Source organism: Poecilia reticulata, chromosome 7 (genome assembly GCF_904066995.2).
Source record: "Poecilia reticulata chromosome 7, P_reticulata-male-v2, whole genome shotgun sequence".
Lineage (NCBI taxonomy): Eukaryota > Metazoa > Chordata > Actinopteri > Cyprinodontiformes > Poeciliidae > Poecilia > Poecilia reticulata.
Genome location: NC_088836.1, coordinates 26,630,059 through 26,686,145, shown reverse-complemented (window position 1 = coordinate 26,686,145; position 56,087 = coordinate 26,630,059). Strand labels below are relative to the sequence as shown.

The following is a 56,087-nucleotide window of genomic DNA, read 5'->3' as shown; positions in this document are numbered from 1 at the left end:
TTAGCATAGCTAATGTAGCTTTTATCTGCTAGCAAAAACGGGACATTTAGCCTAGCTTTGTGTTTCTACATGTACTTACTCCGCCAGTCACCAGAACCTTGTTATTCACATGAAGAGTTCGTACGTCCTTTATAAATCAGTTGAAACGGAGCTTGTATGCGTCCATAGATTTCAGACGAAACTCCTCCATGGTGTAGCACTTTGTGTTCACTAAGTAGTGAACTATATCATAGTAAGAGAAAGGAGGCAGCTTGTCCACATCGTCTAACAAGTTTCCATATATTACATTTTGTTGATATATATTTCTCTCGCACATTGTCAAGACACGTTGTTTGTCTTGAAGCCGTGGTTTATATTCCTTGTTCTGCGCTTACCTACTAAGATGGCGCGGATCACTTCCGGTTCAGATTTATGAGAACCATAGTTTTAATTATAATCACGAGAATATAGTCATGATATTGGCAGGAAAAATATGCAATTTTATCAGAAAAAAAGTGATAAAATTACGAGAATGAAGCTAAGATGGAGTCAACAGGATCTGACGTGAGCAGCATATCAGTCCCTGTGGTTTTCTTCAAAATAGACTGAATAAGCCAAACTAAAGTTTAACTTCACAAGATGCTCAACATTCCTTATTTTAATTTTTGTATTCTCATCAAATTAATACTTTATCCTGATAATATTATGACTTTATTCTTGTTTGGGAGTGCTGACGTCACTGAACTATGGAAACCCAAGAAGCCATTTGGTGGGGAAAAAAAAAAATCCAGATTTTTCAGAAAAAAACAAAAATCTGATTGATTTGACAACTGAGGTAAGCTCAGTTGTCAAATCAATATTCTACAGAGTTAATCTCCCATTGTGTCACGTGTTTTCTTAATTTTGTGTTAAAATACAGTGAAACCATCAGAGAGAATTTCATACTTATGCAATAAATGTCATAATCTGGCAGTTAGGACTTAACAGCAAACAGAAACTCATGGTAAATAACAAAGCCACGCCTTTTATGATGAATCCCACAAATTTATTTATTGTTTCACATGAGAATCAACTAGCATTTTCTTTTCCTACGTTACTTTAAAACAACTTAACAGTTGACACGCTACTGAGAAACCCAGATTAACTGAGGTGATGTTCAAACTGAGGCTCCTAAGGGACAAAGCTAAAAATACACAAGAAAACATCAGCACCATGAGTGCAGCACCATCATACAAAGACCGAGGTAAGCGTGTCATTTCAGTGCATCCCATCCCCTCGTGCATCTAGAACACACTGAATTGTTTGTCAAACACATAAAATGACACAGACCCACTTCCTGATTATGCACCATTACAGTAGATAACATGTAACAAGTAGTGTGACCAAAAACAAACAAACAAAATAAAAACATTAAATCAGATTTAGGCCCACAGGATTTTTTTTAAGTTTAGGAGATTATACTTATGTTCAGAGTTTAAAATAAAACAACATAAATCCTGATGATAATGAATGACTTAGATGATTTTCTTGGAGCATAAAATGAAACTTTACATGTCAGGTTTTTGGCCGCAACACCATTTAGCTAACCGACAAAAGTATTGACGATAGTTTGATTATTTTTGAGATCTGGATAAGAAAAAATGTTTGAAATTTGAGACTTTATTCCTTTTTCTGTCATCTAGGATAATCAATATGAACATTTGAGCTTACATCTGCTCTTATGGCCGATAACTGATATTTACAGATATTACGAATTATGTTTCTCTACACTTTTGAGACCAGGTAAAAGCAACCACAAAAATCACACAGCAAAAACGCAAAATCTTACCAAGTAATTTTGGTCTAGTTTCTAGTACTAATATCTTACTACACTTCAAATAAGAGAAAACGAACTGACAATTAACTTTTCAGTAAGATGTGGTAGGATTTTGTGTTTTAGCCGTGTATGTTGCTTCTCATCCCATAATGCTTTGCTGCATCACTGTCATGGTCACATGACCAAACAAAAACATGGATGGAAAGCAACAAGATGTAATTAAACGTTGGTCATTACCATCAGCCCAGTTTTACATACACATATATTTTGACAAAATACTGACATGTCTTGGTGCTGATACATTGTCCAAATTAAAATGTTCCTATAAAAATAGTTTAAAAAAAATAGACTTACTTTTAGGTAATAATGGGTAAAAGTACATTTAATTAAAGTAGAGATGCAAAATATATCAGCACAGTGGTATTGGTCTGATAACAAAAAATGCGCTAATATTAATAACCAATATTAATTTCCATCTTATTGGTGTTTTTGTGTGTTGGACGAATATTGTTATCAGTCCAGATTTTCAAATCGGTGCAGACCAAATTTAAAGGTTACAAAAAAGCCAAAGTTTACATATAATCTTCAACTGGATCTGGTTTAATCTTCAGACATATTATTGATAGTCCTGGTTTTATTTTGAGAGTTTCAGGAAACAAAAACATCGATCTGTATGTATTTTGTCATATTCAAAATGTGTTTTGACACCTCAAGATTTAGCAGATTTTCAAATAGATCTGGTCTGAGTTTGTCCAGATGCTAAAAAAGCTTTTAGCAAACTGATGAAACAGAAAACAATTTTATTCCTTCACTGCTTATGAAACATACAGTTTTACACTAAAATATCCAAAATCTTTTAAAAACTTAAAAACTAGAGTGTAGAATCACGTCATATTCAGAAATTGAAACAATTACTGTAAAATCTTAAAATGTGTCATGATGAGAGTTACACAGCTGGAAAAATTCAAGTTTTAAATCAATGATTAATTTTTAGCAGATGTTTTTTTAATTGTTTTGCGACTAATTTTCCCCCCCCAAAGCATTTCAAGTATCAAATTTAAGGCTTTTATTATTTTCACTGCATATTTTATGTTATTATTTTCTGTCCCTTTTTTATCAAACTGAAGCTAAACCTAATATTTAGCTTTTATTCTGCATTTTGTATTTATTTCAACACAATTATGTTGGTCAGCTGGTTAAGTAAGAAAACCGTTGATACAGTACTTTGAGCTCAGTCCCTATTTTAGATATTTACTGCAGCAAAACTCAACAGTTTATTGTTAACAGTCACAGTTCATTTTTGCACACATAAAAAGTCCTTGAAAAACACAAAATATGAGTAAAAATGCCAACAAACATGAGATTGTTTGAAGAGAAATTGTGGCTCCACATTGAGATTAATAAAATGAGTTACACAGAAAAACCAAAAAGTCAACAAATTTCATTTTCATTACATATAAATTTATATATAAAAACTAAACAAACTGAAACTGCTGATTTAAAGTCGGGGTTGAGGTAGAGAGCGAGGCCTGTGCCAAAAAGTGAGTTCAGCGGTTCTTAAAGTCGTCCTTCACACTGGATTAAAACCGAACCGGGACAGGAAACCGGGTGGTACTGGTGAGATTTTCATAAAAAATAAAATAAAATAAAATGCCACGTTTATCGGCTGCTATCAATAAATCAGTTGAAGTCATTTAATCCTGTAAAGTTCAACAGAAAACAAACAATATGCTAGAAAAAAAACAAAAAAAAAACAGGTGTGATAACCTGGTTGCATTCCTGCGAGCACCATTAAACTAACCCTCTGTTGACTCTACCTCAGGGGTGGCATTTAGTGTAACATTTATCATGAAAAATTTCTTATCCTGATAAAAATTTGACTCGTTGTTTTCCCGATAAATTGCAGTTAATGTTCAACGACAGCATCAATATATATCAGTAAATGTAAAAATATGATTATATGCAGTTACTGTGTGTAGATTAATAATATAAATTACAGTTCATATCACTAAATATAAGCCAGTTTCAAATGGGAATGTTTTTTCCTGGAGCAGTGAAGGCTGTAACATGCAGTCACAGCCATACAGTTACCTAAAGAAGAAAATGAGTTCTTTTTTTTAATTATAATTTTCATCAGTGTAGCACCACAAAATATCAGGATAAAGTTCTACGTCGCCCAGCCGTAGTTAGAAAACCTGAACTGGATTTCAGGTTGATCACATTTGCTATAATGAATCCAGGAGGAGTTGGTGCTGAAACTGAATCAAAAGCTGCTTCAACGAGAAAATGTGCAGACTGTATGTCACATGTGCAAAAACTGTAACATTTCATCACCACAGCCTGGCATTTTAACAGTTATGAGAGCTACTGCAGCTTTCAGATGCATTTCTATTGCTACACACCTGAATCAAAAATAGATGATTTATATGGAGATACATTGGGGCCATATTATTTGTTTAAATTTTTTTAAAGCTGAAAAAAAGAAACTTGAAACTGGGAAAATAAGTTTAAAACTACTGTTCAACTTGACAACAGAGCAACTGCACAAAATATTTCCCACTGTTGCCATGGGAACTGGAAATGTCTTTAAAACATCATGGATCATCTATGGTTACCAGTTTATCACAAACAGAGTGAGAAGTTTGAAGCTACACAAAAAAAAACTTTAAATCAAAAAAGTATATTATATATCTTTTTTCAGTTTAAAATATATTTTGCAGTTTCACATTTTTTTGTGTTCCAAATAATTTTTAGGTTTCAAAATTTTTTATTTCAAATACTTTTTGTTTTTCAGTATCAATTATTTTTCAGTTTCAAACCTTTTAGTGTCAAAATAATTTTTAAGTTTCAAAATATTGTTCAGCTTCACATATTTTTTGTTTTAATGTTATTTTCAGTTTTATTTTTGTGTCAATTATTTTTTTTTAGTGTCAAAATGTTTTTGTTTTAAAATTATTTTTCTAGCTTCAAATTCTTTTTTTGTTTCAAAAGTAATGTTTCAATTTAATTCTTTTTGCTTCCAAATAATTTTTTCCCAAAATTGTCTTTAAATCTCAAATTATGTGAACAATCTTTATGGCACCATTTGAGCTCCATAGATTACCTCCTCAACATGTCATTGAGATCTGCAGAGGCCTAATTAACACTCATTGGGTTCAGTCGTGTTAAAACATTAAAGCAGGCCGTTGGTTCTTGGGGACTGGCATTGATCAGTGTGTTAATTGCCTTCAGAATAACAGAGATTTTCCAAATTTGTCGTGTTTTTGCCTTGTTGCTGTAGTAAAAGTAGGTCAACTGGACACTGGGGTAAAACTATATGTGATAATTAATCACAGGAGTGAGCTAAACTTTGGTTTCAACTGCAATAAAAAAATGCAAAAGCCATAGATAAGACCTGGAAAAAAATATTTTTAAACACTTAGGTATAAAAAAGAAACACTAATAAGGATAAAATATCTGATTGCAGATCAAAATGGATAAAACGTCAAGCAGGAGTTAAAAATGAGCTTTTTGGTCACATGATTAATCTAAGCTCAATGATTTCTTTAACATAACTGCAGATTAAAATGTACTTTATGTTGCTGATTTATATTCTGTATAAAAAGTTAAAAACAGTGTGCGGTAAAATGCAGCATAGTGGTTTTTAACTTCTGTTTATAAACCAAATGATGTAGCAGATTGCTGGTTTTGTAGTCAGTTTGTGCTGTTGCCATGGCGATGCAAAGTCGTAAACATGTCAGTAGTGATAAAAACCTGAGTTAAACCTGAAGATGTGGAGCTAATTGTCTCATCTCACTTTGTGACACAGGCCTGTGTTCGGAGTAAAATCATCGGATCACAGCACATAAAAACAAAAAACAAACAAAAACACAAATAACTAAAAAAATAAAATATGTAGAAAGATGACCCCGGCTGCTGGCAGTCAAAGGGTTAAAGAAAGTTAAGAGACAAAGCACCAAACTGGATCTAAAAGAGAAAGAAGCCCAGAGAACCTAAACTATTAAAGCACCAATAGATAAGGCATTGGGTTTACCACTGCTGCTCCGCCTCTGGATCGCCTCACTGCTCCTATTCACATTCAAAATAATCCTTCAGCGGCGCGAATAAGTGGCGAATCACAGGAACGCTCCAGGAGCGACCCAGAACCTTCTGCCTCTGCATCCGGCTCATGTTGTTCACATCAGTGTAGTGTTTGGGGAAGCCAAAGATCCTGAAAGAACAGAAAACTTTCTTAAAAACACGATGCGAACGCCTCCTCAACTCATCTTTGCTCCCAAATAAAAGCTCAACAGTAACAACAAAAGGTTTAATCTCATCATTTATTTGTCTTGCAGAACTTGAGCCATCTTATAAAAATTACAAATAGGTAGAAAAAAATAACAGAGAAAATTGCATCTTTTTACACAGAAAAACTAGTTTGAATCAAACCTTTTTGTGTCATAACACACTGTAATCGTTCATCAAAGTTTAAAAGTTTCTAAGTTGATGCAGCTTATATTTGTTTTTTTTTTCCTCTTCATGACACTTTTTAATTTTGTATTGATACAAAGTATGGTCAGGGATATACGGTAAATGAAACACAAAGCAGGTGGAGCCTTAAAACCCTAAAACACGCCATGCTTGAGTGTTGGCACTCAAGCATGGCAGTGGTTGCATTATGGTGTGGGACCAGCAGGTGGTAAACCAACGACACTCACTGTTCCATTTCCGTGCACCACAGGTAGTCCTCCTTTCCGTTCATGGAGACAGGAAGTGGCCCCATCTTCCCTTGCCTTATGGAGTTAGACTTTGTTGTGATTGTGCGAACTTTATCAAACTGCAAGATGCAAAATCACACCGTTAAAAAAAGCACAATTCAAACTGTAATGAAAAAAATATGGAAATAAAACACATGAAACAAACATGAGGTCACCTTTGCCATCCGACCAACTTCCAAACAATCCTGCAGAGTGACTTTATCATCAAGAGAGGTAGCCAGAGGTCTGGTGGAAAGCAGACAAACTTTATTTACATTCAACTTTACAGCAGAGTTATGTTCAGCAAGGCTGCAACTAACAATTATATTAGTTATTGACTGACTTATCAATTATTCTGACGATTAATCGGATAAAAATAATGTGCACATTCTGCCTTTCTTATTCAATGCTATAAATACATGATGCACATAAACAAATGATTCAATTTCTTCTTTATATAAGAAAATAAACATTTTAGTTCCTAAAATGCAATAACATAACATTCCTTCAGCAAACACTCGATCACCGGTAGCAAATAACGGATTTTTTATCTGTTATGGAAAGAAAAGTGCTCTAAAATCTGATGTCTTATTTAGTATTGCTATTATATATTTCACAAGAAAAAGAAATGATACATCAGCAAATTATTGTTTATATGTAGGTTTTTTTCTTTTTAAATCAGAAATCTAATTTTGGGAGTTCAGTTCTGCATTTCTTATAAGGGATAACAATAAAGGATTATTTTAGTTATCAATTATTCAGACAACTAATTGATTAATTTGATAAGAAATTGGCACACTTTTCATGTCAGCCTTATTTTATATTTATGTTTATTTACATATTTTGTATTAAAATATGCAAATAAACAAATAATTCAACAACGCTTAACCATTTGCAGCAAAAAAATCCCCAAAACCTCTAACATCAATATGTGCTTTCTGCTGGACTAGGACAGCTAATGTGGTGATTAATAAGAGATTCATTTACTGAATGTGAATCAGGAAAAGTTTAAACTACGACACTTGACAAGACAAAGAAGATTTTTTCTTTTATTTTAAATGTAAAATATATATATATATATATATATAGGCTTAATTACAGCTCTAAGGGTGTTATTCTTTCAACAACTGGCCTCTTTTTTTAGTCTATATCCTCCAGTTAACGGTTAATCAGCTACTAAATTATATTTCAATCTGCAGAAACTCACACAGAGAAAAAGACATCAGTTAGAAGGATTTATTAGACTGTGTTCTTTTATGTAGCTCGGGTCCGGCCCGGCTGGAGACGTTCTTGCTGAGCATCATCAAGCGATTTGATGATCGGCTCGGGCCGGAGCTCAGGGTAGTCTTCTCCCCCGGGTCCGGACACTGGTGGTGGAGAAGAGCCTAGGAGGGAAGACGGAGGTGCTCGTCCGGGTGAAGGTGGAGATGGGGAGGAGGTGGGTCGAAGCGCAGCTGAAAAGCTGCTTTTGAAGGAACTCTTGCGAGGTGATTGGCTGGAGTGGCTGCGCTCCGGCGCTTGACTGAAGCGTGAGCGTGGTAATGGAAGAGGCCGACGAGTTGACTGGAGTCTTCCCAGCTTGAATTTACGCTTTAAGCTTCCATTTTAATAGCTTACGTTTAATAGTTTCAGCTTTAACACATAGTAAGGAAGGAACGTGATTGGATTAGAACCTACCTGCTCATCCCAGGTATGTTTCCCCAGAAGTATCGTGCTCTGTGAGCAGGGCTGACTTTCACTGCATCAACAAGCACTGGGTTGCACTGGAAACAGAGCAGAATTCCCATATTAAGGATCGACTTTTACCACAGCTGTTTTACTTCCATCATGCTGTTTAAAGGTCTTCACCTCCAGGAACCTGCAGATGTCGGTTTTGTCGTGAGCGCTCATCAAAACCACGTTCTCAAAGAGCCAGAAGAATGGACGGCTGTCTTCCTCCTTTGGCTTCAACAGGGTCAGAATGCGGTAGAACTCGAAAAACAGTCTCCCGGTGCCCTCTGCAGGAAGAAAAGGGAGCGGAAAGGAGGCAATACATAAAAATAATCAAATCTCAATAAACATAAACCCCTTAAATTAAAAAAATATTTTTTAGACATACCAAAGAGTCCTTTTCTCAGTGGGTTGACCATGGACAGGTCGTTGCATGGACTGCCTCCGATCAGGAGGTCAAAAGGACCCCATTCAGCCAGCTGAAGCATACATAGAATAACTTAAAATCAGTGTTTAGTGTAGCCTAACTTCAGTTTTAAGTGAGGGTCTCACATGTTTCCTTGTAATGGTGCGGACGTCGTTCACATATTCAATCTTCCCCTCGTGTTTAATCATCCCCACAACAATCGAGTCATCACAGATCTCAGAAGCGATGTATCTTTCGATCTTGAACCCCAAGTCTTTGAGCACCTGATATCCTGTTGCAATGTCAAAGCATTCATTATTAGCTTTAATGAATAATTTTTCTGTGTTTCCTGAACAGGTTAGGATAAGTCTGTGGACTTTAAAAAACATGTTTATTACATTTCTTAGCAAAAACATTCTTAGATGAGCTATTTTAGGGCCTCTTGTCACTTTAAATCCAAATACGCTTCTTCTGGCCACGCCCCCAACTCAGCGTTTACATGCACTTGAAAATGGCTGCAAACAGTTGAGCAATTATGCAGCCATCTTTAAAACACAAACGTATTTTCTGAATGTTAAGTCAACAAGAAAACACTTGTCTTTTCCACCAGCTATTATTCAGCGCAGACAGTGGTAAAACCAACTGACCAGACCTGCTTGGAACTCTGCCTGGGTTGCTAGGTAACGCGGTTGGGCATGACTGAGGTTGCTAGGTAACGGGGCTGGGCATGGCTGGGGTTGCTAGGTAACGGCAGAGTGCATGGAATTTGATTAAATATTCGGAAGGTTTTTGAAAAGGCTAAATTTCCAGGCACTAGAAAACATTAACTTGTTGCCAAAAACAGCTGGGTGTTTTTTTAAGTGCTTGGGGTGTTTTTAGAAGCACTTAAGACAGAAATAGAAGAATAAAAAGGTGTAGTTTCCCGTTATAATCATAAATCTGACCCTTTAAGCAATAAAAAAGACACTTTTGTGTAGCTCAAGCTCAATTATTGTGACACTAACACAGAAATTACTTTGTGTTTTCATATATAAAACATCTGTAATGAACCTACCTGTTGCAATCCCATCAAAAAGTGAGAGCACTTTGAGTGGCTTTCGTTGATCAGCAGGGATAGATGGATAAATCCTGTGAGGCTCCTGTTGTTATTAAACCAAAAGAAAACAAAAGTTTTACAGAGATAAAACTCCATTTCTTCCAACATTTATCCACAATACATTAGATCCAGTGGAGAGCTTTTAGGAAAACAAAAAAAACTTTATTATCAAAGTGACATTATATTGTAATTTCTACAATGTAGTGACAATTAAATACAAATTGCAAAAATATTCACTGCCTTCACTGCAAAAACACAACATTTTACCAATTTTTTTTGGTCTAGTTTCTGATGCAAATATCTTAGTACACATGTAATAAGACAAAACTAACTTACAAGTAACTAATTAATTAATATTAATTTAAAAAACACTAGTTCCACTGTCAGATTATTTCAGTTATTACTATAAATTAAATAATTATTTATTGTCACTGATCAGCTCATAAAGTGGTAAAACCACCTGACCAGTTCTGCTTGGAATTCTGCCTGGGTTGCTAGGTAACAGTTGAGCAATTATACTGTTACCTAGCAACCCAGGTAATGGTAGGAAACATTAAACAACAAAACACCAAAAGAAGTACATTCCTTCATTAAGTCTAAAATAATTCCTCAAAAGAAAAACAACTTGAACATAAAGAAATGAGATGTAGATGTTCAAGAGCTTTCCAGAAATATAAAATATTTGCACTTATAATTAGCCTCTTATGTTTTATAATTTAATGTCATCTCTTTATTTTATGCTGAGATCACTATGTCTTGCACAATTCTGCTTTAACTAAAGAACTTTTGTTTATCAGTCAATGTTGTCTTTATAGACAATGTTAAAAAATATTAAACCTGTAAAACTGCATTTAAAATACAATGGGTTCACTCTGGTTTTATACTGGTAGAGTAGAGAAAACAAAGATAAGCAGACCAGTGAAACCAGTTAGTCTGGAGTCCTGGGAGGGTTCAATGCTCACAGCTGACTACACCCATGCAAATATACTGGTTAGCATTTTATCTGCCACCATTCAAGAGACAATATTTTGCAATTTCAGCACAAAGACAAACTGTATGAATGTAAGATTAGAAGTTTTTACCAAAAGATGCACCATGATGTTTAACATGGCACTTACAAACTCCATGGCGCTGTTATTAGTGAATAGATCCTGAACTTTGACGCTCCAGTCTGGTCTCAGTTTGAGGTTCCCGTTGCACTGCGACGGCTCGCACATGAAGCAGCTCCAGGGGTCGATGTCTTTCAGTTTGTTGAAGGTTCCTTCAGCTACCAGGATGTCCAGGCAGTCCTTACAGAAACATCTGGTCGAATAAACAAACATGGGAGGTAAACCGACTTGTAAGAGAAGGGAGAAATGCCCTGAGGTGGATGAGACATCTTAGAGAAAACAAAACAGAAAAAATTACACTTCAGAAATCGTAATTAATCAGAACCACCAGAAGATGGGAGTTTTATTTAGATGAAAAATTAAACTGAAATAAAGACATAATGTCGCTTCCAGTGCATCTTTGCCTGTGACCTGACAGTGTGACACACATTCATGGCCTCAATATGTTCCCATAAATGACTTTTAGCTCTTGACTTTTAATATTATTATGTATACAGACAAAACACACTTTCTTTCCACAGCTTTTTACAAAGCTCTGGTGATAAGTTCCCAATGTGATTATCAAAGCAGGAAGAAGTTTTCCAGGAATAACTTTGAATCTTATTGAAATAATTGTCAACTAATTTAGTAATCAATTAATCACTAACTTGTGTATTCAAACTCAAAAAAGGTCAAATTCCTTGAAAGAAAAACCTACTTAGGCGAATAAATAAGCCAGAAATTAATATAAGTTATATATATTTTGCATTTAAGATCAAAAAAATCCTTCTTTCTCTGTAAAACTGTTCTAACCAAACATATCAAAAAGTAGTTTTAGCTCCACCTGGTTCAAATTCTGCTAAAAAAAATCTCTTATTAAGCACCATTTAATATTTACATTTATTGACTGAAACTCTATTCACCAATAATCTTATTTTGTTCCATTTATTTGCTTTCTGTGTTTGTTTCATGATATAAATTTACTAAAAACAGAGTGAAGAGCTTTGTGTTTACCTGCAGCAGCTGGCGTTCCCACACAGAATGACCTCCAGGCCCGCGCAGCAAACCGTGCAGTACGACTGGTAGCCATCTTCATCGTAACGATACAGCGTCTCTGTGAAGTTCTCCTGCAAAAAGAGACATTTCGAGGTTTCCCCCAGAAAACTTGCTAAGCCCGGTGGTTGAGTGCTACAGCAGTCATTCATCCAGCAGCCTGTCGTGTTTTTGAATTAAAAAATGTTTAACGCCGACAGGAAATTTTTAAATATCACTTGATAATTATGTGATGTTGAAAGATTGGAAGATTAATACCTGAACACCAACTATAAAGTCTTAGAAAATGCAAACATTTTAAAAAGACTTAAATAAATAAGTAATGCATAGCCTGGCAGGGGGACAAGCAAAGCCTGGTGGCCCGCCAGGCTTATAAAACACTGAGGGAAACCCTGGATCTGCTGATGAACAACATCCAGACTCCCGGCCCGGACGCATAAAGGCGGGTTGTCAGATTACCTTGCATCTCAGACAAAGACCGCCTTCAAACAGGGGATGCTTGACATCGATCTCAGATGATGCACAAGACAAGCAGAAATCTGAAATAAAACAGGGAGTTATTAAAAAAATAGAGTTTATGTCTGAGACTTTAGATCCACAAATTGCAAACTTACCTTCAATTGTTTTGCCTTTTTCTTTCACCTTTTCTTTCAGTGACTCTGTAAAGAAAATTATGAAAAGAAACCACATGTAAGAAAACAAAATTAATGTTAAATAACTATAATGCTTCCTACATGCCAAACCTCTATTGTAAGGGGCATTGGGAACTGCTGTCCTGTTTTTATAGATATATTTTCGTTTTGGTGGAGGTTGGTAGTCGGAGAAAGGAGAGTCGGTAGGATCTTGATTTGGAGAGGATTCTTCTAAATGAGAGGAAGAAAAAGAAACATTCAGGAAAAGCAGGAATGTTTTGAGACACAGATGAAGACTCTGATATTTGACACAGAGTTCTGGAGTCAATCATTTCACAGCAATGAAGCTAACCCAAAGTTGGCTTTGGTGTACAGAATTAGCACCTCTGTAAGACAAACCGTCCTGTTGTGTAGTTGCATTTATTTTCCAATACATCGCTAACTAGTTTAGCTAACAGTAGTTTTTCTAACCCTAAAGCACCAACCCTAAACATTAGCTCTGATAACACTAAAGCGCTACATCAACACAATATTTAGCAGAAGCTAATGCTAAATCGTTGATGCCCTCCGTGTCCTGACCTCCATTCCTGTTGTTATCTTTTTTATTGTTTATGGTAAAAGTCACATTCACACCTCCAAAAACCTGCAACAAAATCTCATTTTCATATTTTATTATCTATCTTAAAATTAAGCTTAAATGCTAAAGCTTTAACATTATTTTTCTTGAAAGACTAAAACCTCCCAGCACTAATTTGAGTTTGATATTATAATGTACATGTTCTATAAATGCCCTTAGATACTGCATTTATGTTTGTCTCGTTCTCTACTGTCTGTTTTATTTTGATTTTGTTTATTTCTTCTTTTAAGTTAAAAACAGAACTGCTGTGTAAACAGTCTTCACCCACTTCAAAATAAAAAGCATGAATAAAAACATAACTCTACTTGAAGAAATCTTAATCAGTCAATAACCAGAACTTCAACAGAGATATCTGGAAAAATGAGTTTTGGGGAATCTAACTGCGCTAAACGTTTTCAAGTTAGCAAAAGCGGTAAGTGAAGAGGTAAGTGAAGCAGTAAGTGAAGCGGTTAGCTCTGCGGTTAGCACATTGGCAGAAATATGACCAAATGTTTTCTCTTTGCTTAACCATCACCTCAACTGAGAACATCCCCAAAAAAACCAAACCTGAAACAAAAAGAAAACTGGTAACCTGGAATGAAGAAAGTACAGAGTGAAAAACATGCCAAAAACAACATGCAATGCTTTTATACAATAACATTGTCAATCACAAATTCATATTTTTCTCACTGTTTTCTTTCCTTTCCATCACTTATGTAAGTACCAATCAAAAATCAAGACTAGAAAATATAAATAATTTTGGTGATCCTAACTGAAACAATAGAAATTTGGTCTGGTTTGACTTCAGAAAGTGAGAAAAAAAAGTTAGAGTGTCTTCTTTTGATGTAAGTAAAACTTCTGGTTTGAACTGTACTTTATTTGCAGGCAGTGTGTGAACGCATTGGACCTGGAAGATTACAGCTCACCAGAAACTGCATCCAGGCAGCCTTTGTAACTGCAATGTTGTATATTTATGATGTAATTACGACCAGTCTGAAGTCTACAATTTGTTATGTGGTTATATTATGCTGAAAAAACTCAAGAGATTGAAATGTAGAGATTTAAGGTAGAAGAAAAAACATATTGCCCTCTATTTTACCAAGAGGCGCAAATCCCCTGGCTCCTGTAGGCAGAAATCCTTCAGAAGCCCAATCCACCATCATCTTCAGCTCTCGCTCTTTATTGCCTTCTGCCTTTGAAAAAGACTTTCCACACCGTTCAGCTGCCAGCTAGAAAACAAAAATAATATGAAAGTCAGAAATAAACATATAATGTTCACAGGAACAGATTTGTTTACAGATCCTTACAAAATCCTTCCAACTTTGTCACTCTAAATCTGTTGATTATTGCTAAATTCAACATGAATCATAACTTAAATGTAACTCTTGTTTAATAATCCTTGAAAAGTAGAGATAAAAAAGCCCAGTAGTAATACTTTGCTTTATAATAAGAGTAAATATAAGAAAAACTGCATTTCCTGTTTCAAAATAAGAGCTCACAATACAGAATTATTTATATTTTTAAGCTTTTTGATAGATTTTTTTTTTCCAATTTCAAGCTAAAAACAACTGATTTAAGACATAATTACACCATTATGCCTTACAAAAGCATATTCAGCTCTGATAAAAATGAAGAGCCCACTGCGCTGAACCCCACTGAAAACCTCCTGGTTATTTCACCAAATCTTGATCTCTGAACTCTTCCAGAGTTTAAACATCAGTATTATTGTTTCTAAATGAATATCAACTTGTTTTCTTTGCTTTATTTGAGGTCTGAAAGCACTGCATCTTTTAAATTATTTTGAACATTTCTCATTTCTGCAAATAAATACTAAATTTTTGTTTGGAATTTCACAGACATACTGTCAGAAGTTTATAGAATAAAAGAACCACATATAAAAAGTTAAATCAGAGAAACTCATCTTTAGTGGTGTCTTGATTTTTTTCCAGAGCTGTATATTTCTTGTAATGTAAAATGTAATGCTTATTGTTTATTTCACAGTTGGTGACTGTGTTTTTCTTGAACTGCCTTGTTGCTGAATGAAATGTGCTATAAAAATAAACTTGACTTTCCTGACAAAACAAAACTAAGCAGACCATATTTATGAAGATGAAAGCAAATCAAAGATGGCGGAAACACATTTTGCTGCAGGTCATTTGGTTTATATCTCCACCAGCTTTAAATATCCAGAGACTCAACTAATTTTTCTACTCTTCTTGAGAAAACAGCTCAAGCTCAGTCGGATTTTATGGAAAGCAATTGCCAAAAACAATTATTGCCATAGATTTTTATGGCTATTCACTGATCTACACCACTGTAAATTTGGTTGTGTGTTTAGGTTCATGGTCCTGCTGGAAGGTTAACGTTTGGTTCAATCTCAAGTCCTTTCCTTAAACTTTAAAACTACGCACAATTTTGTGTGAGCTGTTTTGAGCCATGGTAAAGTTTTATGTTGTGAGTAAATAATGTAAAGGGAAGGAATGCAGATAAGAGCTAACAGACACAATAAACACTCAGGACAGTGGAAACATTCCCTCACCATGCTGGCTGCGGGTAGCAACATGTTTGTTCTGATTACCTCACAGATTTGGTAGATGGCGTCCTTATAGACTGGCAGACTGGCAAAGGAGTTTTTGCAGAAGCACAAAGTGAAGAAACTAAATGGCTTCAGCCTTTCTGTGCTGACCTGCAATAGAAACCCGACACTCACTCACAAATAAATATTAAAAATTAAAACCGGTTGACCAGAGCAACAGATTTTACCTCTGAAAACATCCCATCGCCGAACCACTCCACCCTGCGCATGCCTGGAGGAGCGTGCTTGGATTTCCACGGCCCCACCAGTCCAGGCCACATGGACATCCCAGTTAGTTTCCCCCACACCAGTTCCCCCACAGAGAATCCTTTCCCATCCTGCAGAAAAACAGAAGTAAGGAAAAACAAGACAGAGACATTTCATAAGACCTGTAAGGTCTGTAAGTCAGACCAACCATACTGTCAGAAATGGATCATTACCTGGTATTGACCTTTGGATGGAGTGCTTTTACTGAACGGTGAGATTCCTTCCAGCTTAAAGAAATATCAGAGGTCAAATTATTACAACTAACTTGAAAAAAAGTGTAATTTTTCTATGGTAGAAATAAGTCAGGAGTGTTGAACTCAGTTTCATTTTGAGCCACATCAAATATCTGAATGGTCTTAAAGGGCCGGTTGTGCCAGAATGTATTGATAAAACCCACTGAACTGTTAAAATATCTATGAATAGCTATTGGTTTCTGAATTCAATAAGTGTTGCTTGAAAGTTAAATAATTTTAAACATATTTTCTCACTGATCAGTTCATCCAGGATTTTGGTTGTTTTCGTGTTTGGGGATTTTTTGCAATCAAAATCACAGATTTTGTGGCGCTAATTTAGGAATATCTGTAAGAAATTTTAACGCCATTTGCGCCAATGTATGATGTTTTTATTAATCGCCATATTTGTCTATTTGGATTATAACTTGACATCAAGTAAAGCTAAGGCAGCAGTCAATCAAACCAATGTTTTTGGTAAATTTTGAGAAAAAATTTGGAGTAAAAATCTGAAAAAATGTAGAGATTTGTTGATTTTGTGTGAATTTTGGCCTCCAGGCTCTGAGTTTCTCCAGTTTTGTTCACAAAAAGCATTTACATTTTTATATTGAATGTCTGCAATGATTACTCAGACCCTCCAGGATGTTGTGATGTTTTTTGTGAATGTTGCAACCTAAAATCACAGATTTTGCAGTAATTTTTTTCAAAAAGTTGCGATTTTTAAGCCTTAACATAATCTTGGAAAAAAGTTGAAATTGTTGAACATCACCTTCCCAAGACGGACTTTAACATAATTAATACTACAGACGCAACAATCCAATATTTTCTGTATCGGTGCCAATATTGAAAAAAACTGAGTGACAATATGGCCGATCCATAAGGGCAGATCTATTCCGTCTAATTCTATGCTTTGTGCTCTGAGCTTTAATATTTATTTCACATTTTATTTAAAATTCCAAATTACACCGACTGAACAAATTAAGATTATAACAGTTCCTGGAATAAATAGCTCTGCATGTTACAAACAGGTATACCTACCTCTTCGTCTATGGAGTCTGCACCACTTTTGCGGCCTTTAAGTAGGCCAATGGGTTTGGACCAGGTACCAACACCAGCCTGAAAGACTTTTCGGGCCTGAGGTTTCTGGCGTAAGCTGCTCTCCCAGCCGTGACCTCCCCTCCAGACTCCCTGAGACAAAACACACTCTCATTTCTTATCCAAATGCCAAACAAAACAGGGATGTCTTGATGTAGGACAACCAAACACTGATCAAGAAAGTCAGGCAAGAGGTTTAAAAACTGGATCACTGAGGGGAGATTCAGATGTTTCTCAGGTCCAACAGCAGAGTTCAGATTTGCATTTGTGATCTATCATCTAATCTAATTCAGAAAGGATGCAAATAATGAACATATATTACCTCATGAGAGCCGTTCATGAAGCCATCACAATCTAAAGAAACACAAGGTGCTTTATTACTGATGGCATCAGACACTATCAGTGCTTACTGTTTAAAGTTTGAAGACTAGCAAGATTTTTTAAATTTTATCAATAAAAATGTATTTATACAGCTATTCACAGCTAATAAAAGAATTTATTTTTACCGTTTATCTTGATAAGGCGGACTTCACAAGGCTTCAAATCGAAGCCATTCAAAGCTGGAAAAGCAAATCAAGAGTTAAAATATGACAGAATGTGATTCTAAAACATAAATCATAAGGTAATGACAGAAATGTGATGCGATTCTAGGGATGCGAAGAATCAACTTACAATTAATTGTTGATTAATGGTGTATGAGACTAAAATGATCTGCAATCAATTAACTAATAACGTTGCTTAGATGTCATTAGTCTCTAAGCGGACATTGTGCTTAGTTTTGTAGTAAAGATAATTTTATTTAAACAGCACATTTTCAGCAACAAGGCAATTCAAAGTGCTCTCAATCTAGTGTACTGCCTGCTAAAAGTGTGGCCACCTTCCAGCAGAAGGCGCTGCTGGTCATCCTTAAGAGACACCAACTAATACAGAAACAAAACTGGCGGGGCCATACCAGAACGGGAAAAAGAAACAATCCCAACAGAGTTTTGTTCGGGTTGCAAAATGCACTTTATGTGTTTTTGTTTTGAAATCATTCTTAAATTTAGCAACCTCAGAGGTTCCTGTCTTATTATACTTTAGAAATATGTCTAAGTTTAATGTGGGAAAACCACATTTTTATCCAGTCAGTATTTAATACAGCTGACACAAAATAATGTTAAGATTTTAAAAAATGTTTAAAGTCAGTATATTATGAACGTTTTTTCTTAAAAGACAGTCGACCATCTTGACACAAGAGAAAATTCACGTTTTTCAGAAAATGACCACTTATCAATGAATCATTAGTCAATCGATAAGATCAATCAACTTTAGATTAACTCATTAATCGATAACTTGCATCCCTAGTTATCTGCTTTGTGGAGGATTGCTTTGTACCGGCGGCGTAAAGGTGGAGGTCTGTTTTGCTGCCATTAGTGAGAACACGGTCAGGAATGACCTCACATTCGCTTTCAGTGACGGTATCACTCTCAGAAAACGGTGCAGCATCATTGTTGTCTAAAGCCTGAAGGAAAGAAGACAATATCAGTTATTTAGTTGAGGCTGCAGTTTTTAATATATTTGTTAAAACTGTCACCATGTCGAGACAGTTCACTTTCGTCACTTTCCAATTTTTCAAATTTTTTGCCAAAAGTGATCTTTTACAACAGAAGTTTTAGGCAAAAAAAAAAAAAATCACTTTTAGCCCAAAAAATTATCCTAAGGTTATTATCAAACCAAAAACAACCAATCAGAGCCAAGAGGCAGGTCTGAGCGCTGTCAATCAATCTAACGTACTCCCTGCTAAATGTGACAATGGTAGAGAAACAAGTTAACATTACAGGAAAACAATTTATCCGCTGTCATCAGTGGCTATGCTAACTAGACTTAGCATTCATGTACTAGCTGTAGCGTAGTAGAGAGCAAGGGGGTGAGATGAGCGATACACTGAGGGTGATTGACAGCACTAGGACCCTCCCCCTGGCTCTAACTGGTGGTTTCTAGTTACCACTGATTATCTGCCTCATATAATAGTTTTATGACATGATGGAAGTTTAAACCAATATGTGAAAAATATATATATATTTTTTATAAAAGTTACAAACTGCAGCTTTAAATGTAAAAGTTACAATATTTTAAGGAAGTTTGTTAGAATACCTGGGATAAAACATGTTCAGCATCCAGTGGAGGACATGGGAATGACAGCAGGGTCAGAACCAGCTTCCTGAACACTGAGGTGGGCTTTGTGCCTTCAAGTACCCTCGCCCAGTGATTCTCCAGTGTGTCTCCATTCTCTCCCTGGTCACTCCTCTCCTCCTCCGCCTGCTGATACTCGCTGAACTCCTGTTTGAGTTGCCTGACCTCCTCAGGGGAGCTGCACATTCCCAGCTTCCTCCCAAGATCCTCCACAGCTACATCGGTAACCTTCAGGCTGTTGTCCGGGTTTAGCAGCTGAGCAACGTTTCTTAGCACAGTGTCGCTTAAAGGCAACTCCTCTGCGATGCAACATGTTGCTGCAACATAAAACAGCAGCAGCTCTTCTTGCAGCTGTGGCAACACCTCCGCAGCCTCCTCTGTTTTTAGGAAATCTTCCACGCCTTTCCCGCCCAGATTGAGGTTTGGGCCTGAGAGGTGGTGCTTCTTGTTTCTCAGGATTTGAGCATCGTGTTTGTTGAGGTAGCGAGCAGCGGCCTTGGGCTGAAGGAAGCGAGACGCGTACGTGCTAAGCAACATGCTGGCTTCTTCCAGGATGAGTGGCATCTTAGCCCAGGACGACTCCTGAATTTGCTTTTGAAATTTTTCCAGAGGCTTTAATGCGTGATCCAGCGACATAAACATCGCCTTGACTTTGGGATCCTTCAGCTGGGAACACAATGACTTGGCTTTTTCATCATCCTCAGGGCAGGAGCTGAAGTAAAGAATCAAATCGCCCCATATTTCTGTCAATTTGGTGACCAGCTGGTGAAATCTAAGGCAGCTGATGCTGAGGTAAAATGGCTTGCTGTTTTTAGTGATATCTGATCCAAAGAGAGCCTTGAGGTTGTCGTTTTTCGTAGAGCAAGAGGAGTAGTGTGCATACAAGTCGACCAGCAGCTCCAGGATTTGACCGGGGAGCTCCGGAACCCCAGCGTGATACGCAGCATCAGCAATGGCGTACAGGCCTCCTAAGGCTATTATGTTCGGGTTCAGCTCCCTGAGATGTGAGCAGATTTGCTCCGAAGCTTCGCCGTCACCGGGGTAACAAACAGCGAGGTTATCAGTGGAAAGCTGGAGTCTTTTCAAGGCCTGCACCACCGCCGCTGCAGTTTGGTCTCCGGCTCCGTCCGCCGACTCAACGGCGTCCAGAAGACGGATGCGGTAACCAGAGGATTCAGAGTCGAAAAAGCCCAACAGAACGACGGCGACAGTGTTGTCGTTTCCAGCTGCCAGTGCGTCGTAAACATAAACACAGTAAGGAGTGCGGTTGCTAACAGCGACGAGGTCTTTGGGGTACTTCGACCCCAGTCTGCAGCGTGCAAAATGTCTGGAGACCTGCTCGCCTTTAGCAGACCCGGTGTAGCAGCGGTTGAAAATGAAGCGGATAGCCGCGTCGCTGCAGGGGAATCGCTTGGCGGCTTCGGTTTTGTTTTGACAGATTTGGAAATCCTTCGCCTTTTGTTGGTGTTTGTTTGTTTCCATGTGCCGCTGCAGCTCAACGGCACCCTTCCTGTATGAAGCCAGGTCGGTGTGGCAGATGGAGCAGTAGGTGTGCTGCTCCCCCAGGGAGCTGGGATCGGCCCAATCGTATTCCTCCTTCCACTTTTCAATATACGGAAAAGTTTTAGTTGTCCTCGCAGTGCCGTTTGTTTCAACGTCAGAGTTCCCTGAAAAGACAGAAAAAATTGGTTATACTGAAGAGGATGAGGGCAACTGAAAAAAATGTATTCTGACTTTGTTTTCTTCAAATTTTGGCTTTTTCCTCAGAATTCTGACTTTGTGCTCAGAATTCAGAATTTAATCTCAGAATTCTGACTTTTTCTCAGAATTCTGAATTTAATTTCAGAAATCAGACTTTAATTTCGGATTTTGACCATTTTCATAGAATTCTCACTTTGTTTCAGAATTCTAATTCTAATCACAGAATTCTGACTTTCATCTCAGAATTTAGATTGTTTCTCAGAATTTTGACTATTTTCATAGAATTATCACCTTGTTTCAGAATTCTAATTCTAATCGCTGAATTTTGACTTTATTCTAAGAATTCTGACTTTAGTCTCAGAATTTTTACCATTTTCTCAGAATTTTAACTTTTTTTTTCTCAGAATTTTTTTAATGGTTTATTCAAATCTACCAAATGAATTTGAGAAAAGTTTTCAGAGTGGATCAAATCCAAGTTTACAAATCATATAACAGAGATGAAAGTGTGATTTTTTTTCCCCCCCAATAACATAATGAACATACAGCTAAGAATATGTATTGTTTATTTGGATGTTGACATAGATTGACACAGAATTAGAATTCTGAGTTTAAATTATGAGAAAAAATCAGGAACATTTTTTGGTTGCCCTAATCGTCTCCTGTAAATTAAAGCCAACTAAACCCTTTTTCTTTTATTACATGGAGGAAAAAAGTGAAAAATGGGTACCTGAAGATGGTGAAACTGGAGTTATCTCCACGCTGTTACAAATTGTTTCTTTCACAGGAGTAGATTCTTTATTTTTTGTATTTTCTGTGTAAAAAAGTTTTAACCACTTCATGAACTCATAGCAGGTTTTGAAATCTCCCTCTACGAGCCCATCAACTGGGATGGTCTGTAACAAAACAAAAAGACAGGAGAGAATTTAAAGACATTTTACAGAATCTCCTACAATCATTTATGCCCCTCAAACTTTTCACACTTTTTTATATTTAAACCACCAGCATCACTTCATTTAGTATTGTACATTTTCCAGATTTTTATTTGTGAATAAAAATTATTTATTTTTCTTTTCCATTTTTAATTGTGTTACTTTGTTTCTATAACATAAAATCTCAATAAAATATAACAAGGTTCCTGGTTGTAATGAAAAGAAAAAGGGAAAATGTAACTTTTTCAAAGAATTGTTTGTTGTGAATACACTTTTACATAAATGAGCAACTAAATTAGACCTCCATATTAAAAATGTCAGCATATTCCTTGAGAGCAGCAGTACTTTTTCCTCATGAAAAGAGAATTTTGTTAATGCAAACACAGATTTGTACCTTTTTAACACCCTTCTGGTTGAAGGCGTCCTGAAGAAGACTGAAATTGTGCCTAAAGTCTTCTTTACTTTGTGCATCAAACTTCACCTTAGCCATGTCAATGGAGCCAGGAAAAGTGCAGTCCATCATCTGACACTGGCATGCACCTGTTGAACCACACAGACAAATTTACAAGCCATGACAAGAAGGCAAGAAGGGATTTGCAAGAATGAAATGCAAATCATGGTGGAAAAGGAGCGTGTTAGTATTGTGTAAACCAGTTTTCTAAAATTGGTTCAAAACAAAAGCCTTTTGGTTCTTGTATTGCTTTAAGACAGGCAGCAGCAGCAGAGCCACGGTTTGTACTAGTATTTATCTTTTTTGTTCAACTTCAGTCTTTGATATTCACTTTGCAATCACAAACTAAGATAATTCACATTAAAATGACCCCTCATGAGATGCAAACTCAAAATAAACCAATTATTTGGTTGTAGACCTCAGTATCCAAATATGTCTGGAGACTGAAGGTTTCAATCTATTAAACCAACTTTTAAACAAACTCATGAATTGGCCTGAGGGTTTGTTATGTGAAATAACTTCCCTATGTAGTTTAGAGAAACAATGTTGCACAAAATTTCTGTTATGAAGTGTGTAGTATGAACATCCTCAGTGCTTAAATACATTACAGGGTGTTCAAAATGTTTTATTTTATAATTCTATTTTACATCACTAAAGCTCTGAGTTATTTTACTATACATTCGATCAGGTTTCCTCTTTGTTTTGATATTACCTGTTGATTTATTTGAATGGTAAAAATCTTTCAGTTAATTGTCTGTGAACAAGCTGCTATTCTGCTTTATAAACTCAGTGCATTGCTTTAAATATTGCAATAACAATTGTTTAATCTGTGCAAGTCTCTCTTCACATAACACAAACAGGAAGCTGCAAGATCCAATACAGTTTCTCTCCTATTGTGAACATTTTCATTATGGGTGAAAAAAACCCCAATAGATTTTTAGGTGAAACATAAAAATCAATTTTTTTGTTTTACCTAACAAAACAATACGTAAAACAATTGTGTGTGAATTGTGTGTTGAGAAAATACTACACATAGCCACAAAAAAAGTGTTTTGCAAATAAAAACAAGCCACGACTGTTAAAATTTGAAGAACATTGCTTGCTAGGAGCAACAACAACTAACAGGTATTGGGAGCTGAAAGTGAGGGACTCTAATCTGATAAGGTAAGTCAGACAATTCATTGAATTATCTCCTCAGAACCAAGTTCTTGCTAATGATGCACATTTAACGCGTGCAGAGCGCCAGAGCTCAAGGACGCCTTCACTGTGTGATAAAAGTAGGCTAAATGAATATGATGAGCATGAAATAACCAGTTCATCGGCTGTAATCAATCACCTGTTCCCATCTCTTGCACATTTTTGAAGTCTGTCTTGAGCAGCCTGTTGATCCACGACACCACATAGAAACGGCTCGACTTATCACGGGTGGAGATGGGGGTCACAACTGGAGAACCTGCCATGTTGTGTGTCTCTATAAAAAAAAGAAGAAATAAACATGTATAAATTTAATTAATCTGAAGGTAGCATTTACGAAAGGTAGTCACTAGAGATGTGCCGATCAGGTTTTTTCCTGCCGATACCGATACCGATCACCCATGAGGGCTGATCGCCGATACCGATCACCGATACCGATCACATAATTATTATTATGGTTTTTTTTTTATCATAAACACTACCGGTTACATTATGTGGAAAAAGGAACCATGAATTCACCTTAATTTAGATAAAAACTTTTTATTCCAATTAGAAAACTAAACAAAACAGGCATTCTGCAAATTGTATTGCTATCTGTAATACTATCTTTAACAGACTGATAACATATGAAGGCTCTGAAGAGGCTAAATAATGCAAAGAGCCAAATAAAACCTCTCAACATTGCCAAAAAAATTCAAGTATAAAACTTAGCATTCAAATGCAAATACAGGTTCCATTACAATAAACAATCCTGAGTTACTGAATGAAAACTTCCTGATAGCATGGCGGCTAGCTGATTACTGCTAGTTCTGAGTGGCTGTTTCTGACTGAGCGGAGTAATTATGCAGAGCAGGGAGGAGATCGATTATTTTTTCAGAGATTATCCGTCTCATGTTAGGACAGTGAAAGTTTTAATACGTATGTAAAATGTATTTTTTTAGGTTAGATGCTGCAGCTTTAAGCAGAGGTTCGGTGTGAGAGTCACTACCAGGTGGAGCAGAAGCAGCGCTCAGTCTGTGAAATATTACTACCTGTAGCGCGTAGCAGCGGTTCAACAGCGAGAGCAGAACCAGCGTCTTACATCGCAGCTCGAAGACTTAAATAATTTTGGGGATTATTTGTTTAGCTTTCTGACCGTCATGCTAATCCGGGTGAGTGTTTGTAGCTGTGTGCTTCTTTACCTGCTATCTGATCCTCCATATGTCTTTTTTACTGCAGTGAGCCTCGAAGTAGGCAAACTCCGTCAAGTATGGCATTGTTTTTATGTCGTATTAGTTTCGTTGTGTTGATGCATTTTGACGTGCTTCAATTTTCCGCCGCAACACGCAAACTTCCCCAGTCATTCAGTGCGTTATAGTTACACATCGCTTAGAATTTGTTGCTGCGCGTTTACGCAGTGTGAAGGAAAGAGGAGACCAGCTGCACAGGCAGGCTGAGAAATGAGCTGCAGGTGATCGGTATCGGCAACAAGAGCCAATGATTGCTGATCACTGATCATGCACTTTTTCACGAAAATCGGCCCGATTATGATCGGTGACCGATTGATCGGCACACCTCTAGTAGTCACAGATCTGCAATAATTGGCTTAATTAAGGGTTTGGATCTTAAGGTTGTGATGTTACACGAGTTAACACACTGAATTTATTATGCCTTAGTATGTTGAAAAACAACAAACCATTTAGAAATAGTGCAGTTTTATTAGTGGTGCCATTGTTTTTTTTTGATGCCTGCGTTTATGTTATTACCGTATTTTCTGCACTATAAGGTGCACCTAAAAACCTTCAATTTCCTCAAAAGCCGACAGTGCGCCTTATAATCCGGTGCGGGGGAAGAGAGACAGAGACTGCAGCGGCAGCATGTCGGTTGGTCTGTGTTACCCAGAAAGCAGTTGGGCACAATATCGCAACACCAACACCGTGAGTGAAACAACGACTGTCGCAGCCAACTATATGAGGTACTCAGGGACTTCTTTACAATGTGGATGTGTAATAATAGAGTACGGAACAAATTGGCAACCCAAACTGAAGCGTCTATTCTATGTGCCTTATAATGCGGAAAATACGGTAAGTATCAAGTGTCCAAGACTTTGTTCTAACTAATAATAGGCTTATCCCTTTGAGTTTCTGACAGAACCGTTTAGTAGGGCATGACAACGATATGTGAAATATTAATATCACAAAGAAAATATCAAGTGAAATAAAGGTGGGTGAATTCCAACTTTTATTAACATGAATTTAACACAAATAACATTGCTCAACTCGCTAAAGTTCGCAGTTTGATGGAAGTACAGATGAGAAAGAAGAAAGTAGGAATATATCCCAACTGAGAATCATCGCAATATGTACTAGGGATTTTAAAACATATCAGTATCAGTGCAATAAGTAAAACTTTGCCGACAAACAATGTTTATTTCTATTTTGTTGCTGTTTATGTTTGTGTTTCAGGAGAACAGTGTGTTAGTCATGTGACGGTGAGGTCGCTCAAGATTATGGAGAGTTTAACTGGAGAAGCAATGACAGCAGTGAGACTAAAAGAGTAGGGAGTACATTTAATACCGTTAACTGCAATATTAATATTGAATATTGGTACCAGCCCAAATTTTTGCATTGGTGCATCACTAATATTTACCAATATCATCACCATCACAAGACTTTCTGATAGTCCTACGTTTTTAATGAAACAGAATTTTACTACATGAAACAATAAAACAGGAAATTCAGGCAGCTGTTACAGACCTGTTACTACCTTATTTGGTTGCTTCGACACCACTTGTCGCTTTGGTTCTTCCAGAAAACAGACCAATTTAGCAGAAAAGTGTTTTAGGATTTTGTAGAAGAGGCTTTGCACAAAAAAGAGTTTTAACACCAAAACTTCATGTAAACAGACGTCCCTGTTTTTTGCAAATAGACAAAAATAATGCTAATATCAGTATTGCCTTCTTTTGGACTGGCTTGAATTTTCTGTTTTTAGCTACCTTGCTTTCATTTACTGTCAGAAAAGACTTGATCTACAATATTTTTAGTTAAGATAAACATAAAAATAAAAAACAAGCGTAACTAAGTAAAGAGAAAAAGCGTCACTTTTGGCATTTTTATCACACATGGTTGCTACAAGTAGTCACACGCAGGCTTGGCTGGTGTTCGCTCTGCTCTCTCCGTGACTGATGTCTGAGGAGGGGGTTGGTGGGTGGAACAAGGCCTAATCTCCTTTTGTCAGAATGACTGCAGGACAAAAGCTGAGATTTCTTCAGTCAAATCAAATGTTACCATCTGGTATTGCGGTTTAGTCGTATCTAGATCTTCCAGTTTGTACACGGAAGGAAACCACAATATGTTTTATCGGAATCCTGCGGGACACGAGTCATGATGCTGCGGGATATGCCTCCTCTCAGCCCCCTCTACCATCTCCTCAATGCATAGAAAGCATGCATGAAGTCTCGCGTTATCTTTCTTGCCGCGAACTTCTTCACGACACACAACTTTTACTACCACGAAAACACGAGTTATGGGGGTCCCGTTCAATTAAAGATCCTACAATTTTGACAACAACACACAAAGAAAACAATTATGAGCGCAATAGTGACAACCACGCCAATATATATTGAATGTTGTCTCTTCTGGTTCAGTTTCCACCTTTGTAATAGCGACACATTTCGCAGTGGAGCACTTAACAATTCGTGTTTCCGTGTAAAGAAAGCGATGTTTATCTTTTCATAAATTATTGCGTCGTAGACAGGGACACATTTTACAACCAGGCAGCTTTTTTATTGACGTGCACGCTGATACGGAACGCAAACGCGACTTTTCCCACTAACTTGCTTTTGTAAACTAAATAGGACTGACTTGTAGTTACCCCTAAGAATTCAAACCTTTCGCGGCTTTCACTGCTGGTTACGCCGGTCTTTGTTGGTGTTGCCTGCAGACAACCACAAAAAGCCACAACAAAGAAATGCATTCATTGGAGGGTAAAAAAAAAGTATTCTACACGAAAATTAAACAAAAACGGCTTGCTTTGATATTATACTGTGGTTATATGATGGCAGACTTACCACAGCCGCTTCCCTGTAGGTACAAGACGGTCCTCCTCCCTTTACTCCGTCATAAAGAGGATTCAGTACACTGCCTGCTGACGTCCACACAACCCCGGGATGGTCTTTTGGATGATCCAATAGAATGTTAGTTTAAAAAAAAAAAAAAAAAAGGTTGTCTCCGCAGCCCACACCCTTATAATTGCTCTGTAATAGTCTTCACACAAATGCCGAATAAGGGAAAACACTCCAATGGACAATAAAGTTAACTCGTCCGTTTAATTCTTAGCATAATAATGTTTTTTTAAAGCTACTTCTGTCGAAAATAATGTTTTACCTATATATTATATCATTAAACTTTTGAATGTCGAAAACTAAAAAACAAAATCGGTTTGGTGTATTGGCATACTAAGTAAATTCATTTCAACCTTACACAATAATATCCATAACCCGATATGCGTCGCCGTGAGGCTAATTTGTGGTTACGGAAGAGTTAGCATGTTACACTCACAAATGAGATAAACTCGGCCGCTCTGTTGTTTGCTTTTCGGGTCTGTTTGGTTTAGACGTTATTCGTAATAAATGTGTTTTACGGAAAAAGCGTATCCAAAAGAAGCCCTGCACAGAACAAACACTACCGAAAGCAAACATTGCAAACCTAAATGCTGCCATTGATTATTTCCATACGTCCAAAACAAAATCTGATAACTCTGCCCTTGTGTGCCATTTACATCGTACGCAATTCCAACCATTGCGTACGATGAGCATGACAGGAGAATACATAGTGTATCTAAATTATTTATCCCAGGGGAGATAAACCGCTCTAACAAGGATACAGCTGCTTTACGTTTCCGGTGTTCATGGTTTAAAATTTCGGCCGTTAGAACTTTCCTTTCTGCCGCGGCCATTTTGTGATGTGGCCACAGCACACCAGACGCCATTACATGTTCAGCAAGACTGACACCTGGGGAGAGTTATAAGAAATCATAATAATAAACAAACAAGCGAAAAATTGTTTATCACTGAATGTTGGTACTTTTAGGTTAGTCTCAAGTGTATGTCACATTTGTACAGAAATTCAATATTACAGAGCAGAGGTGGGGACTCGAGTCACATGACTTGGACTCGAGTCAGACTCGAGTAATTAAAATCACGATTTGAGACTTGACTTGAAAAAATGCTGAAAGACTCGGACTTGACTTGCACGCCATTGACTTGGGACTTGACTTGAAGCTGTTTACTTGAAAAGACTTGATATTTTACTCAAGTCAAAAGTTTAAAACACATTATTTATAAAGTGGCCTCATTAATTCATTTCACTCGTTCCGTATTAGCCGGCGCAGACCGTCTCTGTTTTTCCACACTCCGTATGTACGTGTGCGTAAGCTGCAGCACAACCAATCAAATTTACAGGATTTAAAAATAACGTGGAAAAAAACGAGAGACGAAAAAACGCTCAAAGCAGATATGCTCCTGTGAGTAATTTATTTTGGGTACATCAATAATGAAATATCTAACTAAAAACGGAGTGAAACATGCAGATGGAAATACAACATCCAACTTTTCGGCATTTGAAGTTGCACAAAGAGGTAAGCGGTACTTTCCTTTTACTATGAGACAACTGACTAGCTAACGTCATGTTAGCAACTGTGGTTTTCGTTGGTGATACCGCTTCTCTATATGCTATGTTTAGTCATGCTGTATAAATCCGGTGATTCATAGGTATCCACATTAATGTTTACCGTGTTAGCTCAGGAAGCCGGATCAGAAAGCAGATTGTGTACTGAACTCGGGGAAGAAAGTTTCTCTCTGTCCCATCATAATGATGAACTAGGTCCAGTTCCATCACAGGATAGATGCAAGGGCATACTCTTTTTACTTTTTTTTTTTTTTAATTGCCAGCTGCAGTAGCCCCTCTGCTCTCAGCTCCCATACTGAGCTGTCGGCTAGTGCTAACGCTCAGCCGCTCCCGTTTCAAACTCTGCTTATTAAAGTAAGAGTTAGAGAGCTAAATATGACATTGGCTACCTTCTACAGAAATAGGAGCTAAGTCTATTAAAGCAATGTAGCAGTTTTGCTAAGGTGGCAGTTTATCATAATTCAGCCAAAGTAATGAAATGATTTACTGCAGTCTGATTTTTATTGTCAATGTATTTCTACCTATTGAGCAGTGAAAGCAAATAAAACGTGTTACGTGTCTTTTGCTTTAAGTATTTATTAACTGGAGGGGTTTTTGTTAATGCCGCAGAGTCACAGCTAACAGATAGCTCCTCACTTCAGCGGCTCTAATGGAGCCTGTGTCCTTCAGCAGCGCAGCATTTGCTCCTCCTATAATTTGGACAGAACCATTGTTCTAACAACTGTTCGTGGCTGTACTCTAATAACCAGACCACATTTAGTTTGTGGCTGCAGCAAGTTCAATTAAAGATCTGCACCTGAAGCAACTGAGTCAGTGAAGTAGCTACATATGCTAGTGCGACTTGAAGAAATTCGGCCATTTCTTCAAGTTGTCATCCCTCCCCGCATTAGCTGTAGATTGTGGTAAAACGATATTGTCACATTTAAGCTTTGATCGCTGGTGTTCCCACATATTTTATAGCCTAAATGCTCTGAGAAAGCCGGTTAGCGTTAGGGTAACATGTAAACAAATGGGAGTTTCAGCTTGCGGCAGAAGTCGTGCCCATAATTCACGGAAAGCATCAAGGGGCGTAGGAATAAGGTAGATAAGGTGTGTTTGCAATACATGTGGAAAGTACAGCTTGAAAACAATGTTTGTTAGAGGTACTACAAACAACGACTACTTGGGCGTCATCATATTGTAATGTAGTTAAAAGCTTGTTGAAGTGCTAACAGCTAATTTTTTGGTTTTCAACAACGCACTCTTATCTGATGTGACCCAATCCAAGGTCCAAAGTCCACACCAGGTATGTTGAATTTATGCTGAATTCTGGATATTATTAATATCAAATCAGGTGATCTTTAGACTAAACTTTGAACTTTTTAATCAGTCAACACCCGAAAATGCTGGCAGTTTCCAGACAGCATTCTGTAAACAAAGCCTAACAAACTTGGTCGTTGAAAAAGAAATGGGTTTTGAGGTACTTCTCTTTTGCCACCAACCAACCTTTTGCATTTTGTAACGGAAAAGCTCAAACTTGAACTTATTGGACCAAAACATGTTCAGGGTGAGGTTTAGCAAACCCCCCCCCCCACTTAGGTTTGTTACAGTATAACTCTTTCTTCCCCTCATTCGATCCAAATAACTGGTTGGCATGAAGATAATGTGTAATGATCCCCAAAGTACAATCTATGCTGTAGCATAAAGTTTTGGAGATTTTTGCCTTCTTTGCTGTCCTCATCACCAACTATAGAGGATATCTTTGTCCAGTAGAGAGAAGAGGCATAGACTTTTGTGTCGCATAATATTTATACCTCAGGGAAACAAAGTTATGATTACAATTTAGAAGTTCCTAGGAAATCTGATCAAGAGTCATCTTCTATACAGTAAATTAAAATAATTTTTAACAAATCTTAATTTGTTGTAAAAAAAAAAAAAAAAAAACTTTTAGTTGTTTGACTGACAATGCTTTCTTTGAAATATGGAGTACTTTTTGTCCTGATAGTATTGTAGTTCTATGAGAAGCGGAAAACATGGAATTAATGATTGCAGGTGCACAAACATTGGACTAAACGAGAAACAACAACATGTCACTCGACATTCTTCTTTTTAATCCCTTTTATTTTGACATCCACAGTGTATTGAAGCTCACAGTGGGTTCACAGGGTTAAAGGTCCCCCTGGGCTTTGTTTGTCTTGCCCCATCCTCCAATCCTCCAAGAAGCAAGGGTCAGCAGAAAGTAAAGAGCGACAGAAGTCTTCACTTTCTTTAACAACACCTTTTAGACTTGTACTAGTTAGCAATGTTTGAAAACTGCATGTCAACCACAGTGTGAAAGTTTTTATGTCAATATTAAAAACTGTTGATATTTGTTGTGATTTCTTTCGGTGGATTATGTGTTTCGTCAGGAGGTCAACCAAAAGAACACGAGACAAAATGAGAGAAAAAATCCACCTCAAGCTAAGTTACTTAAAGCTTTGGTTGGCAACTTTATTTAAAACTTATTTAAGATAATAAGCTTCAGAAAGTAATATTAAAACATATGAGGAGAGCTCTGATTTTTGTTCTGGTGCAATAATTAATGTATCCATAAAGCCGTCCATCCAAAGGGATTTTTCCTCTTATCTCTCAGATTTTAATGGTTATATTATCCTGCATTTGTTTAAGAGTTCCTACAAACCAAAACTTAAACACAGACGTCAAACTTTACTCAACTAGTGAGTTATTATTCCATAAATGTTAATTTAGGTCATGATAAATGTTTGTTTGTTTCCAGAAACCAGAGCCAACAGGAAACACCTGGAGGCCCAGCTGTCCTGTGGGATTCCCAACAAGGACTTGGTGGACGACACGGAGCCGGAGAACCGAGGAAGAACGAGCCGGAGGAAGAGGGTGGTGGGAGGAATCCCGGCCAATCCGGTCAGCCACAGCCCGGGTTGCTAGATCCAAACACGCACAACTGGCAACCCGCTTGTAAACAGGAGGAAGTTATACAGAATAAAACGACACAACAGAAATTAAATAGTCGAATATAAAGCATTTATATTCATGGATTTATTTTAAATAACTTGTCAGCGATGATGAAAGTTGTTCAATAATTTCAATCACTGCAGGTTTGAGCTAAAAACCTCGACTGAGGAAACATTTTCTGATGCTTTTTCCTTCTGCTAACAGTTATTGAGCAGCAGTATTGATACTTTATTCATTTATCAATTATTACTCAATATCGCTGCTATCAAAATATTTTTAAAAAAATGAGTATTTCTGTCACCTGAAGTGAGATTTTTAGAGGTCATTCATGGCCGCCTTTACTCTGAAGAGTTGAAGGATTGAAGGTAACCTGGCGATTCCTCTTCCTGCCTGCAGACTCAGATCCAGCGGCAGGTGGCGCTAGAGGAGAACCGCAGGATCGACTGTGGAGGAGCTTACATCGGCGGCTGCTGGGTCCTCACCGCCGCTCACTGCGTCAGGTACGACCCAGTGACTGAGTGAAAGAGACTGAGTGAATGTGACTGACTGACTGATTTTACTGCAAATTTTCTCAAAATTGGTCAAAAACATTGAATCCGTAACTGATACAGCGAGTGATAAAGAGTCACATTTAACATTATATTAGCGTAAATACTGTAAAATAACAATTACAAATATTTCTTAATATTCACCACAAAATCTGTCATTTTGATTGCAAAAATAAACACTAAAATAATCACAAATCCTGGAGGAACAGCTATTTATTGATATTTTAACAGTTTTATTGGTTTTATCAATAGATTCTGGGGCAACCGGCCCTTTAAGAACATTCAGATTTTTGATTCGGCCCAAAATAAAAATGAGTTTGACACCACTGGTTTAGACTGATTATAAAAATATTTAGAAAATATATGAGACTCTTGAAAAAAAGGCAAATGTGGAGTATGCCAATGGACAAAAATTATGAACTGAAACTATGACAGGAGGAAAGTGGGAAAACAGTTTGTTTTAAAGAGGAATAAGTTGAAAGAAATATCCAAACAATTTTATAAAAATTTTGGGATGCTTTTTTTTAATGAAAGGTGAGCTTCAGCATGCAATAAAATATTCACAGAGCACAAAACAAAAGTGAAAGTGCTTTTGTTTTTATCATTGCTGCCTGCCTTTTTCAAGCTAATTTGTTGTTTGTGTCAGAGTGCAAAATGGTCTACCTTTGTTATGCTTTTACACTTATTGACATAACAGCTGTCCTTCAGCATGTCGCCCTTATTCCCTAAACCAGGACAGGGGAAGCAGACAGTAATCTGCTGACAGATCCATTTAACGAAACACCAAACAAAAAGGAACTGAAAAACCTGCGTAAACATAAAGGAAGTTATAGAGATCCCATGACATTTCATTAACCAGGACAGGAAAACAGTCAAAATGATGTTCTGATAACAGACGGATGAAACTCAATATTCTTTATACAGGTAGAAAACGATTGAAACAACAGGTAAACCCAACAAGGAGTACAAAGGTTAACTAATTATAGGCAACAGGAAACAACTTATACTAATGAAACAGACAAGAATACCATTAAATGAGTTACACATAATAACATGCAGACATTGTTTATCTTCTCTGTGTAAAGTTTAATGGAAACCCAGAAAGTTAATGTTCAACACTGGGGTCTTATCAGTTACCTACACCTAAACAAATCAGAACCAAATCTGTTAATTAGAGGACTGGAGTTTTGGATCCCAATCCATTTAATCTGTCTACACAATTACTGGCCACTTTATTAGATACATTTATTCAGTTTAATTCAGTTTATCGAAATAACTCAAAACAAATGTCGTCTCAAGGTTTATTTTAATTGGTTAAACTTTTTCAAACCCAGCAGACTGCATCAAGTCATAGACTAAGCATGGGATAGTGGACAGTTGTTTGCATTACATAGTTGATTTTGCAGTAATCTCTTATACTGAGTATTTATGTGGCGACAGTGGACAGGAAAACTCCCTTTTAACAGGAGAAAATCACACATAAAAGACACAAAAGCACTGATCCAGGGGTACTTTCTATATGTTAAAGTTAATGGCAGTAACTTTAACATACTACTATTAAGGTAATTAAATAGTTACCTTATTTAATTTCTCTCATCTGGGAGAGAAATACAATTAATCAGACAAACTGATTCAGTCATCAAGTGTTTAGAATATAAAGAGTGAATTAGCCAGTTACTTTACCTATTAATCATTATGTAAAATTAAATATGCTGTTGGATCAATTTATTACAATTTATTATTTATCAATTTATTACAAGCTGCTGCTGCAAAACGTACAGGTTTCATTTTCCCACATGAACAAAGCAGAAGGAGTTTATTCCATCTCAAAGAAAACATTTCTGTCCTCTCTGAATTCTTCTTTCAGACACTGATCCATGTTTTCCACAGGTTTCTACTGTTTTCCCCAGTTAAGGTTACTTATACCACTTTCACTGTGAGCAGAGTTTATATACATGGAGAAAGGAAGCCTGCCGTTTCCTGCCTTGACGGAGTCGGTTACTGTAAAGAATGGAAAAGCTGGGCACTCTAAAAAACACTTCTGCATTTCGGGTTCTCACTTTGGCTGTTCAGTTTTCTGACTATTTCATAAGCTGCTGATCTACTGTAATATTTAGCCAAAACCATCTCTTAACTTTACAGAAACGGCTTCAACAGAGTGAAACTCTCCAGCAGATGAAACCCCATGAAGGACAATGAGGAAACTGGTTTGACATGAAAGTAGGCAAACTGATTTTATTACAAGTTCTCATAACAAGGTCTGCTTTGCACAACAGCTTGCTCCAATGTCTTTTTTTCACACACCTGGTTGAGCCTGTTGTATGCATGCTTTAAGGCAGTTCTTTTTAAATAACAGATTGTGAATCGGAAATGAGTCGCATATCAACATTTCCTTACAGCAAACATTACCAGATAATAAAAACATATAGTTTACAAATATCCCCTTTTTGAAGTAGTCAGAGTTGGATAGTAACTGGTTATTTACTCAATTACATTTACTTGGGGGAAAAAAAATACTTTTAGGCATATTTTTTTACTAAGCTGTACTTTTTACTTGAAAAACAAACGTGTTTTAACCAAAAAACAAAATAGCTAATCTAATTTTTTCCACAAATAACAATGAACATATATTTTTAGTGCAGGAAATAAAATTACATTTGTAACACTCAAAGACTATCACAAAATTGATAACTGAAACATAACTTTGTTATCAAAAATTAAAACGTACCTAACAAAAGAAGAAATCAAATTAACATCAGTCCAGCAGCTTCTGCCACTACACATTAAATTAAAAACAGTAAATAACCCTAAACAAACTACAGAGCAATAGCTTCCAATGAGCAGCTAACAGTAGTTAGCAGCAGGAAACAATTGTTTAATCTAACAAAAAATCCACAACATTAATAATAACAGTTAAAAACATAAACCAAACATTGCAAAATTACTCATGAAACACTGTACATGATTACATTAGTCTAAAATATATGTTAAAATATAATACTTGTAAAGAAAACAGATCTGATCCCAACACCTACCATAGTTACCAATAGCAACAAAAAAGGGGGCGGAGCTGTCAGTTACTGGTTGCTATGGAAACCACTAACCGTTAAGAGTAACGTAACAGAACTTACTACTCAAATAAATGTCTGGAGAAACACCTTCTTTACTAAACAAAATAGATTCAAAGAATAAAACGAATGTTTTGGCAAACTTCACGTCTACAATATTGTTCAAATAAAACCCAGTTACACTAATTTTGAAGTCTTCTCTAGAAATGTTTTTGGTAGAAATGTACTCCTTTTGTTTTCGTACAAACAAACGGCCCGAACACGCCGTCTTGGAAAAGAAGGTCAGCGTGAGAATTGACGGGATCAGGCTTAAAGGACCAGGCCTGCTGACCAGTGCAATCAGATGCGTCACCACACATTCGCAGCACAGCGGATGCCAGTGCAGCCACAGGAGACCGCTATAAGCATGTCACAGCCCGATCCGGAGGCCTGACAAAGAGCTGCTGAGCTTTCAGGCAGCAGGGAGTGATTATGTCTCTCCACGTTGAGCCTTCAGCAGCTCACAAGGCCCGGCGGTACTGCAGGGAACAAACCAGCTAAAGAGCCGGGGCGGCACTGATGGATTCAAAGAGGTCTGAGAAGGAGCCGGTGGTTGATTGAGGCAATCTGCTCCCATCAGGTGAGAGCCACCGTTGGGCTGGGGGTGACGGGCGGTCGGCCCCCTGACAAAACCTGAAGTACTGAATCTGTCAACTTCGGAGCCAGTTTTTTCCACACCTGTCACTTTACGGAACAGATGTTGTGTCGCAGATAAAGCACTTATCAGAGGTGGTTAAGTCAAGAGGCGGGTCATACGTGCAATAAATTTCTTTATTGTGATGCCGCCATGTTTCCTGTGGGCCCCTGGCAGCTTTTCCTCCCGCTAACAAGTTCCCAAAAGCAGAAGTACCAGCACTTCCACCGCTTCAATTAAACTGCTGGACCTCAAACTCCAACCCGGTTACTTTCATTAACAGCCACCTCCACATTTAGCACCAGTCCCATAAGATAATGTATTAAATTTATCTTATTTGTAAAGTTATATAGTCAAACAACAACAGCAATAATCTGCGTTATTTAGCTAACAGGGGGAAAAAAAATGGAAGCTCAGTTTTCAAAGTCAAACTTGTCCATGTCATTCATTAATTTATCTTAAAGTTTCAAACAACATGTTTAAATAATAAACAAAAAAATTTAGTTTAAAAACTGAATAGTTAATTCCAAACTGACCATTTAGTTACCTAAATATTTATCTCACCAACTAAATAGTTTGAAGCTAAATAATTAGCCTATGAACTAAATATTTCATTAGTACAGTAAATATCTAGCTTCAAATTAAATGTTTAGCTTGTTAACTAAATGTTTAACTGAATTTTTAGGTTAAAACTAAATATTTAGCTTCAAACTAAATATTAGGTTTGTTACTTAAATATTTAATTTGGAACTTGATATTTAGTTTGTAAACTAAATATTTGTGTCTAAACTAAATATTTGGCTCTATACTAAATATTTAGCTTGCTAACTAAAAGTTTACTTTGCTTATTTTTTAATATTGCAACAGTGACATTTTTAAATGAATTAACATGGTTAAAATATGAATGAAAAATTTTCCCTAATTTTTTCTTATTACAGGCTAAATAACCCAAATTACTACTAAGTTTACACTTTGTAATTTTTCAAACACAGCATAAACCTAGCTATTTTATGTTTGTTACTTTTCAACTTTATTAAGCTATTTTCATGTAATACTATAAGTTGTTTTAATTTCCTGTTACCATAGGTTACATATATCACATGATACATAGAGGTTCATTTAACTTAGCCTCTCTTCAATTAAACTGTAACATTTTCATTTAATCACCTTATTAGATATACCTAAAGGTGGGATTATGTTACTAAAGCAAAAGATTAATTTATGTCAAAAGCTTTGAATGCATCTTCACCAAAGTGTAGTTCCTTTACTGGCCACACGAGGGCAGCAGAAACACATAAACTGAAATAACTTCTGCTTGATTTCTGGGAACAAATGAATGTGACAAAAGTTGTGCATATTTACACATTTACATTATTATGAGCCAATCTATGCATTCTGTATGTTTTTATCGTGGTTCTGCTCACACAGACAAAAATATCAAAATCACAGATTCAAATCTATAATAAACATATATATTTCTGTTAATCTTTCTTTTGACATTTGGTCACAAACTTCAGCGTGGTTTATTGGAGATTTACATGAGAAAATTTCTACACACTTTGTGAAATAGAAACTATAGATAGTTTTTAAAACTGGCAAAACTTAAACAAATTAAAAAAATTTTATGTACATTTTTTCAATCTTTTTTTCCCATATGCCCTTAAATATAATCCAACGCAAAACAACTGAAATAAAATAAAATTAAAAGGACACTATGCAATTAAAAAAATTGCATAAAATCCCCAGGATGGTAAAACATGCCCAAGTTGTTTAGTCAGAATATCAACTTTATCGTCTAAAATCCAGAGCAAAAATGATATTTTGCTTATTTTAGCAGTTTATTTTTAGAGTTAATATTTCTGCGTCTCTGGTTTTCCTCCCCAGCATTTCTAACGGACCCGACTGAACTCGTCCGCATGTCTTTGCTGCACACGGCAAGCAAAGACAAGCACACTGTGGCCATCTCTTCAGGCCACAGTGTAATATTAGTTAGAGTGATTGTTTGAATCAAATATGAATTCAGATGCAGAAGATTATGTGGAGATAAATCCACAGACAACTTTCAGATTAGGAAAAATCAATAATTTCTTTACCGTTGTGATTTGCAGCTGCACGGTTACATTGTTGTGTCATCTGTAAGAGCTGTATTAAGATTCATTCACAGTATAACTTCACAAAAGACACATTTCAAGTCATGTCACAGAAGTTATTCAGTTTGGAAACCAGCGATCAGGCTGAAATCTGACCTGAACCTTCAGAGACACATAAAGACAGTTACAAAGTTGGCCTTCTATCACCTGCAGAACATTTCCAGGCTTAGAGGACTGAAGTCTCAGACAGAGAAACTCATCCATGTGTTTATCTTTAGTAACATTGATTACTGCAGCAGCATCTTCACAGGTCTGACTAAGAAATCAATCAGATCCAGAACGCTGAAACACAGAGACGCAGAATTCAGCTTCTATGCGTCGCAACTCTGGAACAAACTTCCAGAAAACTGCAAAACAGTCGAAACACTGAGTTCCTTTAACCATAGAGTAAAAACCCAGCTGTTAGGAGTTGGTTTGAACCACAATCACTGGAATATTGACCAACATTTTTGATGATGCCTCTTTACAAAATGTAATGTTTGTTACTGGTTTTCAAAAATAACTGCATGTTTTTTATGATGTGAAGCAGTTTAACTGCCTTGTTGCCGATGATTGAATCATCGTTTGCACTTGTAGCCAATGAGGTCTGTCTTAGTGCCACTTAATTTAATTCTCTCCCCAATAATGTTTACAGTAACAACACCACTGCAAAGTTAAAATTTCATGCTGGAGAGTCTAAAAAGAAAAAAATCCACCTCCGTTTATGCATCATTTTCCTTTTTCTCTCTCTGCTCTTCTTTCTTCTGTAAAGTTTTCCAGACTCAGTGTCTTTATTTCTCTTTCCTGATGTCTCAACACTCAGCTGATCTCTCGTGCAGTTGGGATATTTTGCTTACTGTGCTGCTAAATGTTGCTCAATAAATCCGGAGAGACGGAGATCAGCAGTGAGTAATCGCATCAGTTTTTTCTCATCTGTAGCTTATCGACACCAAATAGGAGATTCTTTTGACAGAACAATAAATGGCGTTTCAGATTAATATCCCTGTTAATTTGTATATTAAAACCAACGAGTTTTAAGGCCAATAGTTTCTCTTTTTAGCTGAGAAACTACTGCAGCCGACAACAGAGCAGTGAGTTTCGCAATGATTTGAAACCTGCTAAATCATTTAGATGTAATTCAGTGTCATCTGGGAAAACTCAGGTTTTGTTTTTCACAAAGAAAAGGAGGAATTCAAATTCAGGCAACATTAGGAACACTTCAATTAAACACAGTTTTGACCTAAAACAGTTAAATAAACTAATCCTACGTTGAGTTGTTGATTATATTCTGGTTTCCTCTTCAGAATCAAACTCTTTCATATGTAAAGAAATTGAACTGAATTGAAGTTGCTTTCTGTTCAGACATGGGAAACAGAAACTACACCCTCCTTTATGTCACTCCAGATTCTGAATGTATTTACAAAAGACACATTTTTCTGACTCATTATGCATTATAGAAAAAAATGGAAGATCTGCTCATAAAAAACTAAATGCAGTCCAGACCAGGGGTGTCCAACGTGAGGCTGGAGGGCCGTTAGTGGTCGTTGAACTGATTTTATGGGTCCACTCAACTGTAGTTCAAGAATCATAAAAACTTAGCAAATGGCGAGAAAGATTTTTTATTTTTAATCAGGATAAAATTGTGCCCAACATAATTTTGTTTCAATAGAAAATATTAAATACAGCAAAAAGTATTCATCTTTTTACAACCAAACTTGTAGATTTACAGTAAGACTTTGAATAATTTGAGTTAATGTGAGTTAAAACAGTATTGAATTTCCCTTAGGGATCATTTAATTGATTTATTTAATTAAGTACAACCCTGTTTATCTACTTAAAAGCATAATTTGCTGCACCTAAATCATCTTTTTTTTTTTTTTACTAAACCCATTAAATACAGCAACTGTTTTGAAAGAAAGTGACCCAAATCCTATTTTCATAGAATAAATGTATTAGTTGAGTCCAAAATAATTTGAAAACTAGATTCCTCTCTTTTCATGCAAGTGTGAAAAAAACATCATTTTTAAAATCCTGGACAAAATAAAAATCAGACTACTTTATCTGCTTCATATTAATTTATTTTAGTTTTTGACAATTTTGGCCGACATTACAAAAAGTTTGGACACCCCTGGCTTAGATGCCTGGACACAATTTAAGTAGAAAAGCCTCAGAATGGTGCTGCTAATGAAAACTTTTGATTTAACAAAAATAACTCCAAGAGAGAGACAACAACTTATCCAGGAAGTCACAAAAAACCTCACAGCAACATCAGTTAAAGTCAATAATCACGATTGAGCTATAAGATGAAAAAACAAACAAATATTTCTCTTACATTTTGTTTTTGATTGATCTAGAGCCTGGATGACCTACAGTGATTGATTGATTTTCTGTTAGTTAAGCTAAAACATATATTATAAAAATATAAAAAGGAGGTATTTATGTATGTTAGCTAGTTAAACTTTAGGAAACAATTACTTTCTCACATGGGCGTCATGTTGGGTTGAATTCCTTATTTTCTCTTTATACTTTTGAACATATTTTTAAAAACAAGATTTTCTATTTTCCATAAATTTGGGTTATTTTAGCCTGATATAAATTTTTTGAATGATTTTGAACACCTCAGCGGGGTCCTGGAGGGTGCATGGGAGTTCGCCCAACCAGTCTACATGTGTTTTGTGGACTTGGAGAAGGCGTTCGACCGTGTCCCTCGGGGGGCCCTGTGGGGGGTACTCCGGGAGTATGGGGTACCGGGCCCTTTGATACGGGCTGTCAGGTCCCTGTATGACCGGTGTCAGAGTCTGGTCCGCATTGCCGGCAGTAAGTCGGGCTCATTTCCGGTGAGAGTTGGACTCCGCCAAGGCTGCCCTTTGTCACCGATTCTGTTCATTACTTTTATGGACAGAATTTCTAGGCGCAGCCGAGGTGTTGAGGGGATCCGTTTTGGTGGCCTTAGGATCGCATCTCTGCTTTTTGCGGATGATGTGGTCCTGTTGGCTTCATCGGAACGTGATCTGCAGCTCTCACTGGAGCGGTTCGCAGCCGAGTGTGAAGCGGCCGGGATGAGGCTCAGTGCCTCCAAATCCGAGGCCATGGTCTTGAGCCGGAAAAGGGTAGAGTGCCTTCTCCGGGTCAGGGGGGTCGTCCTGCCTCAAGTGGAGGAGTTTAAGTATCTGGGGATCTTGTTCACGAATGAGGGAAGAAGGGAGCGGGAGATCGACAGGCGGATTGGGGCAGCGTCTACTGTGAAGCGGGCGCTGTACCGGTCCGTCGTGGTGAAGAGAGAGCTGAGCCAAAAAGCGAAGCTCTCGATTTACCGGTCGATCTACGTTCCCACCCTCATCTATGGTCATGAGCTTTGGGTCATGACCGAAAGAACGAGATCACGGGTACAAGCGGCCGAAATGAGTTTCCTCCGCAGGGTGGCTGGGCTCTCCCTTAGAGATAGGGTGAGAAGCTCGGTCATCCGGGAGGGACTCAGAGTAGAGCCGCTGCTCCTCCACGTCGAGAGGAGCCGGTTGAGGTGGCTCGGGCATCTGGTAAGGATGCCTCCTGGACGCCTCCCTGGTGAGGAGTTCCGGGCACGTCCCACCGGGAGGAGGCCTCGGGGAAGACCCAGGACACGCTGGAGGGATTACGTCTCTCGGCTGGCCTGGGAACGCCTTGGGATTCCCCCGGAGGAGCTGGAAGAAGTGGCTGGGGAGAGGGAAGTCTGGGCCTCCCTTCTGAAGCTGCTGCCCCCGCGACCCGACCCCGGATAAGCGGAAGAAAATGGATGGATGGATGGATGGATGGATGAACATTTCTGTGTGATGAAAAAGCAAAAGCAGAAGAAATGCTGAACACTTTTCACAGTATTTTACGTTTCCAAATATCTGCTGCTGTTCTTCTTCTCTGTCTCCTCTAGATAATTACATAATGACAAAGACAATAATCAGCTTTAATGGCAAATTGACTAAATATTCACAAAGCCCTTTTCAGCACCATATGCCAACTGGCATGCTGTGAGAGAAATTTGATGCTCTGTTTATGGATTCGTCTCTTTTCCTGACTTCTACATGAGGCAACAAGTTTTGCACTGCAAAAACACAAAATCTTACCAAGTATTTTTGGTCTAGTTTCTGCTAGATATCAGTAAAATGAGACAAAACTAACTTCCAAGTAACTTTTCAGCAAGATATAAGAGCTTTTAAGTAAATGGCTCCTTATAGATGAATAAATTACTAGTTCCATTCAAATTTTTTCACTTATTATATGGAAAAATTATTTTAGTCAATCTGCCAGAGGAACTAGAACTTTTTCATCAATAATAAGAAATTATTCACTTAAAACAAGCTCTTATTACACGCTGAGAAGTTACTTGTAAGTTAGTTTTGTCGTGCACTAAAATATTTACAATAGAATCTAGGCCAAAAATACTTTGTAAGATTTTGTGTTTTTGCAGTGTAGCTGATGATATCTTTATTTTTTTTAGCTGTTTTGCATCAAGGTTTGCATAAATTTATGTTAGAAGTAGATTTTAAAGTTGCTGATCAGTTAAACTGTAATGCTTTATCGCACTAATATTTTGGAGTTATCATAGAAATATTGATTGTCTCCTCCTTCCATAGATTACATTATCCTTTCATATGAAATAAGACAAAACTAACTTTCAAGTAACTTTACAGTAAAACATGGGAGCTTATTTTAAGTCAATAATGTCTAAATATTAATTTAAAAAGTGCAGATTATTTTATAACAAGACATTCTCCCATATTAGAAGAAAAATAATCTGCCATCGGAACTAATACTTTTTAAAATCAATATTCAGGAGTTATTGACTTAAAACAAGATCCTATCTTGCTGAAAAGTTACTTCAAGTGTGATATTTTCACTAGGAACTGGACCAAAAATACTTGGACCAATAATATTTTGTGTTTTTGCAGCTGGTGATGACTCCAAAGTATTGATCATGTCCTCCTTCCCTAGGTTACATTATCCTCTCTTTGCTTTGCATCGTGAGAGCTTATCCACCCCCTCAACAAAGTGATTCGAACGGAAGGGTGGGGTCCGTGATCTCCAGCTAGCATCAGCTCCCATGCCAATCTGACATGCTTAAAGAGGAGGAAGTGATGCGTTTCCTGTCACCCCCCCTTCCTATTGTGTCCCGTCCTTCATAATTAACCGCTGATCACCCTCCAGAGACACACACAGGCGTAAAAATCTATGATCTCCCTCCATATTCCTCTGCTTCCTGTTACTTAGTTACCAGTTGCCATCATTATCCTGGGCCGCATCTGTTTCCATGGCGACCGTGCCCGTTCTGTCGTCTCCTGGCTACCTCTCGGCAGCGAGGTCCCGATGGCCTGCAGCCACCCCGGGCCCCTGACCCCGCAGCTCGGTGCCCCTGCCCAGCGGAGCCGCACGGCTGTCACTGCGTGTTCACGTCCCGCCGCAGAACGCCGGGCCGCTCCAGACCGCCAGAACGCAGAACTTCTGGCCGCTTCTGCCCGTGGCGGCTGACAGGACGGGGAGTCACAGCCGATAAATATGCAGCCAGCATGAGCAAGAAAGAGGCGACAGTAAACAGAGGTGTCAGTGCATGAGGAGGGAAACGGACAGAAAGATTTTTTTTTAATTTTGTTTGGGCTTTTAATTACAATCTTCATACTCAGACCTCGTCGTCGTCAAGAAAAGCTGCAAAAAAAACAAAAAAAAACAGTTAATATGTAGTTTTATTAAAGTGTCACAGAGAAATGTATGTCATTATGTCAAATTTCACACTAGTAATTTTTGAATTTATTATTTTATTAACATTTTAATTAATTTTATTGGTCATGTAACTTAGATTTATCTTATTTTTCTAATATGGCAATAAAGATGTATTTTTGTCTGCTCTATATAATGAAAAATAAAATTAATCGAGCTCCAACTTTAAAAAATTACATGTCTTTTTTTTTTTACATGTAATTGAGTCAAGAATTTTTTTTATAAATGAAACTGATGTAAATACAAAAAATATAAAGTCACCTTACTAAAATAAAATAATGGCCTTTCTTTTTGCTTTTTTTGTTAGTTTTTTTTTTTTTTTTTTGCCAAAAGTGGCAAAAAAAAAAATAATAAAAAAAACAACAAAAAACCAGAAGAGCAAAGCAAACAAAAAAAGCACTTTTGGCAATAATGACTTTGGTATTTGAGTTATAATGCTTATTTTAAAAAAAGAACTGCACTTACCCGGTCCTCCGTTAGGGGGCGGTGTAAATCAAATCGTTCTCTTCCTCCCGAACCGGGCCGAGCGGAGTGAACCTAACCGAGGCTGATTCGCCATCAGTCCTCCTCAGAGTGTCTGCCTCTCACAGCAGCCGCTCCGTTTCCTCTCAGCCTCGGTTTACCTCGCCTTCCTGTTTACAGGTGGTTTGTTCGTTTAGCGTCACAGAGTGAATGTGGACATCACTGAAGAGTCCTGACAATAACAGGAAACAGTCATTTTATTAAGGCGGCATCTTAAAACCACTGAAGGTGGGAAAACGAAGCAAATTTCTGCTACAAAGACCAATAAATTTTTAGATAAAATTTTTTATTTATTTATTATTTTTAAGCAAAAACAAATATATCACTGGGTTACAAAAGTCAAAGATATGCATGAAAGAAATCAAAAATTTTAGATGAATCTAAAAAAAATCTAGAAGAAAATGGAAACGTCTGTTTTAAAAGTTTAAAATTTGCTAGAAAAACCTCAAAAATTTTTTAGATTAAATTATATTTTCTAGAAAAACCCCTGAGATTTCTGTCTTAAAAGTTGAAAATTTTGTAGAAAAAAATCAAATAAATTTTAGATTAAACTCAGAAATGTTCTAGAAAAAAAGCAGAATTTTTTTTTTACTTTTAAAACTCAGAAAATTCCTTTTTTCCTGGAAAATTCCTTAAATCAATCTGAAGATTTCAGTTTTTTCCTAGTAAATATTGAACTTTTGTAGCTCAGAATTGTTTTCATTATTATTATTATTTAGAAAATTTACAATATTAATCTAAAAATTGGAGTTATTTCTTGTAATTTTATTTTTACTTTTTTAGCGCAGAACTGTTTTTTTAAGTAATTAAGCAAGTTTTTTAGTTTAAAGATGTTTTACTGAATAAACAATTTATTAGTATTTTGTCTAGAGTTTATATGTCCTAATGACATAACTCCTCAGTATATGTAAAATACCCACTAATCGTTTACTGAGTAATTGATAAAATAATCTTTTAATACTTAAAAATCACATTGTCAGACAGACCAAAATATAAAGTTAAATGGAAACTTTTGTATTTTAAAAATGAAAATGACAATAAATAACATAAATAACAAAAAATAACAAAATCAAGCAAAAGAACATTTTTCCAAATCAGTTTCTTTCAATAAAAAATGTATAAAACTTTAACAAAACTGCAGATGTATGTCTGTTTCTGGTAAACCTTTGGTTAAAACATGTTTCTTTTTCATTCAATGGGTAGAAAATCCAGAAATTTTACTCAAATAAGAGTAAAAATACTTCATAGTGAAATTACACAAGAAAAAGGAAAATGTACAGCGTCGTAAAAATACTAGTAAAAGTAAATTTTCTCGAAACAAGTTACTCAAGTAGATGTAAATGTAACTAATTACTCTGCACTGTTCTGAAAAACTCCGACTGTTCGTCCTGAAACGGGAAATAAAACACAGCTCATTTTGTAAGCATTTTAAAGCTCATTTTGTGACAAATAAAAAAAGTGGATTCATTAATTGCCGCCTCTGCTGCCACAATGCATTGTGGGATACGTAGTTAGACAATCAAATACTTAACTTTTTTAACTTATCAAGCATTTCTTTTAATTCAAAGGTTCACACCACTTTTTTTAAGATGAGTAAACAGTTAAGTTCACTTTAAATCTTGTATTAAACAGAATGTTTTGTCTTACAGTGTTGCAGCAGGAGGGACTGGTGCACTTCAAAAACAGATTATGAGGACATTTTGATTTATTCAGTCAGCAGGTTGAAGCCTGGGCTTTAGTGACTTAACGAGAACAAACAGTTTTAAATTTCCTCAGGTTCAGATCCACGTTAAACGTTTTTCAACAAACCTCATGAAAGAGCGAGAGCATCGTTTATTTACCTGAATCGGATTCTTCTGAATATTGTGGCTTAAATAAAAGTAACAGGATTTAACCTGGAGAAGCTCGTCTGAACGCAACGCGCCGTCAAACGTCTTGTTGTGACTTTCCACCAAACAAACAAACCGAAGTGACACGAACTCAATACAACCCACTAATTAGACGTCAGTGATTTCATTTCTCAGGATAAAATTTGAGTTTATACACGGTTTTATCACAAAGGCGGTCTATAAATACCGCAGGTCTCAGAAGCTTGCAGCACTGTTGCTATGGAGCAGAAACCTGAGGAGGTCTAAACGGCAGCAGCAACGTTTCTGCAGCTTATATTAAACCAGAGAGCGCTTGATTATGGCAAAGGTGGTGCAGGAATGAAAGCCCAGAGATCAATCCCACAAGTTACGGAAAGTTTTACACCCAGAGGTTTTCCCTCCTGAATTTCTGAATCAGTTGTAGAGTGAGTCTGAATTAAGTCTGCGATCACCTGGGAGTATCTGAATGTTTCAAGGATTAAAGAGCGAATGTCTGACAGGTTTAGCAGAGCTGCTTCATGCAGCGGACTCGATGACTGCAGCTGAGTTTTATGGTCTGCAGGAGAGGCTGATGGGACGGCAGCGGCTCAGGAGGCTTCACCTAAACCTGAAAAGTGCGTCTGAGCTCTCTTCGCTGCTGGGGCTGATTTTTAAAACTGATGGTTTAAAACTCAGAACTTATTTTCTGTCTCTCCATGGAAGTTTTTATTTAAAACATTTTTATGTTTTATTATCGGATGTTACTCCTATTCAAAGAATCAAAGAAGCCAAACGCCCAGGGCTGAATTTAGAAGAATAAGGGCCCTGGGCTGCAGCAGTCAGTTTTGGTGCCCAATCCCCCCCAGAAAAAAAAAACTCCCTCTGATCATATAAATTACCTTATATTAACAGATAACCAGGTCCATTAAAAGGGGCAGAAATATGGGGCAATAATTACAAAACTACAAGAAAGAACAATAAGAATAATTCACCAGGTTGAATATTTATAAAACACCAAAACATTACTGGTAAAATCTAAATTGTTAAAGTTCATTCACACAGTAAAACTATGAATAGTTCTAGTTCTTTACAAAGCCAAAAATAAACAATTACATGAAAACATTCAAAAATTGTTTAAGACTAAAAAAATCAAATGTATAAATTCAGGGAGGAATCAGAGTTTAAAATCAGTAAATTCAAAGATACTAGGAAAAACTTTTTGCATCAGTAAGTGAGTCAAACTGGAAAAATTTGAATTTTGAACTTAGAAAATGTCCAAACATAAAACTGTTCAAATTGTCATATAAACAAATTATTATAGCTAAATATGATATATAATATAATTACTGCTATTGATGCTAGTTTTGGTTTTGTTTTTTTGTGTGAAACTTTAAGAAATAATGATTGTAATTAAATTCTATATTAATGGATTCAATATTAAACATGGATTTCATTATTATATGTTAATATCATGTTATTATTATACATTAAATAAATGTGACATTATGAGGATAAGGAGTGGGAATATTGATGAGTTTTTGCTTCCACCCAGTTTATTAAATAAGACAAAAGTTTTGACAATATGCTACAGGCTGTATTTGTTTGTATATATTCAGACAAATAAACAAGCTTTTCTTCTATTTTTTAACCTCTTAAAACAAACTCTTGGTTATCTTCTTATTACTTTTGATTTTTTTTCTCCTTTTTTGCTTAAATGTATTTCCAACCATTTAAATTATAAAGAAAATGTTTCCATGAAAATGTCAAGGTTCATTTCACTTGAAGAGCTTTTATTTTTCAGACTCGTTGAAAAGAAGTTGTCATCCGTTTGATTTTGACACATAAAATTATACTTTTTTTTCCTTCTACATAAACCTCTGATTTTCAGTCTTTGACCCAATGGGTGGTTTGTCATTTTGGTTTTAGGAAAATGGTTATTTATTCAGGTTAATTCTGCAGTTAAATGGAAAATAGATTTGTTAAAGGTTTTTCATTCTTAATTGTGTCATAGATTAAGTAAAAATCTGTTGTGAAACGAAGAAAATGAACATAAGAAAGACAAATTTCTAAGATTATTACTCCTGCTTTGTCCCGACTGCTGTAAAAACCTTTTTTACATGTTTGAATAAGAAAGATCTTGACCGTCTCCATTCAGTTCAGAAACCCGCTGCGAGGCCAAACACACTAAAGAGACACATTTCTCCAGTTTTATTCCCTTTATGTGTCAGAATTAGTTTTAAATTTGACTCTTTTCTTTTTGAGCCGAGCCGGGTCAAGGTTCTGCCTCCGTCTCTGACCCTCTGGAGATCTTCCAGTCAAAAGGTGTTAATGGTTCCACCAACACATTTTAAGGCAAGAGGGAATAAATCCTCCATGATTGTGGAAAGCTTTACTCCCATCTTTGCGCTGCCATGTTTCTTTTAGAAAGGGGTCAAAGAATCATTTATTCAGACTGGATTTTACGCTGTTTTTAATATTTGATTTAATGTTTTTAGCCTTTGTGATTTTAATTTTGTGTTTCTGTAAACCATTTTGTATTTTTTAGCCTGTGAAAGGTGCTACATGAATAGAGTTTATTTACTTACTCACTAGAAGAGGAGGAAGTCACAAGAAAAGAGAGCAGTAGCCTGAAGACCTCACAGACCGGCACCCTGTCAGGAGATTTAAAGGAGCAGTGTTATGTAAAAACAACTTTTTTTAGCTTTACATCATGTCATAATGTTATACAGATTCTCTTCTGACCTTCAAAACACAACTCAAAACTTATCTGTTCAAGTTAGCTTTCTCATTTTAATTTCTTTTAGTCATTTTGTGGTTTTGTGTCTTAATAGCCATTTTTGTTTACCATTTTAATTTGTGTTTTTAATGTTGTAAAGTGACTTCGGGTGTTTTGAAAGACGCTGTCAAGTAAAATGCATTAATACTATTATTATTACTCTTTCATCAAAAACAAACCTGGAGTGTTTCTTTGATCCTTTCATGCATGTTTGAGAAATCCTTTAATCTCCATGGCAACCAGCCAGCTGTGCAAAACGCCTGGGTGGACCTTGCCTCGCCTTCTAGTCGCAGCTCCTCCTCAGAGCTTCAGCTCCCCTCTCAGCTCCTTCAGACTAGCCAGCAGCAATTAGCAAACACCTGGTGGAACAGCACATCAGATGAGCTCGTTGTAGCATATATTTCTCAGTGCAACGCTGGTAAAAACGTTGTTAATGGAGGAGCAACGTTGCTATGACTTCCTGAAGGCAGAATTTTAGAACTAGTAAGAGTTTTTAAAGAGACAGAGGACCAATTTCAAGGCATTAAACCACAAAGTAAAATTTATTTTAAGTAATATTTTATATATAAAGCATTTTATAGCAACTGGAGTTAGCATAGTTACTCGATAATGCTCTAAAATGGCAGTATGTGTCTGGAAAGCACACAATACTGCCCCTTTAAGAACTATATGTGGCAAGATTAGTCTCTCCATAATTCGCCAAAATTCTCTTTCAGAGAAATGTGGCTCCATGCATTTTTGCACTATTACTATAATAGAATCAAAGGGGACTGGTATCCATCTTACAACCTGGACAGGGCATTAGTTAATCAAAAGGCCAATAAAGACTGAGCAAAAACATTTAAACTTATACTCACCGACCCTGCTTAGTCCGCTTTCATCAAACTCTAGTTTGTTTGCCGGTTTGTTTGGGGAGAAATGTGGATCTAACTCTGATACGGACCAAAACAATGATGTCTGCTGTGGTTCGAATGCATATTTGGATGCAAGCGGATCAGAGACCGCTCCAAAAGCAGGAAGCGGATTATAGCGCAGGGCATTCTGGGTAAATACAACTGAAACAAGCGCTAGCGGTAGAAATGGGTTGCTGTCTTTTACCGACAAAAAAAGAGAAATCGTGCAGCTAAAATCTGACGCTACATAATTTTTGTTTACATTTTGTTAATAGCCCTGCGACAGACTGGCGACCTGTCCAGGGTGACCCCGCCTCTCGCCCGGAACGTCAGCTGGAGAAGCACCAGCAACCCTCCAGACCCCACTAAGGGACAAGGGTGTAAGAAAATGGATGGATGGATTTTGTGAATAAGGAAGTTGCGCTGGTCTTTCTCAGAGGTTTTTGTGTCGTTTCCTTTGATCGTTCTTGGTGCAGCACCCCTACAGGCGAGGAGGGGAACAGGTTTTTCTGAAGGATTGGTTTGTTTGACTGAAAATGTAACAATTTTGCAATTTTGATCGCCAAAAGATTCGAGTATACCAGATTATCAGGTGCGAAAATACCCTTAGTCGATTAAGGAAACTGGAAAACTCAATTATGAGCTGGAAGAACTTGCAAGGTAAAGGCTCAAGGATCCTCTTTACCTCCAGTCCCCTGCTGGTTCAGCTCCTCTGCCGTCCTCCATTCATATTATTTTTCAGGCAAAACTAGATCAGGTTTTATCAGGACTGGAGACAAAGCCCAAACCTTCAACTTTACAAGCTACATGAAACCAGCATGATTCACAACCAAAACATTTTCAGTTTGTGGCCATCATCAGGGTTATCAATTCACGAGTGACTGTTTTTGGGGTTTGATTTCCTCCTAGAATTCAAAACATTAGTGTTGAGTTCGGTGGCGATAGTCACCAAGTTGCCTGTAAATGTGTGACCTTGTTTGATTTTTTAGTATCTCTGTGTGAAAGATTGACTGAAAATGTTCAGGGTGTTTTGGAAAAAGGCTAATTTTACAGAGACAACTCAGAATGATCCACTTGATCCAGATGAGTGTAAACACACACATTTCTGCTTGTTTGTTTGGAGCACAGGATTAGATTCTTTCATGTGGGGTCTCTCAGTGTGAGACAGTCTTGACTGTGGCCCTCCAGGACAGAAGTAGTTCACCTCATGGGGATCGGAGAGCGCGCAGCGGGAGATTGTGGGCATAATTACGGCATCTTTGGCTCATTAGGAGCGAGGAGGCATGACCCCTTCTGTCCACAGGACTGACAGCTGAGGAGCACTGATGGTGGCAACGATCTCTGCTTTAAAGCTGCAGTTTGTAACTTTTATTTAAAAAGGGGGGGAAAAAAAAGCATGGTTTTTATATATTTGTTAAATCTATCACCACACCATAACAGTTTGCTATAAGACAGAATATATGTGAAAAGCTAAAGCTTATCCACCACCTCCATGAGCTGCTATGAAATGCACCAAAAACAACCAATCAGAGCCAGGAGGAGGGGCTTAGCGCTGTCAATCATGCGTGTGAACACACCGGTCAATGTGCTAATGGCAGAGAAACAACTTACCATTACAGGAAAACCATTTATCTGCCGTCATCAACCATTTATCATTCGCCATGCTAACTAGCATTAGCATTCCAGATGCTGACATTACATAGAGCTTTTTTGTGAATTTTATTGACATAAAATCTTTATTTACATATAAAGATGTCAGCAAGGAAAACGTGTTGCTGTTTAACTTGTATTATAGTTATTTTTTATCAATTTAATTCACTTCAAGATGTACTTTTAGCTTTAGCCTGTTTACTTTTAGCTTTAGCTTGTTTTGCTTGTAAAATACTGCAGCATTTTTGTGACCAAACTAAAAGGTTAGGGATCTCTTCACTGCAGTTTGATAAAGCAGTGGGCCCCTAACAGCCTCACAAAGCTAGACACGGCCCTGCATTCTACCTCCATAACTCTGTTAATCATCAGTGATGTTTGTTAGCTCAGTAATTTTCATGTCGCAATCCAATAACCAGATCTGTAGTTCATAACATTCACATGAAACAGTTGTGCAATAAAGTTTGACACAAATAATCAAACTGCGTTTTGAAGCAGTTTACTTCATTTAGTCTGGATAACATCAACCCAACGGTACCATGTTAACCCAAACCGGGTCAATAAACCTTAGTGTGTAACCACCATGTGTTACTTATAGCTTAGCTTCATGTTTTTGGGTCACAATAAAAAACAGGAACTTCAGCAGAGTCTCTCAGATTCTAAATCTGTGATAATTTTTCATATTAGACAGACTGAAACAAACATCTACATCTGCAAACTAACAGATACAGATAACACAAGTAAACTGGAGATGTAAAACCTCTCTTTAAAAAGTAACTGATTAATTCAAATTCATTAAAGCAACACAGGAATCTGAATGTCTGCTAACGTGTTTGTACTTTCCGAGGCAGAACAACCAACTTGGAGATTTATCACAATTTCAACTTTTTTACGACAGAGAATGATCAGACTTAAGAGAGATTGTTTACTACAGACCTGATAACTTCACTGCCTTTACTTACAACCTTGTAATATTTCAAATCTCACACAAATGGCCTCTCTGATGTAAAACACAAAGTCATGCTCTTAAGCTTTACAGTTGTGGGCCTCTGTATTACGAAATTCGCAGATGTCTTGACCTCAAAATTCCTCAAAAAGTTGCGACAAGGAAGTTCTTGCAACACTTTTTGGGGAAGTAGTCCTTTGAAAAGGAGAATCTGTGTCCTGCACTGCAAAACATAAAATCTTACCAAGCATTTTGGTTTCTAGTGTTAATATCTTAGTACACTTGAAATAAGACAACCAACCAACCAACCAACTTACAGGTGACTTATCAGCAAGATACAGGAACTTGCTTTAAGTCAACAATTGTTAGATAATGCTATATAAGTACTAGTTATAAGTTATATACCTTAAAATTGAGCCTCTGTCTCTTTAAACCTTCCTGCTCTTTCTGAAACTCCATCACAACATCGCATGTTATTACTGGCATTACGCTAAGAAGTAGCTCATATAGTGAGCTCCGCAGATGTGCAGTTCCAACAGGTATTTGCTAATTGCTGCTGGCTAGTCTGAAGGATTTCTCTGCGGCAGAAACTTAAGAAACTGCAGCTCTGTGGAGGAGCTGTGCCTCGAAGGTGGAGCTAGGTCCACCCAGTTGTTTTGCCCAGTTGAATGGTTGCCATGGAGATTTCTTAAATATGCATGAAAAAATTAAGGTATGTTTTTGATGAGGGAATGACATTATAACATGATGTAAAGCTGAAAAAAGTTGATTTTGCAAAAGGCTTCTGCTTTAAAACAAGCTGCTCCATCTCGCTGAAAAGTTTCTTGTCAGCTAGTTTTGTTTTATTTGAAGCGTAAAAAGATATTTGCACTAGAAGCTAGGACAAAAATACTCTGTAAGATTTTATGTCTTTACAGTGTTCTTGCATGTGAAGCAAGAAATCTTGAATATTTGGGTCTTAAAGCTACTCTTTTGAGATTAAAGCAGGTGCAGAAATGCATCTTGGGGAGTCTGTAGTTCAGCTTGCATGCAGGCCAGTCCTGAGTGAAGAGACAACATGGAACCAAATGATGAAATCAAATGAAATAGCATGGAAAGGCCTTCGTTCTTCACTCCGCTCTCTTCCGCGTGTAATCCGTCTGTCGGACAGACACAAAACCAAGTTGGAGCTCCGTGCTTCTTGCAGCTGACGCCGTGGAGAGCGACTGATCACCCAGTCGAGGTGGGGCTTCTTGGCCCAGCGCGCGGCCGTCTGAGTCAGGATGGAGCAATGAGGATGGGGCATCCCACTCACCCTCTGCACGGCCGGAGACACTGCTGCTCTGCTGTCATGGAAACAGCAGCAGTCACCACCACCAGCATGGGCCCATAATGCTCACAGACACACACACACACACATACGCGCACACACACAGGGAGCAAAATGAGATATTCTAAGTGTGCTGCTTCTTCCTCAAACATCTGCACACATTGAAGCAAAAGCAAAACACCTCAGCGGGCTGCTGAAGCCTTTAAGATGAGAGACAAACAGAAAATACATGACGCTGCTCGGCGTTCGTCTTTCTGACTGGGACACAAGCTCCACAGGTGATAATTCACCACTCAGACATGCTGGTTTTTAGTCATAAATCAGGGTGTAAACTCCTCGTGAGGAACAACACTGATTTATAACAACTGTCCCACACAGCGTCTTGCAGAAATATTTGAAATCTTACACATTTTATTGTTTATCAGGTAATTTATAGGGATTTAATGTGACAGACAAACACAAATGTGCAGAATTAAAGAGGGGATAGAAAATGAAAATGGTTTTCAAAACCGTATCCAATAAGAGTGAGACATGGTGGTGGCAGACTCATGCTAAGGGATGCTCAGTTTTAGGAGCAGGGAGTCTTAATCAGAGTTGATAGGAAGATAGTTGGGCAATAAAACCAGTTAGTTAAGATTTCAGACTCCAAACGTTCAGTCAGTTTTATACTGGAGTGATTTAAATAAAAAAATATAGTCATGTGCTTGAATGGCCCAGTCAAAGTCCAGAATTAACTTAAATTGAGAATCTTGCACAATTTAAAAACAGACATGCACAAACAGGGGCAGATCTACAAGGATTTGGGGCCCTGGGCTGGAGCCAGTTTTGGTGCCCATTCACCTGCAGAAAAATGTCCTGCTAATGCAAATTACATTACATTTGTAGTCATAAATATCAGCAGGTATGAACTGATGCATGGCAGGTTTAATATGGCTCCCAGTCAACAGCTCCATGTTGCTTCCATAGAAATATACTTTATCACTGTAAAATACTTGAATATTGTTTCTATTCCGAAAAATCTCAAAATATAAAAGGGGCAGTATGATGTAGCGCCATTTTATAGCACAATAAAATAACTATTTTCAGGTTTTATAAACATAACATATAACATAAAAGAAATGTGATTTTTCTGTTTGACGGCTTTTAATTGATCCTCTGTCTCTTTAAAATCCCCCTACTCTTTCTGACACTCTGCTCCAGAAATCATCTCAACATTTCTCCACTCAGCTGTTTACAGCCGTTCTTAGGAGCTTCAGACTGAGAAATAGTTCATCTGATGAGCTCAGCAGATGCACAAATCCACCAGGTGTTTGCTAATTGCTGCTGCCGCTAGTCTGAAGGAGCTGTGTGGAAAAGGCTGTCAGGGGAGATTAAAGGATTTCTAAAACATGCATGAAAGAATCAAGGCAAAACTCCAGGTATGTTTATGATACAACATAATGTAAAGCTTAAAAAAGTTGATTTTACATAATACTGCCCCTTTAAGATAATTCATCTGAAGTCGGCCTATGACTTTTACGTGAAGCACAAGGTTTGCAAAACATGCACGAAATAAAACAAAAAAGTCTTTGAGGTCCCCAAAATTGGGAGTCCTGGGATGGTGACCCAGGAAACCCTTTAAAG

General features: G+C 37.2%; 2 protein-coding genes and 1 long non-coding RNA gene across 8 annotated transcripts; 1 reads left to right on the top strand and 2 right to left on the bottom strand.

Annotated features, from left to right (window-relative positions):
• Positions 1-3,036: 3,036 nt before the first annotated feature.
• dnmt3ba (DNA (cytosine-5-)-methyltransferase 3 beta, duplicate a) lies at positions 3,037-28,834 on the bottom strand. 5 transcript variants are annotated; one of them, XM_008414401.3, is made up of 27 exons: positions 27,795-28,782; positions 27,599-27,661; positions 23,889-24,023; positions 22,496-22,641; positions 21,900-22,065; positions 19,433-21,138; positions 18,674-18,800; positions 17,806-17,859; positions 17,622-17,653; positions 17,243-17,392; positions 16,148-16,201; positions 15,896-16,045; positions 15,711-15,818; positions 14,232-14,361; positions 12,628-12,747; positions 12,499-12,543; positions 12,344-12,423; positions 11,846-11,958; positions 10,862-11,045; positions 9,702-9,786; positions 8,794-8,939; positions 8,630-8,720; positions 8,380-8,528; positions 8,209-8,294; positions 6,708-6,777; positions 6,493-6,611; positions 3,037-6,005 (listed from the first exon to the last, which is right to left on the bottom strand). In XM_008414401.3, exons 3-27 carry the CDS (start codon positions 24,010-24,012, stop codon positions 5,864-5,866), a joined length of 4,377 nt encoding a protein of 1,458 aa, XP_008412623.3. In that variant the 5' UTR covers positions 24,013-24,023; positions 27,599-27,661; positions 27,795-28,782; the 3' UTR covers positions 3,037-5,863. The 5 variants fall into 5 exon arrangements, with proteins under 5 accessions (XP_008412623.3, XP_081465340.1, XP_081465341.1 ...); XM_081609214.1 differs by lacking the exons at positions 3,037-6,005; positions 6,493-6,611; positions 6,708-6,777 and adding an exon at positions 7,754-8,128 and having other exon boundaries at positions 27,795-28,834; XM_081609215.1 differs by lacking the exons at positions 3,037-6,005; positions 6,493-6,611; positions 6,708-6,777 and adding an exon at positions 7,754-8,128 and having other exon boundaries at positions 27,615-27,661; positions 27,795-28,834.
• Positions 28,835-29,134: 300 nt separating this feature from the next.
• On the top strand, positions 29,135-44,681 carry LOC103467742 (complement factor I-like). Of its 2 annotated transcripts, XM_008414403.3 has the most exons (5): positions 29,137-29,362; positions 32,168-32,310; positions 32,758-32,861; positions 35,052-35,129; positions 43,745-44,681. In XM_008414403.3, exons 1-4 carry the CDS (start codon positions 29,278-29,280, stop codon positions 35,086-35,088), a joined length of 369 nt encoding a protein of 122 aa, XP_008412625.1. In that variant the 5' UTR covers positions 29,137-29,277; the 3' UTR covers positions 35,089-35,129; positions 43,745-44,681. The 2 variants fall into 2 exon arrangements, with proteins under 2 accessions (XP_008412624.1, XP_008412625.1); XM_008414402.3 differs by lacking the exon at positions 35,052-35,129 and having other exon boundaries at positions 29,135-29,362.
• A 264-nt stretch (positions 44,682-44,945) lies between these two features.
• Positions 44,946-50,233, bottom strand: LOC103467743 (uncharacterized). Its single transcript, XR_534108.3, has 3 exons — positions 49,849-50,233; positions 49,479-49,544; positions 44,946-45,218 (listed from the first exon to the last, which is right to left on the bottom strand). It is a non-coding gene; the product is annotated as an uncharacterized LOC103467743 (long non-coding RNA).
• Positions 50,234-56,087: the final 5,854 nt, after the last annotated feature.

What these genes read in the sequence shown, in the direction of transcription:
- dnmt3ba (XM_081609214.1), bottom strand. Translation starts at nt 24,012, where the DNA reads ATGGCAGGTTCTCCAGTTGTGACCCCCATCTCCACCCGTGATAAGTCG. An exon ending in TCATGAACGGCTCTCATGAG is followed by an intron (nt 17,393 to 17,621) that starts GTAATATATGTT and finishes GTTTTGTCTCAG; the next exon opens with GGAGTCTGGAGGGGAGGTCA. An exon ending in CATCCAAAGGTCAATACCAG is followed by an intron (nt 16,046 to 16,147) that starts GTAATGATCCAT and finishes GTTTTTCTGCAG; the next exon opens with GATGGGAAAGGATTCTCTGT.
- LOC103467742 (XM_008414402.3), top strand. Translation starts at nt 29,278, where the DNA reads ATGAAATATCTAACTAAAAACGGAGTGAAACATGCAGATGGAAATACA. An exon ending in GAGGAATCCCGGCCAATCCG is followed by an intron (nt 32,311 to 32,757) that starts GTCAGCCACAGC and finishes TCCTGCCTGCAG; the next exon opens with ACTCAGATCCAGCGGCAGGT. An exon ending in ACCGCCGCTCACTGCGTCAG is followed by an intron (nt 32,862 to 43,744) that starts GTACGACCCAGT and finishes CTCCTTCCCTAG; the next exon opens with GTTACATTATCCTCTCTTTG.